The following is a 72,089-nucleotide window of genomic DNA, read 5'->3' as shown; positions in this document are numbered from 1 at the left end:
CCTTGTGGCACTGATATGCAAAAATGGACTTTTGGGGTATATATGAAACGCACTAGTTTGGTGTGCGTATTATACACTGTTTTCGCGTGCATACAATACAAAATTTGTTGATCCGCAACCCTAATCCTACCTATCATGCAGCATATACACACAAAAGTTAATTTTTGAGAATTACACCACAAGTTTTCATTTTGATTTGAAGTACAATTTTTACGCACATTCATGAGAACGGGTAGCACAAATCGTATGGATTTGTTTTTCAGGTGTGTTTTTAAGAGCCTCTGAAACCTTCCACCTCCCCCAGTTCCACCTGTCTAGATCTTCTCCTGTCTGACAGATTTATGTATGCATATCTTACATGCTCATTTCAGTCTGTCTATGTATCTATCGACTAGCAATTCTATATTTGATTTGCTGCAGCAGCAGTGTGTGTAGATGTAGCCAAGATCAAACACATTAATATTGTGATATTCATTTACATGCTAAAATTGAGAATTTAACATCTGTGTGAATAGAAAAACATCATATGAATCACACTTTTGATAATCCACTTTTTACTAACTATTATTAACTTTGCAACTATTTAAGTTATTATTAGATTACTAATACATTTACTTAAATGATTTTAGCAAATGGCTGCAATATAACAAACTCATTAATGTACACACAATTGTTGACATTTTTGCAGATTATTATATATACTGTATATATATATATATATATATATATATATATATATATATATATATATATATATATATATATATATATGCTGAAAGACTGTGCCTACAAACCTCAACAACAACAACACCCTACACACACACACACACACACACACACACACACAAAGCTATCCTAGTGTGTATTTGAGCAAAATATTTCCTTGTTTTTTAATAACATTTTTGGCAGGGTACTAGATGATAGCACCCTCAAGATAGCAAAAATCATATTTGTCACATTCATGCCATATTTCCTGTTGAGTTTATATCTATTCACGCTCATGCATTATTAACTTATATAGCCAACTTCTCTGGTGTGTATGTGTCTTAGCACTTCAAACCCTCAAACCCCTCCAGCTCTCACTAAGAAATCTCAGCTTTTAGAAAGGGCCACAGCTCCTGCACTCTAACAGTCAGAAGTGGACCCGTTACAACGGAGACATTCTAGAGCCGCTGTAGGGAGATGTGCTACACTGCTGAGTCTATGGTTTCAAAGGGCCATTTTGACCCTAATGCTGAAATGAGAACCTCTGGATGCTCCTGCAGGGGATAGAACGTGATGGCAATGTGATGAGGAGGGGTTCAAGGAAAAGTCAGGAGAAACTGCAGTCCAGAAACAATCCAAGATATATCCATGTGAGTTTGAAGTCTGGAATAAATCAGGAATATATAGTGATTACTAAATACTTTTTTAAAAATTTCTTGACAAATCTTTCCAGAGAGCCTGTCCTCCAACAAAAAAAAATTACCCTAGGTCATGTGTGCATGCACTTTATTACGACCTATATTTAAGTTTTACAGTTAAGCGCTGTCTGGCGGGTGTCAAAATAATGAGTTATGAGTTAGTGTCTAACATGTATTTGAGAAAATTTTTTTTCGTAATAATACTTACCCTATTTTAAATCCAGTGAAACGGTTTATTTACCAAGGGTGCCAATATTTTTGACCATGACTGTATATAATAATTAGCTCAGCTCTAAAATGCATAGATCCTTGTCTCTTGTAACCAAATGTAATTATTTTTATTTTATTACAGAAGAAAGTATTATAATTGAATAATTATATAAATACAAGTTGGTTTCTAACACAAAGCTTTTGCATGACTTTAGAAGACTTAATATATTGACTTAGTATATAGTATTTTGAATGAATTAAATTAGACCAGAATAGTGCTTAATTTTTTAATTTGTTCCTTTCTATCTTTTATTTTAGGACTGTTTATGTAAGTTATAATGTGTCGTCACCAAGCGGGAAATATTATTGGTGCTCCCAGCAATACTGAGTGCACAGACCAAGAGTAAGTGATTGTTAGATTTACTTCTTCTTGTCATTTCTAATGAGTAGAGCCGTCAGCACCTTAATGACACGGGGTCTCTCAGTCGGTCACTCCCATAAAAACGCACAGTTGATTTGTGAGGGAAGCGAACCAATCCCTATATTGCTTAGGTAGATCAAGGAAAACATTAACATGCCCCCTATAATTTATTTTGGTTTACACCTGACATGATAGGTTCATGGTTTAATTTAGCCAGAGCAGTATTTACACTTCCATCCTAAAAGTTCTCATCCACACCTTGACTTTTTATGTTACTTCGTGTTTATTGGTTCGGGTAGATTGAAAATATTTGTCAGAATAGAGGATCCGGAGGTTATGAAATTAAGTTAAGTTGCAATGATCTACAACAAATTAGTTTTGTTTCATCGCATTTTGTTTTTGGAACTGCTAAAATGATAAAATATGTTTTGTTATAACACTTTTTTGGCCCTGTTACATGGCACTTGCTATAATATTTTTACTGTACTTACCATAGCAATAACAGTAAATTATACGTAATTATAAGCAACTAAATAAAAGAAAATGAATCTATAGAAAGTTCATGTTATTAATTATTATTACTTGTTTCAAGGACACCTTAAAATAAAATCTAACATTATTTTTGTCTGTATGTTTTGCAAATAAAATATATCACAAGGTATCTCAAATAAAATGTATTTATGTATTTATATTATAGCATATGATTCATGTCTGTCCTTTCCTCTTCCGCATGCAAGCTTAGACTGTTTTCGGCCTTGATACTGTGGGATTGTTTGTGCCACCCATTGTCTCTGCAAGTTGGAAAATTAAAAGAGAATTTATGAGTGCCCTCCAGTCAAGGGGTAAAGCAGCCGGCCCGGGCTTTGTTAGAGAAGGAGCAAGAGAAGGATTTACAGCTTTGCAATCAGGCAGAGTTCGTGTTCTAAAGCAGGGGCCTGCTCTTTTAAGAAGAGCAATAAACTCAGCCAAATGCTGCCACTTACTCTAAGTAATTAAAACAAGCTGCTTCAGAAAGAGACCTTAAACTACCCAAGTGTGTGGGTTAGATTTATGCTAGCACATGCCTGGCTCTGCCTAGGGTTGCTTCAGGGGTGCTGTAACTATTGACAGACCCTAACTAACACACACATCACTGTCCAGCAGGTCACTGTTTTAAGCTGAGCCTTCTAATGGAAATATGAATTCGGTGCTTTCATGCACGGTGCTGTCTTGTGATTGAAATCGCGGTCGTGACGGGGACTTTCCAATGCATTTCAATTCAAAGAGAGCTCGCGATGATTGACATGATTTTGGAAAGTAAAGCAAAGTAGTAGCAAATTAGTAGTTGCACCGCTAAGGGAAAAGTTCTCACAAAATGAAAAATGTCGTCATCATCTAATCACTGCGGTGTCACACATGAAAAACACTTTTAAATACACACTTCATATTTTGTGTTCAAGATGAATGAAGAGATTTGAGCGATTATCGTGTATGTCTTTACTTATTTTAAAGCTCGATAAGGGTAAATGACATCTAAAAGCGCCCATGATAAAGAAAAAGGAGGAAAAAAAAATATTATTGGAAAAGTATGGTGATTCCACGTGGTTTTGAATAACTAAAATTGAAAAAAAGAAAATAATAATATTTTCTTTACATCTTGAGTACATGTGTACATAATTATTGCCTTTTAAACTGGTATTTTAAGGATAAACTGTTTATTTATTTGCTTGCTTACTTAACAAATCAAATTATTAATTCCTAAACAAGATATATGTTTTCACAACGTCATATCACACCAATTTACAACCTGAATTAACCTTGTATTGTCATATACTATATTAACCTTATTAACCTTGAAATAATTTCCTTTATTTATTCATTTATTTTTAGTGTTTGGTTTGTCGGCTGCAGCACATGAATTGGTGGACACTACGTTTTTTTTTCAAATATTCATAAACAGTGAAAGAGTTTTATTAAAATAATTGTTTGTTTGTTTGTTTTTAAAGGGAATTACATTAAAAGATTATGCTAAACTGTTTTCTTTTCAAGAATTTTAAAGGATTTTATCACCCTGGCATTCTATCCCCAGCAAAATGATCAAAACAAATTTGAATTGTGAAATCAAACATGATCATCAAAGAAGAGGTGCGTTCAAATCGCTGGATGTATGAGTTGCAATTTAAATGTAATTTTGCACAATTAATAGCTCTCAAAAAGAGCGTATGATTGACCGGTCATAGTAGAAACTACTGCATGACTTCAGAAGGCAAATGATACTCTGTACCAGTTGTAGTTTCAAGCAATGCGACTTTGATTCAAGTTTTAATTCTGGTGCAAACAGTCCCTTTAGGTAACTATTAATACATAAACGTTGCTGTCAGGTGTGACGTGGTCTTTGTGTTGATGGATGCGGACCCGTCAGCTCGGTTGGCAAGCTAAGCTAACGTTACCCCAGCCGCTCCTCAGAATCTCAGTGTAATAGAGATGTGTGGCAGACACAGTTCTGATCCAGACTGACAGCAACCTGGCAGCAGTCGGCCAGGCTGGTATATCCTCTTCATTATCCTTTCTCTGCTCTCTCCCCCCAACCGAGCTTCTGCATACAGTCAGACAGTATCACTGCTGGAGGAGATTTCAGAGAGAGGTGACCCTTAAATCGACCACAGAGAGAGAGGATTGCGCTAATTAGGCTCACACAATGCCTTATAACCCATCGAACCTGAAATCAACATCCTCATATCTTTATTGTGCTCCTCTATTGTTTAGAAGAACTTATTTTTCTCCGTCAAATTATTAAGGCAAACCAATGGTTTTGACACACTTTATTTTAAAGGTCCTATTCTTGTGATTAGCAAACCATTAACTATGAATTTTGCCTCAATAAACTCCCAATTTGCTGCTTATTAATAGTTAAGTAAGGTAGTGCAGAATACATACTTTGTAAGTACAGTAGGCAAGTAATAAAGCCAATATTTTAATAATAAGCATGCCAATAAGCAAAATTGGTCCCTGTACTAAAATAATACTACATATTTTAGTAATTTGCAACACACAGATCATTGTCCAAGTCCGCTGATCAATTTCAAGGTGCTTTTCTCCAAAATCAAAGACATTTTAACAGTAAAATCATTGGAGCATTTCAACAGATATTTAGAACAGAATTTCAACGATAACAAACATTATGATCTAAGCTATCGGATTTAGATTTGTGTGTTCCTGCTGTCATAGACCTTCTCACTGCAGTTGTTAAACGACAGCTAGAGCTTTCATCTGCGGCATTTTCCTCTTTCAGACCGCACACATGGCCGCACTATAATCAGTTTTTTGGAATGCAGTCGATCGCGGCGCTCGAGATTAGAATCAGACAACTGCATTTGGCTTGTTATGCAGAATGCAATGTTTGTAGGTCTGGTCATTTGGGAAATGTCGATTTCAAAGCTTAAGTGTCTTGTGGTGAAAGGAAATAAATTAGTATTAAATTGTTTGCATACAAGGAAAGTAGTTGGCGGGAACAGCCAGCTGTGATGGTAGAATTCTGTGTGTATATGTCTTGCATTTTAATGACTTACTGTTTAAAGCACGTCCTGAGAGCTGTCTGTCTTTTTTCCCCATAGTTTATGAAACATATGTATGAAAATTCAGTTTGGTAATTTCTATTCAATCAGTCAAATGAGTCAAAGTCGGAAACAAGAAGAATATTAGGAATTAAATTAGCACTGTCAAACAATTAATCTCGATTTATTACGTCCAAAATAAAAGTATTGGTTTGCATGATATGCGTGCGTTGCTTCCATGTGTATTTATTATGAATATATGAATACACACAGATACAGTATATATTGAGAAAATATTGATGTATTGTTTTTATTCATATATTAAAAATACATATATTTAATATATAAGCATAACATTTATTTAAAATATATAGTAGTCATGATTTGAAATGGATCAACATTTTTCATCAAAGTTGTCCTAAAACCTGTCTTTGGACAACTTAGATTACATTTTTTGATGCACTTTAAATGCCGACTACAAGTGTATTTATACATGCATAACAAATATAAACAGCATATATACATATATTATGCAAACAAAAACTTTTATTTTGGATGCGATTAAAAATTTGCCAGCACATAGTTTAATCAGTTTTAGTAAATGATCAGCAGCCATTACTCAAGTCTTCAGTGTCACATGATCCTTCAAAAACAAATCTAACTAGAATACATTTGCTTCTTGAGAAATATTCATTCTTATTATCATCACATTTGTAATAACCTGCACCTATGCTATCATTTTTGATCAGTTTAATGTGTTCTTGGTGAGTAAAAGATTGTAGATGTATAAATAACTAATCCTAGCCCAAATAATCAACCATCTAATACCGGGATTTAATGACAGGTAGTGTAAATATCCTTACAAGCTTAGACTCCACTGGGCTTGTGCTACAAACAGATGGACTTCTCTAATGAAAAAGACCTTTTTAATTAGCCTGTCTGTGGACGTTTATTCACCTCCCCAATAAAGTTTCATTGAGCGGACTGGCCTTGCAGCAGGGTCCCGGCATCTGCCATCTGGTGGGCTGGGGGCTCTATGATCTCAAAGTGGCACCCTTGTTTCTTCCCACTTCAGTGAGCCGGAAAGGTGGCGAGGGAATGGAGTGAGGAGCTGCATCTAGTGAGGTGGCGTGTGTGTGGGCGGGGGGTCTCTTGTGTCACCTTTCACCATTTTTGGGTGGGTGGGTTATTCGTCATGCATGTTAAACTGCCTTAATGTAATGGTGACAACAGCAAAATCAACAGGGAACGAGGGTCGTGGAGTCCCCCATGGACAAGCAGTACTGATTAATGATGTTGCTGCTGATCACATGGCCTTTCCCTGCTGGGATAACCAGCTTTGCGTCCTGGGGCCATTGTTAAAAGCGTGTTCTTTTACCTTCCTAATGTACCATCAGCACGAGATATAAGCTTTAATCCATCTGTCAGGTTTCCTTATTTTATCAGTCTCCTCACATTTTCAAGATGGAAGACAAAACTGATAAACAATTCAGCTTTAGTCATTATGAGTAAACATTCATTGCTTTGATGTCTGACTAGAAGTCAAGGGAAAATGCTTTAAATGTAGGCCCAGTCTCCATCTCAGCTACAGGTTAACTGTATTTTCCTCCTCACAGCCTGCTCTCCATTATAAAAACATGATAAGATGAATTGAATTCATGAGTTTTGCTTGTTCTTAGATGGAACGCACAAATTGAGTCTTTTTTCGTATGCTCTTTGTGCCCTTCTTCTCACTGGAAGACGTCTATTCCTGATTATGTTTCATTCGCAGGTGGACATTTGATTTGTCCTCGGCTTGATTGCTTCCTCTACCAGAGAATGCACAGAAGGTCATAGCGTAACCTTCTTTGGCAAACAAATTGGCTACCTGCGCATAAAAAGCGGAAGAGAAAAAGGGAAGGAATGTGCTTTGAACATCTTTTGATGCAGCAGAGTCAACTTTGGGCGAGAAATGTTTGCTTCTGAGAAGAGATTGAACATTAAAGTATTCAGCTACAAACGGAGTAAGGTGAAACTGGCCACACTTACTCATCTCGCTCTCAAAACACCAACGTGTCGAAAGCGTTTTTCATGTGCTTTTCAAAATTCCTCTAGACTTCCACCATGAAATAAACATCAAGAGCTGTTGTTTTTATTCCTCAGCATAAATAAATAAATAAGTTAATATCGGTAATACTAATCAAAAGGACCAATGGACTTCGCTGATGCTTTTTTTTTAGAGAGGATGGCTAGAATATGGTTTGAATGTCTAAACGTATGACGCAGCTGCGCAGAGCAAAAGTAATTCACACTGCATTAAAAATGAGCATTAGATTGTGTGTTCGTGTTTATCTTCATGTCACGAGCATTTTGTTATCAGGATAGAAACAAGGAAAGCTATCAGTCTGTCTTTGTATATAAGAAGAGCTTGGTTCCACTATTAATCCATTTTGCTTAATTTGAGTAAAAATGCATTTTTTTAAGAATGTGTCAAGATGAAAACCACTATTTTCTGTTTCAGACTTAAACATAGCATCTTTAGGTTATAATAATATAAAAAAAAATCATATATACATATATGTTTTCTGTTCTTTAGTCTTTTTGTCTAACGGTCTGTCTGTCCAGCAGGTGCTATATATAGGCCAATTATATGGTCCCATGTTTGATCTTTCCAGAACATCTTATTCTGCTACATGAAGCAATGAGTGAAACACTCTGTTTGACCTTTTGTAATACAGCAAGATTTTTACCGGGGTCTCCAGTCCTCCTCGTGCCTTCAGTATCAAAAGGTTTGAAGAAACTCGTAACTTATTGGATAGCTAATTATTTTTACTTTTACAGCACACTTGCTTGATGAGAAGAAACGTAGGAAATCCCTAAGGCCGCCGAAAATCATAACGCTGGATTTAATGGATGCTCTTTCATGATGCTGACTTCAGCACTGCTGCATGATGTGAAATTCTGTTTTACTGTACGCTTAAAAGCTGATCGTGATGAATAGTTGTGAATGTCCTTACCCAGTAGCACAGATCACACACTGAAGTGCTGAAATCTGTAGAAATCAATCTGACAGCTGGAGATGTCAGTGAATATAGGGGTAGCCAACACATGTCATGAAATGTAGACAGTGAATTATAATTTAGATTTGTTGCCAAGAATAGTAGTCAGCAAATCTGTATCTATGGCTGCTAAAGGCTTTTGACTAGGAATATATTTTTAGAAATATAAATGTGTGCTACAATTTCAAGATTTTTGGTCATTTATTTATTTATTTTTCTATGTTTTTGAAAGGAACCTCTTGTGCTCACTTCCTAGTGAAAAATATGAGGGAAAAAAGTTGTATGATTTCAAATAACTCTTCTCTGATGTAATATATCTAATATTTTATGGGGCTTAAACATATACATGCTGATCTGAAAACAGATTTGAATTTTTACCTTTTAATATTGTAACCTTGGTGAGATTAAGAAAATGAAGGATTTTTATACAGGAGTGTCATAAGCAGGCAGAAAAGTGGGACAGTTCTCAAAATAGTTGGGACGGGGCATGTTTATTATGTTGTAGCATCTCCTTTTCTTTTCATGTATGAAGACATTTGGGCATCAAGTTCATTTTGACTTTGGAGTTATGGTGTTGGAAATTGGTGCCATTCTTGCCTGCTATAGGTTTCCATCTGTTGAAGAGTTTGTGGTCCTCTTTGACATATTTTTGGTTTAATGGTGCACCAAATTATTTCTACAGGTGAAAGATCTGGACTGGATTCAGCACCGGGATTATTGTAATAACTACAGTAAGTGGTTTTGTGTTGTCTTGCTGAAATACACATTGTCTGGAGGGGAGCATATGTTGCTCTAAAACCTTTATATACCTTTCAGCATTCATAGCGCCTTCCAGACATGCAAGCTTCCCATACTGTGTGCACTTCATGCACCCCCATACAATCAGAAATGCTGGCTTTTGAGCTGAAAGGTAATAACATGCTCCCCCCTCTTTAGCTCTGAGGATAATGGCATCCTTGATTTCCAACAACAACGTCATATTTGGACTTTTTCACTTTAAAACAGTCCATTTTAAATGAATCTTGGCCCACAGAACACAACAGCACTTATGGACCCTTTTCACATATGGCTTCCTTTTTTCTTGATAGAGAAGTTGACATTTGATTTCTGATGTGATTTATTTTTTTTATTGGTTTCTAGAAGTATTCCTGGGCCCAGACAGAATACTGGTGATTGATGCTGTGTCATCTGAGGGTCAGAACACCACGGCTATCAAACAAAGGTCTTCGGCCTTGTCCCTTAAACTGAATTCTCCAGTTCCTCTGATACTTTTGATGCTGTTATGTAGATGATGAGATTTGAAAAGCCTTTGCAATTTGACATTGAGGAACGTTACATATTACACTATCTTTTTTACAAACTTTGGAGAGCCTCTGCCCATCTTTACATCTGAGAAACTTCGATGCCTTTCTGAGACATCTCTTTCATGTTACAGACCTGATGTCAGTTAACTTCATTAGGTGCTATTTTGATTCCGTGCCATTTTTTCTGTGACCTGTAGCAGGCATCAAGTTTGAAATGACCCCATTTAGTGGATAAAAGTGTAAAATAGCTGTTTAAAAATTTGCACAGGTTGTACACGAACTACTGTTCAAAAGTTTGTGATCAGTAACAGGTTGCAATTATTAAATAAATAATGTTAAAACAATATTTTTTCTGTGATGGCAATTCTGAATTGTCAGCAGCCATTACTCGAGCCTTTAGTGACAGATGATACTTATTCTAAAATGTTGAATAGATAAAATAATGCTAATAATAATAATAAGCCTAAATTGTTGTGTGTTAGTGTCACAAAAAAAAGTTGTAAATGTTGTAAATGCAACTTGTCATTGTATATTTTGCTTCAGTTTCATCTTTACAGTGCAAAGACGGTGTAACTGGCTTATTGTATTCATTTATGCAATATGATTTATGGTAATAAACTAGGCCCTGTTAATCTGTGATCTCTGCTCAATGCTATGAACCTTTCTAATTTCGACAAATTCAGGTGGATTTGTGAAGAATCCCCCCAGAACTTTGTTGAACAATAAACCTGCGAGATTGTTTTCCCGATAGCGTTATAAAAAGACGTAACTCAGCCTTCTCCCCAAAGATGTGCCTGTTATGTTTCATTATTTTTTTGTGTTCATTGTTCCTCAAGTGCCTGAGATGAAATTGTTCTATTGATTTGTCTGGTGGAGCAAATTAGACTCTGGCTCTGGAGACAAGCTAACCATTCATTTTGAACTGTCTAGTTTACCTCCCACCTCGCCAGGCTCTGGACAGACATATCTTCCAAGCTTTAATTACCCCTGGTTACCTGACCGCTGTTGCAGCCGGACACACACACATACTGCCCCTTTAATTAGGTGTCAGCTGTTTTAGGACTACAGCTCATTGATCAGGACATGATGGTTAATAAGAGGTGAAGTCCTGGTGCTGCTTTTATTGAAATAGATGATACTGAACCGGGTCAGGAAGTGACACTGCATTGTGTGGTGCAGAGAAGAGTTTGTGCTCGCCATGTTTTATCTACATGCATTTTACATTTGTATTTATTTCACTGTATAGTCTACTGTATAAAGAAAGTCTACTGTACTGTAATAATAACTCAATTACTGTTGTTACTTTAGTTTTGATTAAATAAACAGCATAAGAAATTACAGATTAGAGAAAATGATGGGAGTTTTTGGTTTAGACTGTAAAGACCGTTTATGTGTTTATAATAAAACATTGTGTCTCTCAAAAGCAAGATACATAGAGACTATAGTTGAGGCAATGTCATGTTGGCGACATTTCTAAAGTGTTGCCTTCATTTTATAGCTCTATTACACTCATTAGTAAGTCTTTTGTGTCTCCATGAATCTGATTTGAGCACTTGGATGATCCTACATGTGGACACCTGGTTGTGGGCTGGTAAACTGGCATTGTTTCTCTCCAGGATTTTGCCTGCAAGAGTTTTGGCAGAATCTCCATTCCCCTCCCCCTTCCTCTGTTCAGCCTCTCCTCACAGTTGTTCATGAATATGAATGAAGGGCGAGTCTTGCTAGCATCATTAATGTGCCGCAAGTCCACATAAATCACGCCAATATAAAACTCCAAATGCTTTGCTAGTAAAGGTTGATGATAACAGGACAGGGATAGAGTGGGGCTAACATTATAACTTATAGAAGACTCTCTTGGAAGGTCTAGCGTTCGGCAAGCCTTTAGATTCTCAAAAACATCTTATGAGATATTTTTGATTTTGGTTTCTTTCGGAACCCAGGCAAATTGGAAATTTCGTGTGAGCGTTAAAAATATCAGATTTTGCAACAGGTTCAAGTTGAGCATGTTGACTAAAAGAAAATGTCTTATTTTGAAAGTAGCTTCATACATTGGTACAATAACAGACAACATCATACTTTGCAAAATGTAGAAGTGATGGGGCTTATTGTGCTTATTGAAAAGTTTGATGGCACAACTCTGTAATTAAATAAGAAATAACCAGAAAAAAATAAAATAAAATTTTGTATATGTAACTACTGGATTCCCATCCAGCTTCAGAGCAATCTCATATTCACAATAAAACATTAGATTGAATGTTGTCTAAGGAAAGTCATATCTTTGTCCTAAAAACTACATTATGTAACCACATTATTTCTAAAATCAGAATGAATTTGGGTGTTCACCATAACATGTGCCGTGAGAAATATTTCAAGTGGAGTGATACAGTGCTGGCATCACTAGAATATCACACACCTGGAAAAGGACTCCAAGCCAATCATGTTCAAGAACCAGAAAGAACTGTTGTATAAATATGTAGGCCTCATTCACTAACAATGCAGGTATTTAAAATTCATCAACAAAAATATTTTGAATTTACGATTGTCACGTCTTTGGACTTTGTTATAGTTTCTGTCTCGTGCCATGTGTTCAGTGTAACCTACTTTTAGTTAATTGTATCATCGTCTTCAGCTGTGTCTTGTTAATTTAGTCATTCACCCGGTGTATTTAAGTCCTGTGTTTTCAGTTCCATTTGTCCGATCTCGTCCGTATTTACGTGTGATATTGTCCTGTCTGCCTGCCTGCCTGTCTGTAATTATATTGTTTATTTTCATCTCTAGATGTGGATTAAAACGCTTTCTTTTCATTTATATTAGTCGTGTGCTCTCCTGCTTATCACACCCGTGACAACGATTAAATTTAGACCCGACTGAACCCACACATATAAAATCCCAGATTCCTGACTCTGAATGGTTTAAAACAAATCATTTTGTTATATATTTAGGGATGCAAAATTCATCTACAATAGTTTGTGCATTGGTTAATGTTCTGCCCTGAGCACACTTCAGAATTCTTGGTCTTGGTGACTGCAATTGTGTACACAATAAAAACAAAAAAAAAAAAACAAATATTGGTAAATGTGTAAATATTCCTGAATAAAACAACATTAATTTATCATGAAGCAACATTCTGTCAAATACAGTAATCCAAACTCAAAATCTTGCCTTTGAATAAGAATGGTGCTCCAGAATCAAGATTATTGATCGGTAACACATGCTTGTCAATATCGTGACAGTAGTTTCACCCTAGTTTCATTAGCGTGAGAAGCTGTGTTTTTCTACCTCGCCTTGAGTAGTGGTTGACACATTAAAAATGGATGTTTCCTGGAGCACCTCAGCATTCTGGGTTAATTACGTCATGCATTGTTTCTTCAAAGCATCACGTCAAGACGGAAATCTTTAAAAGAGAATTTCTCAGATTTAGGGCAGTTGTTTTGGGTTGCTCACCAGACATTTTCTATAAATATGGATGCATGTCGAGCTGAAGTTTAGTACGGTTGCTTGGGCTTTGTGAATCGAGCAGTCGCTATGGGGGGGTCTTGACTAGGGTCCTCAAAGCTTTAGCCTTTCAAAGTCAGTGAGAGGCTTCTCTGCAAAATTTACAAAGCACACCGCAACCAAAAATACGCCAGAAGGGGTAAACAACAGGGAAGAGGGGCAATGGTGGTAACGGGGAGCATTCTGATAGTTGTTTGTCTGGGATGCCTCGCGTTGTTTGTGTTGTCTGGCAGAGAATTATGTTTGTAATGATTCTCTTGTGATGGATGGTTTAGCCTCGTCCGCTAATCTCTTAACATTCAAATCAATCATTTTCATCCACAGCGTAATTCAATACTGGTGAACAACTATGTGTTGTTTAGAGGCATCATTTGGTAATGGATGAGATGTTAATTCAAGTTTGCCTTTTGCAGCTTTAAATTGGAAATATATAATCAGTTTTCTGGATGGCCCGTTTCAACTGACAACACAGTAGATACACGAAAATGAGGTGAACTGCGTTGGTAATAAATTCATTTGGAGTAAGATATTTATAAAGTCCGATGTGTAATGACATTTTATTCGGTCTCGTGATGAATTATTTATCTTTTTAATTTAGCATTTCTTAGACCATTGGGAATAGATGTTGGTGTGCTGTTTCTGAGATGAATGAAATAATTTGTTGTGATAATTGACAAATTGAAATGTTTCTAATTTGTATTGTGATTGGTCTATATGAAAGTGACACACTTGCAGCTTATAGCAATGAAGCACAAATGCATTCACCATACGTAAGATTAGATATTTATAGTTTACTCAAGTATAAATATTTTTTTTGACTTTCTATGTCTTAAAGCGAGAATTGATACTTTTACTCAAGATCCTGTGTACTTGATGTCTATTGGGGATCTATTTGTGTAGTTTTAGATCTGTTTTTATCAATAGAAATAATTTTTTAGCTTAAGTTAACACTTAATATGTGTGATATGATTTGTGTTAGTAGTTTTAACATCGGTTACTTTCATGGTATAGAGTTTCTAATCTGCTTTTAATTTCGATAAATTGAGTCAAGCATGATAAAAAAAAAAAAAAAAAACTATGTGAGTACTACAATAGTTTTTTATGTATAAAGTTATTATCCAATTATACAACTTCATTGCCATAACTGACAAAAAATATTGATAGCTAATAAATGCAAGTGCAAATGTGTAAATGTATCTATTCATAGTTTGATTCTTATTTTATTGATATGTCAAGATTAAGCTTTAAAGAAACCTATATGTGAAAGACACGTATGTGATCCTGAGGTTCTTGAGCAGATGATAGATGTGCTGTTTTGATGGATGAATGATGCTTTTGATTCTCTCATCATGTTCGATTTGTTTTTGATTTCCTCGGGGATGCAGCAGGCTGGCACATCGCTCACAGAACTCTGTTGAAATCCCACTGAATTGCTGAAAATGATAGTGACTAACCCAATAAACCAGCTTTAACAGCTTGGCTCTCCCACTTAAAGCAGAATGAGATTATGAAAGGCTGAATGCTGGTATTAACCTGGTGATGTAATTACCTCTGCAGGTTCAGTGCTAATACAGTTATCAAGCATGCTGAATATCCTCTAATGTGATTAGAAACTGACCCCTCCCTCCGCACTGGATTCTGCTTTAAAGTGAAGGTCCAGCTCTGTCCGTTTGTCTTTCAGTTGACTTTGACAGGGAGACGATATGCATCTGACCCTGACCTGGAGCAGTCACATCCGTTTACAGTCAGTTGCAGTTGTAATGTGTGTAATTGGCTCTGTGGGCTTCAGTTGAGCAGACTGATGTTTACAAATTAGAGGCAAGGAGAGAATGTAAAAATATTTATAAATATATATATATATTATATATTATATATATATAATTTATATATATAATTTTTTAAATATATATAAAACACATTTTCCTGTCTTGAAATAATAATAAAATTATTAATTAAATGCAAACATTAGGAACAATTTGTTATATTATTATTATTATTATTATTATTATTATTATTATTATTATTATTATTATTATTATTTCTTACTGTATATTTATATACATATTTTAAGACTAATTCTAATATTTTGTTTTGGCAAATTTAAGTATATTTATTTTATTACCATATACTTTTTATTTGTATAATCTCCTTCATAAATAAAAGGTTTTGTGTATATTTTAATATGTGTATATGTGTCATGTTTATGTGTTCAATATATTTGTATATAATAGAAAATATTATATATATATATATATATATATATATATATATATATATATATATATATATATATATATATATATATATATATATATATATATGCACAGTACATATATTATAAATAAAAACTTATTATTAAATTTATAACTTAGTAAATGCATTTTTACATTATATTTGTAAATAATTTATGTGTTTCTTCATCTTGAACATCTTTAATTATGTTCTTTGCATTTTAAGTATAAAATGTTTCATTTTTGTTTTGCTTTTCGGGAAGGTTAGATCATAACCCAAAGGAATGTGCAACACGAACCTTATAATCCAAAGGAATTTAAAACAGGTTTTCCTCGAGTGAAACTCATGATAGCACATTAAAAAAAATGACTAAAATTATAATCAAATTTCCAATAAACCTCCACCCTGCCCAAAGGGATTTTCCACAAGCAGAAGAGTGAGATTGAGAGAGAAAGTGTGTGTGAGAGAGAGTGACTGAGTGAGGGAATATTTCATTATTTGCACGATTCCAGGCCAGAAATGTTCCATAGATAGCCTATAATTGTAACTCAAGGTCATGAATTTAAAAACAGGGCAGTGACAAAAGGCAACCAATGTCCTCACCAGGCCAGGTCGGTTTAACGCAGCGCAAAGAATGCTGAGCATGACCGTGCTGATAAAACCATAATTGGAGAGGATTATGGAGTCTGGATATGTATCATATTTAAGGTTTTAAACCCAATCTATTGCTAAATACACTATAAGAACATTTTTAAGAAGAGTTTATTGGAGTCCAAGGCTATACGAACATATTTTATCAGTCCTTCTACCTCAAAATGTCATGTTTAATTCAACGTGTGACTTGCCATTTAGTCACGAATCTGACAGTAATGATTCTTCGGCGATAGAAGCGCACCCCATTCGGTTAAGTAAATGAGTACCTTTTATACAACAACTTGACCAATTAAAGTATTTTATAGCAATGGATGCTAAAAAGAGAAGGCCCGTTTGTTTTCTAATGGATAATGCATCACGACCGCTTAAAGCAAATAGTCTGCATCCCAGGGGTGCAGCAGCAGCAGCGTTTGTTCCCATCTCCTCCTCCTGTCTGGATGTCCCGGGTTGCCTTGTCTGGTACAGAGCCTCACTTCCTGCAGAGCTGTGAGCTGAGCTTCTGGCTCAGTTTCAAAAGCGACCAACTCCGGAATCCAACCAACATGGCCATTTCTTATTTCGCCATACGTGTAACCCCAGGAAAAAAATAAATGAACAAGAATACATAGATAAATACGTACATGCATGCATTAATATATAAATGCATCGAAATGTACTTCCTTGCCAAACGCATCTTTAAGCAGCACGAATGTATATTTAAATATCTTACGTTAACCTCTTATATTGAGATCCACTTCGTCTTTGGGATCCCAGAGACCCCAATTATGAACGTGTTCAGAAAATGGTCAGGCTTCAAACACTCAGCTGTTCTGTGATGGTAGCGCATCAATAAAGCACAATCAGACCCTGCCAGATCAATAAAATCAAAGCTCATCCCGGTCAGGCATTAATTATCTAATAAATGGCATTTGGTGGCTCTCCACGTGTGAGTCAATCAGTTTGAAGTGACAGCGTGTCCTCTAGATTCAAGCTGAGATCGGGCTTGTACCACAGGGTTAACTTGCACAGGGCTTTTCATGCATAATTAGCCCTTGAAAGATTTTGTATTGTCAGATCAATAGGATGAAGTGAAAGATCACAGAAATATAAGCTCCTTGCTCTCTTTACACCTCCTCCCTGAACTTCTTGTTGCTCCGTATCATCACCGATGTGTTTTTCAGTTAGAATTAGTGTTGCCAAGTCCATGTTTTTTCCTCAGAATTGGGCTACTTTAATGCTCTGTTTTTTTGTTTTCGCTATCTGAAGGTTGAAGCCACACTAATAACGTGATATTTAATCCCTGGAATGCGACTTTTATTGGGGGAACCTCACACAAAAAGGTGTATTTTATCCCACAGGAGCCCAATTTTCACTGGCTATTTTGAGTAGCAATTGGACGGGTTCTGCTAAGAAAACATCCCCGAACTCAAATTGCTAAAATAGTGCAGTGGGCCATGTGCCGACATATAATGCCATTGCATTACATGCATCCCAAGTTTGAATCCCAGCTTGAGGACCTTTCCCGATCCTGCCCCCTCCCCCTCTCTCTTCCTCCTTTCGTTCCTGTCTGCTCTTCACTGTATCATAATAAACAAAATAAACCCTTAAAAAAGCAATAAATACATTTCTCTCACCTACATTATTTATTTTATTTCATTTTATTATTAGTATCGTTTTACACAGCAATGCATCCTCTGATTGCCTTTTCTGTGAAAGATACACAGTGCCTTAATATCTGACGAAAGATAAAAACAATGAAATATATTTTGGTATTTTATAAAAACTCTCTATTGGTAGGTTGCTTACAAGGTTACGGTATAGATACATTATTTTACAGTATACAGTATTTTACCGTTTCTTCAACTTGTTGGCAAAAAGGAAGAATAAGGAGATCCGGGCTCATTATAAGGCATCTGTTTGGAATAAATGATGATTTGGAAACAAAGCCCTGGGCTCAATGATGCAACCTCTGCGCTACACATTTGTGGAAACGAACCCAAACATTTTGTCTGCAGACTCAGGAATAAAGGGGATTGCCAAAGCCTAATTTACACCGTGTTGTGTCAGCACTTCCTCACGCCTGATCCAATATTGTCTCTCCGACTTAATTACTCATGCTGCCAGTCAATAGTCTTTGCATGATAGACATAGAAATAACGTCTGACTGTCAGAAATTAAATTAGCGCTGATTTCCTGTGCAAACGGCTGCGCTTATAGCTGAGTCTCGCGTTCTTTTGTGTTGGAGCTTTTTTACGCCAAAATTGCGAACATACCGGCACACTGTTTACGAGGAAGGATTCACTCAAGCCGCTTCCATTGCCTTTCAGTTTTCCGATTGATGGATGACATCATTTGTCACACTATGACCAAACTATTAATCACAACCATCTAAATCATGTTTAAAAGGCACTTATGTCATGTAAGTATTAAGCCTGACAGTTCAAATCAGTCAGTCAAATGCAGGGAAATTTGTCGTGACTTGTTTGGTCTGTGAGGGAATTCTAGAATGACGGGAAGAAAGAAAATGATTACATCTAATCTGGATGTTTTAAAGCGTTCTTTCTGAAATAGCCCACCACTCAAAAGTCTCAGAGTTTTGTGGGCATATAAACAAAGATCATTCACTGATCAGGTGGCGAAAAATCATTTGAGTTTTAAGAAATGTTGTTTTCTACATTTTAACATTGGATCAGCTATTGATGAACACTCACTGGGTAATTTAGACGTATACTAAGGCTTTTGTCTTTCTATAACTTTTAAAATGCATGAATGAATGTTATATTTTATTTGCATGCAATGTTGGGATTCCTAAATCTGAATCTCTTGCACCTCATATATTTACTTGAAGTAGCTCCTGAGGTTTTAATAAGTAATAAGGAATAAGTCATAATAAAGTAATAATGTAATAAGTAATAAATTCTACATTTGCATGTTCACAGCTCTCTGATACCACGTGAAATGCAGGTAGACATTTAATTTTTTATTAGCGTTATTTTTTAAACGTATTATTGATTAATTTATTAATTAAATCATTTAGTTATTTTACGATTTGTTCAATTATTAGCTTTTCACCCCTGCAGTTATTTCACTAATTTCAGTTTGTAAAATCTTGTTGAAAATGCACTTCATAATGCATTTTTCGCAACTGAATATATTTTCTTCCTCTTTGTATTTTGTATCAAAACGGCAGAAGATTATCGTATTTAAATCAATATGTTACCCTGTACCAAAAAGAGTAGCTTGGGTATATTTATAGCAATAGCCAAAAATACATTGCACGTGTCAAAATGATTGATTTTTCTTTTATCAAAAATCATAAGAAGATAATTTTCCAAGATTATTTGTTAATTTCCTGTGTAAGGTATTATGTTGCTTACTAAAACTTCATAACAAACTACAATTAGTAAATCTACCTAGCACCGAGAATATATTTTTTCATACTTATAAGGAAATGTATCTCTTCAGTTTGGAAATGTCTGTATTTTTCAGTCGCAGACCAAAACCTAAACACTTCTCCTGCAGAATCCTCCATGGACCAATTCGTACCGTGGCCGAGACAAAAAAATGCCACGCTTTGTTTGACCTTTCTAGAGGAGGCTGGTGGCTGAGGAAGTGTGCGGAAAACTAAACCGGCTTTATGATAATTACTATGACCAAGCTCAATGAATAATTTAGTGTTTAGAGGGGGAAAGCCTTAACCAAGAGCTTCCACCAAAACATTTGCACACGTGTAGTGACAGCCCAACACCTGCTCACCTCCACCACCATTTCATTACCTAAAACAGACAATTTTATGTCCTTATCTGTAAAAAACCACTGTGTACGTAGCCTCTAATTTCTCGTATGTTTTGCTTACTGCTTCATATCTTATGCATGCATAGCCCAGCTCATGCCCTATAGAGCAGCGCTGTTCTACACTCAACATCACACAGTGCTGCAATAGGGCAACATCTCCAAGGACCAGCTAATCACCAACACAAATATTCATTTTTTTTCTCGCTCTCTCTGGTTCTGTTTATGATTGCATACATATTTATGCTATGTGTGTGTGTTTTTACAACCCATGTCTTGGTGTAGTCCGTGTAATGTATGAATTAATTCTGAGTGCTTACAGAATGCAGTAATTGCTAGGGAGTGGCTGCTGATGTGTTGTGCATTATAAGCAGTTTTGATAAATAAATGACTGGACATTGGGGATCTAGTTTTTGATGTGAGAGTGGGGGTGCGTGCATGGATTTATAGTATTTTTAGTTTGACAAATAACCTACGTCAGTATTTGCTTCCTAGGAATTATGAAAAATAATAGGAAAGCAATAAATGTTACATTGCTTGTTAGCATGCCTATTAGCATGCTGTTATAAAGCAGATATTCTACATGACCATATTCTACATCCCTAATCACTTCCTAAACTTAACAAGTACATTACTAAGTATTACTAAGCAGCAAATTAGAAATGTATTGTGTTAAAAATCTTAGTTATTGGTTTGTTAATATTGAGAATTGGACCTTATATTTACTAAATATATGTTTATTTTATTTTTTTCCCCTCAGAGTTGATTCACTGATTTGTAAATTATTTTGTTATTATTATTATTATTATTATTATTATTATTATTACTATTATTATTGTTAAGTAAAGCCGAAATAACACTGTTGTCGTTTCTTTATTATAAGATTAAAATGTGCAAAATGTGCAGCCTTATGTTTCCTAGAGCTAGTAAACAAATAATAAAATTAATTAATAAAATTGATAAAATAAAATAAAAAAGAATTCATCATCAGGTTCTCTGACCCAGGAAGCAGACACTCACTCTCATATTGCATCTCATATATTTTTTATAGTCTTTTTTCTTCTCATGCAAAAAAGAAGAGGGGGGTTTCGACCCCCATTTCATCCAAAACATTCCCCCTCTCCTGAATATCAATGACATCCTCTTTAAAAACATACATATTCGGTGGAATTTACCCTGTTCGGAATGCATAAAGAAATGCTTGAAATATAGATTTATAGATTTTTTTTTCTCCTCCTCTCCAGGGTGGTGGAAGGTAGCAGTTAATTTGAAACTCACTCAGTCAACATAAAGAAGTAGGTGAAATTATCTCATTCAAAATATCTAATATCAAAGATACAAGGCTGGATATATTAATTTCGAACTAAATATTTAACTATGCATATATTAATATTTCTACTATTTAAATTTTAGCAGCATAAATATTAGGCCTGCCAAGGAACAACATGGTTTTTAGTTGAAATCTCAACAGATGGCAAATTGTATTTGAGGTGCTATTTTGGCTTTCTAATAAAAGCATGCGTCAAATGCTAACATTCACAGTACATATTTGGTTTATATATTTTGGCTTTGGGTTCATTGGCATTTTAGATGTCCCAAAATAATTACACTATATGTTAAATTAAAACAGTCTATCACATAGAAATATTACTTAAGTTTATTTGCAAAATGCAAACTGGACTAAATTATCCTGTAATATGTTTTTTAAGACTCCGTCACATAATCACTATCATTTTGTTGTTCGTGTCTAAAAAACGATGGCCATGTTCTACACAAAGCCCATTCCTCAGCACAATGGCATATCTGATGTGACACAAATGCCGAGCAAAACTTTTCCCCGACCTCTACATCTCTGCCTGTCTTATACATTATTCCAGTACAGCAAATCTGTAACATACTTCATCTGAGTCTTCAACCTCCATCCTGATCTGGCAGACACATATTTAAAGTTGAGATGGATGGAACATCGGAGCATGCTCATATGTCACCGCGCCGCTTGTAGTGAGAGGAAATAAATAACGCTAGCATTGAACAGAGCTGGAGACAGAGTGTCAGAGCAGAGCTTGATCCAGGGTAGTAATACTCTGAGGTGTTAAATCAACAGCGGAGAAATATGAGCCCAAGGTTATTGAGTGTCGGGTGAGTGATAGAGACTTCAAGATGTTTGGCCCCAGCAAATCAAGTTGCCATGGAAATTGTATTTTACTTTGCACTTTGCCATCTCCAGCCCCATGGCCACCAGTATATGAAGAGATCTCTGGGTTTCTACGTTTATACAAGCATACAAATATTGTTACTTTCTATCTGTCTCTCTGTCTGTCTGTCCATCCATCCATCCATCCATTCATTTGTCTGTCCATCCATTGATCCTTCCATCCGTCTATCTGTCCATCCATAAACCCATCCATCTGTTTGTCCTTCCATCCATCCATCCATCCATCTCTTGGTCTGTCCATCCATCCATCCATCCATCTCTTGGTCTGTCCATCCATCCATCCATCTCTTGGTCCGTCCATCCATCCATCCATCCATCCATCCGTCTATCTGTCTATCCACACACCCATCCGTTTGTCTGTCCATCAATCCATCTGTCCATCCATCATTTCATTCTTTCATCTGTCCATCTATTTATTCATCCATCCATATATTATTCCATCCATTCATCCATCCGTTTGTCTATCCGTCCATCCATCCAACACTGAAACTAACCTTCAAAAAACACTATAATAAATTGTGACCGTCTGTCTATTCAGGCAGTTAAATCAAAAGTTTTTGGTGTAAAATGCTACAAAAGGGTAGAGCATCACTCCATTAAGCACAAAAAAAGTTGAGGACTGAGGAACAGATAGTGTTATAGAGAGAGCAAAAGGTGATACGGGAGTTTAGGGGGAACAGCTGTCACCCCTCAAGCAGACACTTTACACAAACCGTTTCAGTAAAACCCCCATCTGTTACAATGAGGGCCAGGAATGTGTGAGCGTATTTCAACTCATTTTGGCCAAAGGCATGCATGGCTTAAGCAGAATGTGTGCACAAGTGTTTGTATGTAAATATGAGCATGTGTTCTTAAATTTGTGTTTCAGTGACACCACTTTTCTGAGAAAGCGTGACAATGTAACAGTACAGACTGTTATATTGCACCTCTTTGGAGACGACCTAACAAGGTTAATTTTAATTGTTTGGTATTTGAGCTTCAACAAAACAAAATCTATTTATCATACGAAATTCAGCACCATGAGCCATTCATTAGTGGTGTTTGCTAAGGCCAAGGGGTCAAGGTTGGATTGTGTTAGAATGGCTTAATTTATCCTATTCTCACTGCTGGTTTCGAAAAGTTTTAGGAATAGGAATTTGGATAGGAAATTAAAAAAACCCTAAAATAAGCATAAAAAGTCCTCAAATTTGAGGCCAAACTAACTTAACCTAATAAGATATGAAACAAAGATATTTTAATATGAGCTGTTCAGAGCTGAATCCGAGGTAAAAAAAACAAGTACGCTTCCATAATGTAATTAAAGTGCTAATTTTGTACTTAATATACAAAAAAATCTTTAAAGTAATAAAATATAATCAATTAGCTGGAGTTTTCACTGACATCTTTAGTCCCCCAGTGTTTCAAAACATCTACCATTGTGCCAACACAAAAGACACCCAAAGCTCCTTGCCTGAATGACTGGGGCCCTCAGTAAGTGCTTTGAGAAACTTATCAGAGATCACGTCTGCTCTGTATTACCAGCATCAACCGTTCCACTGACGATGCAATTGCCTTCACCCTGCACACCGCTCTTTCCCATCTTGACAAGAGGAACACATATGTGAGAATGTTATTGACTACAGCTCAAGATTCAATGCCATAGTGGCCTCTAAGCTCTAGGTCTGAACAATTCTCTGTGCAGCTGGATACTGGACATCCGAACAGACAGACGGCAGGTGATCAGAGTTGGCAGCAACATCTCCTCCCCACTGACCCTCAACACTGGAGCCCCACAGGGCTGTGTTCTCAGCCCTCTTCTGTACTCCCTATACACGCATGACTGTGTAGCCACACAAATCTTCAAAGACATCATTGAATTTGCGGATTACACAACGTTGGTAGGTATGATCACAGACGACAATGAATCATCCCACAGAGAAGAGGTCTACACCCTAACTAACTAACTAACTAACTAACTGGTGCTGCATCAACAACCTCTCTTTGAACATCAATAAGACCAAGGAGCTGGTGGTGGATTTCAGGACAGGACGGGTCAGCAGCTTCAAGTTGACATCACCTAGGACCTCACCTGGACTACTCATAAACAGTCAGTAGTGAGAAAAGCCCACCAGGGTCTCTTCTTCCTCAGACGACTGAAGAAATTTGTTCTGACCTCAAAAATTCTCAGATAGTTCTCCAGCTGCACTGTGAAGACTATCCTGACAGGTTGCATCACCGCCTGGTATATGAATTGCACCGCTCTCAATTGTAAACCCTGCAGAGAATAGTTCAGACAGCCCAGCACATCGTCGGAGGTGGGCTTCCCTACCTCCAGGGCATCTTCACCCAGCGCTGTGTAAGAAAAGCATGAAGGATCATCAGGGAGTCCTGCCATCCAAGCCATTACTAACTCTTCTCGCTGCTACCATCAGGCAGACGGTACAGCACCATCAGGACCCGAACCAACAGAACACGAGACCGCTTCTTCTCCCAGACCATCAGTCTGTTGAACTTGAGATAGTAAACAATACACACTCACCTACCCCTACCCCTCCATCTACACACCAGCCCCACTGACACTGACAGAACTAAAAGCATATTTTGCACTGCATAGCCTAGAACACATGCAACACCATCTTCTCCACTGCACTAACAAACTACTGCACTGAAAACAGACTAACACTAACAGTATGCATCACTGTAATCTATACACACATTTATAAGTCTCTCTTGCGTATACTGTCTACTATGTGTATATTATGGCAGTGTGTATATTGTGTATAGTGTTGACATTTCATCAATTGACATTTTTTTATTATTATCAATGTAGAAAACAGTTGCTACTTTTTTTTTTTTATTCTTTGATGAAAGTTCGAAAGAACAGCATTCATTTAAAATGAAACACTATGAGAGTTTAGACTTGCACAATTCAAAAGAGATTTTAAAAATCCAAGGAACGCAAGGCAGTTGTATTGAACCTCTCAAACAGAGAACTGAGTGAGAATATGATCAATTTCATCTTTTATTTTTATCTCTTAACAACTACAAATGGCAACATTAAACTAGTTGAGCCCAGAGGGCACTTTCAACGCCCTGAAAGAGACCTAACAAATCTCTCCATTTTCACTCCAGCCATGTCCATTTAACCCACCAACTGTCTCTTTCTATTATTAAAAAGTCTTCTGGGGCAGTCTACAAGTGTCCTCTCTCTCTGTCTTTCTCGCTCTCTCACTATGGATTTGAAATAGCCCTAGTTGCCTCATTTAAGTTGGAAAATGACATGGCTTCCCGTCGGCTCCAATCTTGAGAGGAGGTGCTGCAGCAGGGGTTTGTGTGTGCACTCATGCATGTGTGTGTGTGTGTTTCCAGCAGTGAGATTCTGGGTCATTAATGACACTGACTCCACATGGGAACCACCAACCATCATCATTTCTATCCTTCCCGTATGTCCTCTTTGCTTCAAGGTCATTCACAATGACTGACGCAAAAAAATAAAATACAGACAGACAGGGTAACTATTAGGAGCTATTTGTCCTCAAAATTGACTAGTCAGTGGTTTGTCTGAAAGACTAGTTGATTTTAAGTTTTAAGGAAGACCTGTATTTTTATGTGTTGCTTCCGAATGCTGAATGTTCATGTGCCCAAAAATAGCTAGACAAAAAGGAATGAAATAGAAGAGCCCAGAGATTAATTTTTTTTACTTTAAATAAAAAGCAGAGATAAAATAAATGAATAAATAAAAAGAATAAAAAATAAAAACGCGTGACCAAACATTTGAAAGTCTGTTGAAATGTTAATCCAACTCTTTTATGAGATTAATTGTATAACATAAAGAATAATAATTGCGGGATAAAAAATGAGAAATAATATCATACTTGTGATCTAATAATTCCCTCCTGTTTTTTAATTATATTTGACTGATTTTATCACAATGTAGACTTTTCACAGCATGATTACAAATTTGTATGTCCTAAAATGTTTATCAAATAATTCATAATTTTTAACAAAGAATTATAAAATTAATAATAATTATTGTCGTAAATAATATCGTACTTAGAATCACATAATTTCTTCCTATTTTTCATCCTCATATTTGACTGAGTATAGTGTTGACTTTTAAGACTAAATATTGCTATTTATAAAAATGCTGAAGCTTTTATTTTCAACTTTTTCAACAACTGTGGTGGAAATTAATTAAAAGAGGAATAAATAACAATAATAACAAATAATAATAATATTATCAGACAACCACTGTGAAAAAAAATCAGTTAATCAATAAATGAATAAGGTGCTGTAGATTAATTTAATAATTTGAAATTCAACTTTTCATTTTATTTAATAATTTAGCTGTATTACAATTGTGTTAAATTTGTAGCAAACAAAACAAATAAAAAAGACAAAAAAACAAAGCATTATATTACTGAATGGTATGAATTTCCCACTGAGGCAAATGTTTTTCTTTTTTTACTGGTTTATACTGGTTTGTTGCTGGTTCTCATGGATATCCTTAGAACGCTTTCATTAACAAAGCATAGATTATTAACAAAACCCCACGACTATTCTTGTCGAAATGCTTTCACTTCAGTGTCGATCTCGATTCTGTTTGCTCAGAGGTTTCATAAATCAATCCGGTAAAACATCACCTGAGCACAGTTTGAACTGTTGCCTTGTCCTGCTTGTCTTTCTCTCTCATTAGCTTTGCTCCGCTCACCTGGAGCCGTGTTCCTGCGTCTGTCTGCTGCTCAAAAATTCAGTCCCCAAGCCGTCATCAACGGGCAGAAAGTGTGCAGTCATTTAGTTAATTAAAATCTGGAGGGCATCAGGCACCGGTGGGCCTCGCACCCCGCATTTTGGGTACAGCGTAATTAAGGAGTACGGCGGGCTAAAATGGCTGCTCGCTACCGGGACTTCCTGCCAATGCTTTTGAATATTCATCAGCGGTGGTTAAAAGGGGATCGGTGGCTGTTGTTTGTAGGGATGTGCTACCGGCCCCTCAGGGGTCCCGTCTCCTGCTACCATTTCTCGCTGTGACAGAAGTGTAGATGTCTGGAAGACTCTCTTTAAACGATACATGAAACGAACGTATACTTGGTGAAAATTGAAGGGGGTGTGCCAGTGTACTGGTTTCTAACCTAAAGGCCCTCAAGTGGACAGTCTTTCCAACATGGCTCAAGGTTCCTCATCTCTCGCCTTTGAAATGGCTTCGGTATGATAAGAGTGCATAACCATCAAACATGGGCAATTATCTCCAAAATAGACTGCCATGTGTTGGCAGAGCAGTAGAGAGATATACTGGCAGCGTTGTGGTGTTTCTGGCAAGAGGGTGATATACTTGAATAAATTGGAAATAGAATAGGATTGGTAGCAACATCAAATCCCCATCAGATTATAGAGGAGGAGGAAGAAAACCGCAGCAGTCGTGGAGAGCACATGCTTTTGAGGATTCTCACACCACAGATTGTATATTAAAAATATGTCCAGAGTTCCAGGAAAGCAAGACAAAGTCGTAATTTAGTGCTGATGGAGAGAATAAATGCATCCAGATGGCTCATTGTCTAACTGGATATGAATACATTTATTTGGAAAGACAGACAGTCGCTATGAAAGAGCGCAAGAATGCCAAAAACAACAAAATAGCTGGTTTTTATGGCAGCAGCACTTTCATTTATATGTTATGCATACATGTACAATTTAAAGTGAAGCAGTGCATGTTCTTCAAAATTAATATGCAATGATTTAAATTTTTTTGCACTTTTACTGTTGCGGTGCATAGAATGAATGAATGAATGAATGAATTCATTGATTAATGAATGTATATATGAATTAATAATTTAAATAGATTTGTAGTAAATAAGCCGTCAATCCATAATATCCATCCATCTTAAAAAGATTAAAAGATTAATATAAATATTTTACAAATAATATTTGTCACAATTTCCTGCTTAGCTGAGAAGTTGTAGTTGAGGTAGTTGTCAAGTTTAGGTATAGGTAAAAAAAGGGCATGCAGAATACTTAATAATACTTAATAATAAACAGCTAATACGCTAGCACACTATAATATTGCTGTAAAAATATATCCTGACAGCAACATCGATTCATTAAAACAATAAAATCCCATAAAAAAATCAATGCATTCTGAGTAATAATAGTTGTTTTCAAGTATCCTTCCTGTTGTCGCGTCTTTGAAATCTGTGTTGTTGTTTTGATTGTCCCACATGCTCTGTGTGCCCTACTTTCTGATGCTCTGTTAATTGTATCATTGTCTTCAGGTGTGTCTCTAATTTAGCCAATTGCTTTGTGTATTTATTCCCTCTGTGTTTGAGTTCAGTTTGTCTGATCGTCGTCTTCAATATGTGTGGTTTTGTTTCCTGCCTGCCAGTCTGTAGTAGTGTTATTTGCTTTGTGTGTAGAAGATTAAAAACTGTTATGTTATGTATGAATGAGTAAATTCAGGCAACGATCAAAATGAAAGAGAAAGAAATGAAACTGCAACTGACAAAGCCTTGAAATACACTGAAATAAAACGGCAGAGGATGATTAGATAACTCCGCAAACAGCATTACAGTCTGATTTAATTTCCGTCATATATCCACAACATTTCTATGAGAAATATTAAAGGTTTCTCTTTTCAGTGATTCTGCTTGTTAACAGCAGCTGTTCATTTCTATTGCTTAATCACAGAATTATCTCATTAACTTCAACACAGAATTAGTGTTACTTTAACGCATGCACACATAAACACATCATTGGTGTTCGTGAGGCTTTTGTTGTTGGGTTTAAACTTTAAAGGGTTAAAGAAGAAAAAACAGCATGAAATATAATTTAAATGCAATAAACTGTGATTAATTTATGTCGACAACCTGTAGCAAAAAGTTATTTCCTGCCAACCATGATGACAGTAAATTCAAGGAAAAAACAGCAATTTACTGTAAAACATAGCAGTCAGATAAACCAAAAAAAAAAAGTTGTTTTTATTTCAGTGAATGTCCACAGAAAACAGTTGTGCAAAGTCATGAACTGATGAGCAAAGTAAATATGTAACTGAACTGTATTAATGTGTAATGTGAGAGATAGTTTATTGTAGTTTTGTGCTGCAGAGTACAGTCTGTGCTTCAGTCAATAATGAGACACAAACACTAATGTTCTGATGCTTTATTTAAAACATGAACTGTGCAGTTGCTTAAGCAGCAATTATCTTTTTTGTTAAGTTTTTCAGCACTTGTGCAACATGTCCAATAAGTCTGTATGTGTCATTTGCACAAATCCCTGAAATGCGACCGATTAAACCGTATACTACAATTGCGAAAAAATATAGGTTAAAAACTTAAATATAGTTTATAGGTACTTACACAAACCACCTATAGGGTTGTTTTTTGTTGGAGGACAGGCTGGCATGTGTGTTATGGCTGACGATGAACTGCAGCGATTTGAGTTAAAGACTTGTTTTTAGTTGTTTGCGTTTTTTTACTAATAAATATTTCTTCACTGGATTTAAATGAAAAGAGTTAACAGTAGTAACACTTTTATGAATATTAGCTTTCAAAATTTGAACAGCAATTGGAGCAGAGTTCATTTCCATGATAATATAACGGTAACATGCTGTAAAAAAGAAGAGCTGTAAATGAACAGTAGATGGGTGTGAAATAACAATACATAATTGGCAACTGTGTTGCCGGTAATTTACTGTTATTTAAAGGCACAATTGTTTTAGTGAATACTTGCAATATAAAAAGCTAATTGCTTTCTTTTGAGGCAACATATTGTCCTTAGGGTGTTTTTTTTTTTTTCACACACGCTGCAAATGTCTCTTTAAATGTGATTACTATATAGTTATATTACAATATTGGGAAAGATCATATTTGGGGGTCCTTAGCATCAAACACACTGACAAACCATTTTTAAACTTTGGGGCTGATAAACAATTTTGGAGTCATACCAGTAATACAAGTTATTTAAGTTGCTTGTCAGCTAAATGACAAATTAGCAAATAATTTATGCATGGTCTTTCGCATTCATTCAGTTTACTATGAGCAATCTGGATTGCACGGCATGCTTGTTTGTTCCATCAAACATCTACACGCATCCAGCATGCACTTGGACATGATAGTGCTGCTAAACACGCTAAAAACACTTCATTTATGTTAGCGGCGTGACAGGCTGCCTGAGCTCGCATTACTAAACACATTGCACAAGGCTCTGCCGTGCCTCCTGAATCTTAACCGAGAATATCACTATGCTTCACTCAACCTTTAAGTGTCTTTTGCTGCAAATACAAGTTCTACACAGGTTCACTTTGGCATAAATAGCCCGGTAACTGGAGTCTCCTGGGAGAGATTTACTCCTCCGTTTGAATCTGTGAACGTGGCTAGCGGCACCCACAGAGGAAATCAACTGGATTTGTGCTCTTGTATTAAACATTTGATGTCAAAAAAAAAAATGTTAAAAGAAATGAAACATTACTGTGTACTCTGTGTTGTGTGTTGCTTTTTAAAATGATTGTGTGTAGAAATGGTGGCTTTAGTAATCAGATTTTTGATGTTTTCTTCACTGTGCTTGGCAAGTGTTATGGAAGATACATCTAATAGATCTGAACCTTTTATCCTCCACGAGGGATATTTCGTTGAATCCTGAGGAATTTTCGTTTATAAGGTTGACTCACCACGGCTTTTTGAGAAATACAGAAAAAAGTATTATTGTTATTATTTTAATTGAATTGTTTTAAAATGAAATTTATTCCTGGAAAAATCTGAAGTTGCTAAAGATTTAATAGTTAATAAAGTAGTTGCTAAAATTGATTAATGTCTCCCAAATATGAACAACAGCCAAATTTAAAACAATTTTTATACCATTACAAATGTCTGTGCTGTCACTTTTGATCAGTAAATGTTTGGCAAATAAAGATATACATTAAAAAATAAAACCAAATACTTCTTACTGAACCTAAACTCTTGGTATAGCATTTTGAAATTGGCACAAACAGCAGCTTTGCAATTAATATTTATAAAAAGCCATTGTTCTTGTATCTATTTTGCATCTCTTTCTTTTCCCCATGTTTAAAGCTGCATAAAGCTGAAATATATTTGAGGAAAACTCTGTGTCTCAATGCAGCGTTCCTCAGAAAACAAATAAACAAAACGAAACAAGAAATATAATATAAATATAGTTCTAGTTCTAGACTTAATAAAGAACAAGACAGTTTTGAGATTCTTCTCGTTTTGTATTTTTAGTGTAGTCACATGCTTTTATTGTAAAAGAGTAGCAAAAACATCTTAAAAACATTGCAAAATATGCTAGCTAACTTCCTCAATCTACTTACTTTGTGTAAAAAAAGTGTCTGCCAAATAAAAAAAAAAAAAAACATACAGTTATGCATAAAATTTATTTCTTTTGTATGAACTATGCCTTTTAAAACAAGCTGTATGTATAGAGGGCGAAAGAATCAAATGTTGCATGGAGACAAACAAAGAATATCCTGCAGGTGCTGCTTCTTGTAGCTGTCTGTGCATGTGTGTGCATGTGTTTGTCCCTCAGGTTGTTGTGTCTGTGTGTGTGTTGTATGAGCTGCACACACAGCATCCCGTCTCTCTGACTGTGCTGAGAGGGATTTGGCTCTCACGCTGCTCCAAAGAGAATCCGCCGTTCCCTCAGCAGGATGCGTCTGTCAGTGGGGAGAAGTGTTATTGCAGATTTGCCCTGCAAGCTTACACCTCAGGTCCTGCTGCTCAGCTGTGTATTTTTATTTTTTTGATATCACATCTGCGTTGGCTGATTTTGCTTCACCTTGTTCGTCTTTGTCCTTCAAGAATTTCTTTCATTCCGTCTCAATAGGAAACACAGCTGCTGAAATGTAGCCTGAATGCGTTTCGAACGTGTCGGTGCGTTCCGTGCACAATGAACCTTGTCTTACATGGAACTGCTAAAGAGATCTCGGTGCATCTGTGGCGCACCCGGGTGTACTGAGCTAATATTGAACCCGACCCGCGACTCTCGCAGTGTCCTTTTTCCATACCTGCTGGGAAACATTTGCATCCTGTCTGATTTCATCAGGTCTGAGACCCAGCACGGCCTGGTTAGCCCTCAGTCGGCAGCCGGGATGAATGACTATACTTGCACAAGTGGACGCTGGGAAAACAAGGGTGTGTGATCACTGGTACATCACGCTGATTAAAAGAGCACCTGCGTATGAGGAAGGGTCCCCAGAATGAGGAGAAAGGGCTCAGGGTGAGAGGCATCTGCCTTTTAATACAGGCAAACAGATGGACACTTGTGTGGGGGTCCTATGGGGTCCTATGGTGTTGGTTTATAAAGCATTTAGATTTATATTGACTGCTTTGAATAGACAGATCTCATATTTAAAAGCCACTGTAAAGCTGTATTCTTTGGTAAACAATCTTAGAATGTAAATGAACGATTTGTGGCAAACGTTCGTAAACAAAAACTGAATTACAGTTCATTTAGGTACTGATGGCTTTGAACAATTCACCTTATTTTGTAACTGTTAAAAAAGCATAAGCATGTGTGTATAGCTATATAACATTGAGGAAAACAGCAGCTTGACGCTTGTAGCAAATTTTTTAGTAAATGCATTTGACAAAACACAAGCTGTGTCATCTGATTAATAGGCATTAATAATCTTCAACTGAGTTGTGATATGGTCAAGGTTTTAGGCTGTTTGGTAACCTTAGGTTTTAAGGTTTTAACTAGTAATAGGTTGTTATAGGTACATCGCAGTAAAAGTTTATTTTTAAATTCAAAATGCATGTGTCTGAAAACTGACTCATGATGGCAGATTTGAACAATTCATTAGCTCTCTAAGAAAGTAAACAACGCAAACAGCAAATGGACGGTAGAAGCAAGAAAAAATGGTGTTAAACTGAATTTTTCTGTGTATTAGTATGAAAATGTTAGTCTTAGAGTTATCTATAAGTCAGGTGTGCTACAAAACAGTGACAAAATTTGGATTGAGAAGATATAAGCATTTAAGACATGCAGTTCGTCGATTTGGCCAAAACGAATCAAGGGTTTTTTTGACGTCACCTCATACAGCTTCTCATTAAACCAGTCAAATGCGTGTAGCCTGTAGACAGCGTAAATATGCTTTCGTTTGGGGTGAATGAGGTCTGGTTTCACGTTTTTTAAAAATTAACTTTCTGATGAAATTCACCACATAGAACAAAGCTTTGTGTTTCAAGGCACTGGACCTTCCAAGGTTCAAAGAACCGTTAAATTCAAGTAAAATTCCAGAATGCGTGGATTTGTATTGAAACCACTGGATTTCGGCCACAACGATTCACAGAACGATGATAAAGTTGGTTTCCACCGACTGGTCAGGTTTAGTTTTGAGCGCTTGTTCGCTCAGCAGCACCAGCTAAAACTACCTCTGTAACTCGTAGCATTATTTGAGTAAGAAATTGCTAGCAGTGCCACGGTGCTAAATTGTAAGAGTTACGGCAATGGCGTTTCAGCGAGATGCAGCGAGATGTTTTCATAGCTGCTCGTCAACCACCTCCTCTTACGACCAGCTGTCAGGACGTTTGGCTCGTGATGAATGAACACTGTCTACATGATGAAGTCTTCCTGGGAGGTCGTTTGCTCACAAATATCCTCTCAGCCTGGCTTGTGATACTTTCCGTCATAACAAAAACACGGCGGATCGACCGGCGGCCTGCTAGCGGCGAGGTTTTATGGTTAATTAATCACGTGGGAGACAATTAATCAAGGACTAATTTCGCTTTAATGATTCCTATCGAATTACTCTTTACATTGGGTGGGGTGTAAGTACATGTTGAGAACATCTTCATTTCCGCAGCCTTCCAGACTCGCAGAGGTTATGAATTAATTGATTCATTTATTTATTACTGTCTGGTGCTTATGATATTCATTAGGGTCTGTTGAGCACGGGCAGAGGAAGACATCTCAAGAGGTAAGCGAAGTTAGTGAGAGGTTAAATTATGCTGTGCCTTTGTGGATGGTTGGCAATTTGTCAAGCCCTTTTTCTAAAGAGACAGTGTATATATATGTATGTGTGTGTGTGTGTGTGTGTGTGTGTGTGTGTGTGTGTGTGTATTATTTTATGTTTCACATGAAAAGGTAAATAACTACAGTGCTTAAAATTTTTACTGTAGATGAGGCCTTTGTTGAGAACTCTTTGATTTATTATTTAGCTGTTTTTGATTTTTTGATTTTGTTATTTTTTTAGATTTCTTTGGCATTTTTGTATATATTTTTATATTACACATTTACGTTTTTCCCTCTGCTTTACATAAAGGGTCACTACAGAGCTTAAAATCTTTTTTCATTGTAGATGATGTTATTTTTTTTATTTTCATGTATTATTTTCCCGGTTTTGATGTAAAACACACATGAGCAGAATATTTCATTGCTAATATATTATCCTTCAGATGAAAAATGAAAATCACCCTTTGAGAATAACTTCCATTCCAAGCTTAAGAATGGATCCACTCGGTTTAAATTGACAATGTAGTTGCACTTTGTGAAATGGATTGAATTCTAACGCGCTGAGAAATATTATATGGAAAAATGAACTCTCACGTATTGCTTTAGTTAAGAACATCTGGTTATGACTGATTCAGAAACCAGTACTCTGGAGAATTACATCTTTAACATTTTTTTTTTTTCTTGGACTGGAAATTTCTATTACGCTCGGTCTTGGATTAGTCTATGGATCCTTTGGAGGTAGCAGAAAATAAAAGACTTTTAAAACAATTGCAGGGAGCTAAGTTTACTCAGTGGAAATGCCAGATCCGCTGAATGTTTTTTAAGGCATGTTAAAGGATATGAATTCAATTTGGGCTAATGCACAGATAATCTGCACCTCATTGTAATACGCCTTATATAAAAATAACAACAATTAAGCATCTGCTTTATTACAATTACCTCCACTTGTATGAAGGAAGAATGCCCTGCAGCAAAAGATTTCAGACCCTGCTCGGCTCATCCCGAATGATATATCATGAATAATCAAGATCATTATCTCTGCCATCAACAGTGTTTTTCCAGTGTAATTGCCACAAAAACATCCTTTTAATTGGACCCCTAATTACAAAGGGAAGCAAATGCTCTCTAAAAAAGGAAAGAATGTGATAGAATTGAAATGCACTGTACAACGAAGAGGAGTTTTTATAAAGACGCTAATTAATAAATAAATAAATTTGACTAATAAACCTGTTTCACTTTTATCATATACCGCTAATTGTTTTCCACTTTTATTCATTAACACCAAATGATCTCTTAAGTTAAAGTATAAATTTTTATGTCTTTTTTTGAAACGCAGCGAATGGGTTTGGAAAGTGTATAGCGCTTGGAAAAATCGTTTCTGCTCTCCTTTATGGACCGGAGGGCTCGAGCAATCCCAAAGCCATAAAGCACTGTAAATCCCAGGTTAACGTTAGTGTATAATCTATAATAATATTAGTGAGCTCTGCTCTGATAGTAAATACCAAGGTGAGTTGCTGGGTTCATGATGAATTGCCATTCGGGTCGCTGCTGACAAATAAACTCCCCTTGATAGAGAGACGCGTGCGAGGTCAAGCGTTTTCAAACTGGAAAAAAAAACAACTAAAACTTGACCTTAAACTGCTGTTTATTTAAACTTGTGTAAATTTAAAGATGCACCTATATGTGTGCACACACTGTGGAAACATGTGCAACAGTTTTCGAGAAACTCCATGAAAGTCCATGAAATTTTATGAAGTTTAAGGCTTGTAATTGATAACCATCCTTTGAATCAGCCCTCGAGAACGAGCTGCGTCTTCACGTTTTTGACTCTGAAGCGTGAGAAAACCATTGTACCTTCACTAGGTTCCAGATCAAATCGACCATTAAAAAGTGTGTAACTTCTTTTTAGCGCAATAGCAGTTCGTAATTCAAATAATAATTCGAATAACTTGTCGCTGACAAGCAACAATATGGATTTTCTCAATTTGAGCGCAACGCAGCTGTCGTAACTTGATTTCAGCACACCTGTAAGCTTCATTTATTTCTAAATTCACTGTTTAGTATTTAGGGCTGTGTTTAAAACCCGTAGTCCTGCATAGAAGCCAAACGCCTTTTATTATGCTCAATGATTATAACAAGCGTTTTTTTTTTAACAATGTGAAACCTTCGTGCACCATTTTAAAGCCTCTCCCTGTGATTTTTATTTTTTTAATTCGCTTTGTGATAAATTGCTTTCCACAGTTCTGGCCCTTACCTGCACGCGGCCCATTAATAAAGGCAAAGGCCAGAAGTACATGTGTGTGTGGGACTGTGTATGAAGGGTGTGAAAAGCAAAGCAATGTTTTCTTGAATTAAAATGAACCGTGTGTGTGTGTGTGCGTGTGTGTGTGTGTGCACCTACACTAATTATAAGTAGGATCCTAATAAGAATCAGTTCTCTTCTCTTCTTGTAAACGCATGCGCTGTTTCTCTGATGTTTCCAGAGATGTTTGCTATTGTGCCAGGAACAAAGAAGCAGCCCCTCTGGGAATAGGTAGGCTAACTTTTCCTCTGTTCTTGGTGGGCCTTTGAAAAACTGTTTGTTGGGGAAGGGGCGTCCTTTGTTTCAACGCCTGCACCATCAGAGCTGAATTTAATTATCGCCGCGTTTTTCTTTCTTTTTTTTTTTCTTTTCTTAATTTAAAAGCCCTGATCTTAAATGGAATAGAAATTGACAATATTAATTGCATGTGCGGAGGAATGAAAGAGAAATAAAAATGAATTGTGACAGAGAAAGCTTCTGATGTTGCTGAGAAAGGCACGGGAAGAAACAGCTAATCCTTACACATGAATTCTATTTGTTATTCTATTCATATAATCTATCTACTCTTAAATACTTATATAGAAAAATCAAATGTCACTACGGAATCATATGTGTCTTATACTTTAGAAATGCTGTTTCTATTTTGTTTTCTTTTTTTTTTTACTTTCACCAAAGCAACGCAAACCAGAACAATACAAAACAAAAACACTTAGCTAAATATCTTTATTTATTTCGAAATATCCAAAATATGTGTTGCACAAAAATTAGATAATTATTCAGGTTTTAGATAACATGAGGATAAAGACATAGACAGAATTCATATTTTTGGGTTCATGGATTTTAAATGAAGTATGTTTAGGTTTTAATATCTTATTTATTTATGCAGATATGTAACATATATTTAAGAATTTAACTATCCATGTATTTAAGCTTAAAAAATAAACTGCATTGTGAAATATGCTGAAATACAGTTTTGTTTTTGATTACATAAATACAGTTTAAATACAAAAGTATTGGAAAAATTGGGTACACACATATTAGGTGGCCTTAACTAGTATGTGATACTCCAAAAACAAGCACTGTACTTTACACAATGTACTTATTGTGTTCATATTGCATGTACATACATACATACATTTATATATATATATATATATATATATATATATATATATATATACTATATATATATATATATATATATATATATATATATGTTATATATATATATGTATATATATATATATATATATATATATATATATATATATATATATATATATATATATATATATATATATACTTCATTCCACTTTACAGTCCTGAAAATGGCATAATCTGACCTTTGCTCACAAATCTGGAACATCTTGGAACTTTAATTGGACTATACAATCTTCAATCAAATTCCAACATAAATGGCAGCACGACCGCAACTAAAAATATCCAGCCTGAACACTTATTCCAGCCCAGGTCTCCCAGTCCTGCAGTAAGCTACCTCCCCAGGTTCAGCCCAAACAGGATCCTTCTCCCAGAATGCCTCTCCCCACCAGGACACAGCTGGAGAGACGAGATAAGAGAGGCATGCAGGGGTCCCTGGCCCTCCGTCATATCACTGAAGGGAGTAGAAAGGGCAATAAAGTAGAAGACAGAGAGACAGAAGAGAGAGGGAAAACTGAAGACCTATAGCGTTCATTAGCACCGACTGTAAAACGTGCCTATTTTTTCACCTCTCCAATTAATAGCTTCACTTCCTCTGTGTGAAAATCAGTTTTGCCCACCAACAAAGACAAGGTTTAGTTTGACTGTGCATAACTTTAGAGTCTCTATCGGAGTTTATAAAAGAACAAGAGGCCTGTTTTCTCTCGTCATTGCTTTACATTGCAGAAATTCATCCAACATTCTGCTTTTTGAGGTTGCAAACTGCTTATAATAGTTTGTAGTATTGTTTTGTAAAACAGACATGGTTGACTAGTTGTAGGGGATGTGTGTTAAAGCACAATCAGCCTACTGTGTTTCAGGCTGTAGTGAGTCTTAATTAAAGTGCAGTGCTCCAGTAACTTACAATCAATAGAGCATGGATGAATAAACTCTTATCGCTTGCAAAGCTGAAAGGTACACGTCAAAGAAAACACAAATAAATGGATGAATGAAAAAGAGCAGTCGGTTAATCGGCCACATAGACATTTAGGCCACCAGTAAACAAACTTCAACCCGTATGTTTGCATCGATGCCTGTATATCTGGCTAATTATTATAAATGCATACTTTCAGCTCTGGATGCTGATTGGTCAATAAAGCATTCCAGATTCCAGTGCTGAAATGCATGGTATAGCGACACGGTATAGTATTGTACTTGTGTTTTGTTATTCCTTATTGTTCAGTTTGTAATTTAAAAAAAAAAAAGCATTTGCCTGATATTTTAGTGAATAAACAAATTTATAAGCTTAACTGCCGTTTAAAAATTTGAGCAGCAATATTCATTCATTTATTCATTAAAATTAATACTTTCATTCAGCAAGGATGCATTGAAACACATTTATAATGATATTAACTATTCAAAAATTGCATTTGTATACATTTTTAATTTTAAAAACATTTGCTTTTAGCATTAAAGACAATAATAAATATCTCTTGAGCAGCAAATATTAGAATGATTTCTGAATTTAGCTAATGGTATCTGATTGGAATCTAAATTCAGCTTCCCATCACAGAAATAAATTACATTTTAAAATATAATGTGAATTGTAATAATATTTCACAACAACACTGATTTATTGCTTTTTTTTAAATTACATAAATACAGGCAAAACAAAAAAAAAAAATGTTTTCAATTAGTTTGAAAATACATTTTTGTGTTACACAGAAATGAGAAAATTATCCAGATTTTAAATAACATGAGGGTGATTAAATTGCACATTTTACGATTATTTTTGGATTTTGTGAAGTACGTTTAGGGCCTATAGAGTTCTTTTTTTGTAACGTATTTAAGTGTTTAATTATTTATGTATTTAAATAAATCACATTTTAAAATGTGCTACAATAGAAAGCAGTTGTTTTAAATTTTAATGATATGTCACAACAATACTGTTTTCATTGTACTTTGGATCTCGTAAATACTTTCAAAAGCATTAAAACATCCTATCATCTTTAAACTTTTAAAGGGTAGTGAATTTAAAATTTGAAGTCATTCTACCGAAGATGAACAATGACAACTGAATAAACAGGTCTCCAAAGAAGTTTTCTAACCTTGCGGCGCATACAAAACACGTTCTTTAGATATGTTTAGTGGTTTGTGCGTGATTCCTGGTGACGGCACACAGAGGGAAGGGTTTTTACAGCTGCTCTATTGACTGAGAGTGAAGAGAACAGCGGACAGGGACTCGTTTCTGACTCCTGATTACAGCTGTTTTGTGACACCTCGGAGAGTGATGTGGTGGACGCTTTAAACCTCCATAAATATTCTGGGCAAGTTTACAGTGTGTGCTGAAGTGCAGGCGTAAAATCAAGCTTTAATGACCCCTCACTAGTGCTTGAATGGATTTCTTTTTCAACCTCTGCTGAGTTGGCTTCATGTGGGGCAATTGGAGTATCTTAGCTTTTTTATTTCATTACTGGGACGGACTGGCTACGGGGTGTTCCTGGCGGGAAGGCTGACTTGTGGGCTTTTGGGTGAAATGAATTTATATACATTGTAAAAAGCAAATTGTCAAAGATTTATAGGAATAAAATCGGACATCCCCAAACCGGCTCATTTGTGCAGCAGCAGCAGATTCTGGCATAGGGGAAATTACAGCCACTCAACATTCACACGGTGCTTCCCTGTACACAGCTGTCAGATAAGTGCTTGACTTTTGTGCTAGGAAAGCCTTATGTTTTGACTGCATTTCTTACTAAAATGATTGGTGTTCTAATATGTGAACGTCTTTAAACTGGAGTCTTGGAGCTATAAGGGTCCATACATTTCTAGGGGTCTGAGATTTCTAAAAGGAATTTGACTACGAAAAATGTAAACCTTTTATTTTTAACTAAACTAAAACAAAATTTGGGAAGTATGTTCAAAGTTATAATATGTAACACATTCATATATATATATATATATATATATATATATATATATATATATATATATATATATATATGTATATGTATGTGTGTGTATATGTATATAGTTTGTTTTATTCTGTATAAAATGGATTAAACTAATCCCAAACATGATAGTTAATCTGAAACATTTTTTTTTGTTTAAAATAAATTAATAAAGCAATTAAATTCTGTTCTGTTGAACAATAAAGAGATTTTGGTTAGCATAAAATACTTCTCAGGATTGACCGTTGTGATATGCAGTCCACATCCTCTCAGTCTTCCCCTTGTCTTTTTGAAGATCCATGGTTTCTCCAATCACTCCCAGACTGAATCATTGCCAGTTTTAAAACGCTCCCATCTTCCTCCGCGTACTTAAACTCTCCATTGTGATCAGAGCCCCCCACTGTTTTATTGGCTATCGCACTAATTATGGCTTGCATAAACAAAGTCCTTAGAAATACTGTGAAGAAGTTTCAGTTGACTGGACTAAAGAGGGATGGGGAGGACTCTTCGTTTCCTTTGAGCGTGAAGGGAAGGCATCTGTAGGGTAGGGATGTGTCTTTCCCCTTCCATGTGCACCATCCCACTGATCACAGATCATTGATCACGGCCGTCAATATCTCCCATCCTTCTTGCATATCAATGCCTTCCTCCATCTCTAGATTAGAATGAATGGCCTCTTTTCTTCCTCAACTGGGCGTCCATTGATTTAGGATGGCATATCGGGATGTCCATGTAATTAGGCGTCCAACTTCTCTCTGTGTGATGGTCTGGCGGGGCCTAGTTTATCACCATTTAAATCACTGTCCTGCCACACAAAGCTGGCAAAATACCAAGAATTAAAATACAATAAAAACCTCCGTATTAGAAAGCCGGTGCCGTGGCGCACAGTTCAACACATGCTGCAGTTTTAATGCTATTATCAGCGAGTGCTTGAAATTCACTCGATTGTTCCGTACATATTACCAAGTAATTACTGACATGCTTGTAATAAAGACTTATCGGTAATGCATTTGGAATACGTTCATTCTTGCTCAGATCTAAAAATTCTTTCATGATATTTGATTCTGTGGACTGAAAACGCTGGATTGAAACGCTCTTGATGTTTGCTATTCGCAGGTGGTTTGGTGCTGCTAATGAATCTTGCCATACAGCATCATGCCTGAAAAAACAGATGTGAGCTTGTGCGATGCGGAAAACACACACTGAATAAAGTCTGAATACATAATGCTTTCAGCCACTGCTGCCTCAGTATATGTGCATAAACACATAATGTCAAGACCTGCTCTGAGAGTAACTTCATGACCATTTTACCATTTCTTCTGAAAAAAAAAAAACAATGCAAACAGCAATTTAAAAGGTCTTCACAATAACCCGCCACATTAGATCTCTGGTTTTACTCAAAGAAACTGTGACAGAAATATATTACGTCATGTAATGATACTACAAGAATTATTATAAAAAAAAATGTTGTTTGCTGATATATCTTGTCACTATCATCCATTGTTGTAAAGATAAAAGATAGTATGTTTGTATGTATGTGTGTTTGTATGAATTTATTTGTTTATTAGCATAAATTCTTCATATATATTAATTCATTTTTATTTTCCTTTTGTATTGTCAGATCATAATGTTCCAATTTGGAATGCACTGAAAAAAAAGCAACCTCTAAAATAAACTCACGTGATGAAGCATTTGATATCAGCAAACTTGTCTGCCTCCTCCAGAGGGACTCTGGGATTAAATGGGGTCAGCGGCCCCCCTCACCTGGTTGGCACGTGTAGGGGACGTCAGAGACTAAAAGCTCATGAGGGAAAAGACAGAAAGACTAAGAAGGGGCGTTGGGGGGTTGACCTTGTACATGGAGGGGCGTCAGGGCCGACCAGCCAACCATCTGTCTGAGCCGCCGAGGGTCTGACCTGCCATGATTGTCTGACTGAGAGGTCAAAAGGACGAGGTGACGTGATTGGAAAGAAGAGATGTAGACAAAGTTGATTACGCTGTCATAGAATTAAATAGTCTAAATCCATCTTTTCTCTCTCAGTGGTGAAGCCATTACCTCAGTCCAGAGGTATATCACTAATTTTTCTAACATGAGGCACAGAGGCAATTTGTGGAAGTTTGGCTAACCTTTAACCATTCTGAATGTCACTACTGAGCACAAAATGGCACACATAAAAACGGGTGATTTTTTTCTCCACGATTGTTCAGACAAAACAGGGGACTAATGCATGACCATTTAAAGCTGTAAATGGGTTATAAGTGCAACCCATTGCTGTCTGCAGGCACTTCGCTCTAAAAAATACATTGCTATTCTCATCAATTTAGTAAGCTTTTTTTAAGAAAAGGTTGCAAGGATGTGCAATGACTTTGGAAACGCATGCAAAGAACACATCTGAATCCTAAGCAAATGTACAGAGCGCATGCGCTATATTGATTTTCACGGTATTGATTTTGTTGTAGTGTTCTGTACAGTAATTGTAAGAAATTTGGAAAACGCGATATGGAAGAACAGACATAAATGTGTCACTTAATATCCTCTTAAGTGTTCTTTCGGGCACAATTTCCTGTTCTCTGAATGATGGGGATTCTCTCTAGAATCATGGGTAAAGTTTTTACTAGTAGCGTTTGGCGTTAAACGTGGTTATTTAAACACAGATAAAATAACGCAGGCTAATGATCCGCCTTTAAATTATTATTCAAGATGAATTCCACCATGAATAAAATTAACATGAATTTTACTTCCAGAAACCCAGGTGATACACTGCATACTATTAAAATTCTAAATGAAACAAAAATTCTAAAACATTAGAAAGCAAGGTGAAAAGTGATTGAAATTATGAATGTCTATCTATCTATCTATCTATCTATCTATCTATCTATCTATCTATCTATCTATCTATCTATCTATCTATCTATCTATCTATCTATCTATCTATCTATCTATCTATCTATCTATCGAGGGTATGGACTAAATGAGGAAACTTAACAAATTCAGTGTCTCTCCCATCATCCATTTGGAAGATTTTATGGCAGGCTGCAATACAGAGAGTGTTCCAGACGGTCGCTAATTTGTAAGGACGTGCTCTTTGTGTGTCTGTCCACACCTCTGGTTCATCCAAACCCATATTTCATTCTTCGTCTGTCTGCTCTTTGTCAGACGAGAGTAATTTAACTCTCGGTTGAGCGAGACTTGTCACTTACGTGGGACGGACACTGATGTAGAGCCGACCTTTGACCCTGTGTGCTTGTGTCTCATTATCACCTGCTCCTCATCTGGGATCAGAAACGGCACGGCCTGTGGTCACACGCCGTCCCACCGTGGACTTCTGGACACTTCAGGGGAAAAAGCACAGCTGTACTGTGACTCGATAAAGGATTTTGCGTGATTTCTGTGAAAAGAAATCATGCAAATGTATTCGTTTCCCTTCCCCGTGTTGAAGGGTCATTCTTGTTGTGCTGTATGCTAATAGAGTTTATGGCAGTTATGTGTAATTAGGTATATAAATGTTTTGTTATATATAACTAATATATATTTTAGTTAAAATTTTGATTACATATAGGAAGACATCTCTTTACTAATGGTGTAAATGCAAACATAAATTTCAGTATGTCGCGATGCTGTTGCTTCCTATTCAAATAAAAAAGGACTCACGTTAAAAATGAAACATGTAAATAAATAGAGTAAATTCAAAAATCAGTATTAACATTTTTTACCCAGCACTACTAGAAATGTTTTGTTCAAACAACTGTTTAAACCAGAGTAGTAAAATTGCTATTATGCAAAGCATGCTATTTTTGTGATATTGTAATAACAGAAACTAATACTATTTTCATCTATAAAAAATATTGAGTTTAATATTTTATGCAGTGTATTGAGATTGTACTGCATACAATGAATGACTCAGTAGCTCTTTTACAGCATGTGTTAAACTCTCTGCTCTGACTGATTAGTGCAGTTACATGAGACTCAGTCTTGTAAAATAAGTCTCTTTCGGGGAAAAATGGGGCACCCGGCTCTCTGATGTGGTTCCGAGATCCATAAACCACCATGTTGTTGAGCATTTGGTGGCAGTATGCAGAGCCCAGTCATGGCCTTGCCTAATGAGACCATTTTATATTCACAGAAAGACAGAGGAGGGTGGGAGTTTTAAGCCTGATTAACTTACCAAAATCTTCTTATGTGCTTTTTTCACACTAGACTTCAAAGGAATCGCTTTTTAAATTTCCTGGACACTGGTATTAAGTGGACCGCTTTACAACTTCTCTCTTGATCTTCAAAGAGCGAAGTGAACGCTGAAGTGAATCTGCCACTGTCATAAGTTCACGAGGCATCAGATAAACACAATTTGTCAGCAGAAAGGCTAATAAAGAATGACCAGGAGTAGCAAGAGGGTAATGAAACTCTTTATGTGTGGGAGTTTAGAGCTTTGTGTTGTAAAATGACCTCTTTTTGCTGCCGGCTGTGTTTCAGCGAAGTGTAATTTCCAGTCTAGTGGTGTATGACCATACATGTGTTCTATTCAAAAAGCGGAAAGGTAAAGTGGAGAGGCTTTTTCTTGCTTTATTTCAGTTTTATGTTGCCATTAGACAGATGACAAAGTTATTCTGAGGATTTATGGATATTAAGTCACTGACAAAACTGATTCGAGCATCATTTTTTCCCCCGCAGTTCCTTTTACACCTTGCACACATCCGAAGTATTTTCCTATTTAAAAACCAACACTCATAGCACACTCGAATTTCAAAAACCCTCTGGAGAATTCGATTACTTCCAGAGTTACGGAGATGAACTTCCCGTTTTTAGGTTGTGTGAAAGGAACAAGGAATTAATCCAACGGTATAATTAATCATGTGACACCCAACTAATGATGTCTGGATCAGAGTGACCTTTTCTCAGTGTGAATGAGGTGCACCACTTCCACCTGTGACCACCCTCAAGCTGTCAGACCGCGGTCTGAATTTGTCTTTTGCCCCCTTTGTTGGGTTCGTCAATGACCTCTCATTCTGCTTTCAAAAGATGAGCGCAGAGACCTGTTTATCATTGTAAGTAGATGCACATTTTGCTGATGTCTTTAGCATTTATCATCAATCATGACAATTAATCAGAAGGCGAATTTGACAAACGTCAACAAACACTGAAGTACAATCTGTCATTTGACAGTGATTGACATCCCTTTTTCACCTTTTTTGGCTTTAAAATCATAATCTATTATTGTTATAATATATGTGTTATGTTATGGCTCACACATACTTTGATAAGAGACACTGTTGGACTTTATTTTAACTTTTCTGAAACCCGTGATTCTCTAAGGCATCGCATGCATGGAGCAAGAGCTGTTTCAGCTCAATTAGTCTTTTAGGGTTTTCCATATCGCTGTCCACCTTTCCTATTTAAAGCCTTGACTTTGACATATGAACTCTTTATTTAGCTGAAGAAGTACATCATATGTCATCTATTCTGTGGGACACGTGCCATCTGTCCCCATAGAGCTGTTTAACCTTAACCATTCTGTCGTGTCATCACTGGCTTTTGTAGTTTTATTTGATTTTTTTTTACACTCCTGTTGGTATAACTGGACATTAACTCAAAGATTTACAAAGTAGAAGAAACAATTACACAGAGTGCCTCAAATACATGTGCCATGTTGCTATGTTAATCTGCCACTTGACTTCCAATAAAAAAGGGAGATATTTATTTCCATTCATATATGATTTATTTAAACACCCCCATAAATACAAAATATTCATAAGATTACAATGCATAATTTTATTTACTATTAAATATACATTTTATGATCTCAAATAAATGCTGTTCTTGTGAAAAAAGCACAACTGTTTTCAACTGAGAATAATAAAACGGAGCATCAGCATCAGCTCTGCTATGTTAAACTGATTTCTGAAAGATCATGTGACACTCAAGACTAAAGTCATAACTACATGGCTATATTAGAACTTTAAAACCTATCAAAATCATTTTAAATTCCAATAATATGTCACAATATAATTGTATTTATATTGTATTTTTAGGGCTGCCAATGTTAACACATTGCACAATAAACGGAGCCTTGTATATTAATATTATCTTGTGCAATGTGTTAACATTGGCAGTCCTAAAAATGTTTTGTTACAGGGTCCTAAGCTAACTCGTTACTTTGGTAATATCTTGGATATGGCAATTAATAGCAAGTAATATAAGACATTCTGCAAAGATAATAGCTCAGGATGATTATCAAGTTCATACAGTCCCCATAAAATCCCATGTGCTATATCAGATCACTAATGGAAAGTCCAAACATATGAACTTTGTTTCTGTGTAACTGGCAAGACATCCATTCTGAACCATTTTCTCATATGTTTGACTTCTATTACTTCTAGTGTCTACCATTAAAAGCAATAGTCTGATTCTTTACACCAGCCAAACCCTTTGTTATCATCCTCATACATTTCATCTCAGTCATTTCTCCATTTCATCACATCAGAGTTTTCTGAGAACTGTTGATTAATCCCAATTCACTTTTCCATGTCCCAGCCTCCCCAAGTTTTATCAGATAACCAGTCCGACATTCTCCTTATGCTACAAAGTCATTTCACGCATGGCACTGAGGTAATCCTCCATCAGTATATAGCAGATATGCTCATCTCTGTCACGTGTATCTAAAGCAGACCCCTGCAGACTGATATCAGGCCTATAAAATGAGGTGTGGTGAGGCTAACGGCTGTGTGGCCTTGTATTAATGAAACATTCCTAGACACCCTGTTGATAGATATGGGAACATTGGTCTGATGGTCTCTTTGTCATAGTTAATGGAGCCGATTCTGCATGCGGTGAAGCTGTTTCATTTGCTTGGCTTGGTTTCTTTTCACGTTTTTGAAGATTTGGACCCCCTACAAGAAAAGCCAGTGGGTTTTATATGTATAATAAAAGCAAAACATCAGTATTTTATCATGATGACACATGCGAGGATCATTTCTAAAGTTATCTGTGCTCATAATCTTCAATTTACTATAGGGGGATGAACAGAAGGACAACAAAGTCGTTCAATTGTAACCTGCAACTTCTCCAGTGGACCTTAAGAGTGTGAATAATCCTCAAAAATTGCCTTAAATGTCAAAATCCTAGGATATGATGGATTAGTTGAAGCTGGAATACAGAAAATGTTGGCTCACTGATATTTATGCCTTAAAATCCTTGTTTTCCTGAATTGATTGGTTTTCCATCCTGCTTACAAACTGTAGCTCTAATTCTTCATGACACTTTGTAATAAGACTAGGTTATAGAACAATTGAACTTTCTTTTTACATTTGTAGGAATTCCAACCAAAGAAGAAATTTAATGTTATTTTGCAGCAGCAGGTGTGTCAGATTGAAATGAAATGATGTATATCAGGAGAAGTATTAAAGTTTTTATTTTGCTCTAAAATTTAAAAAAATTAAAATTATTAAAAAGTTGCTAATTGCTAACATTGTATGGAAGTTTTATATAAAATAAAAGCATTTGCCGTAATGCAAAGTTATTATACCAAGTGTAACGCATCGGAATTTGTGAATATGAGTCATGTGACTACTATCTGAAAACTGTTCTTAAATTTGAGGCTAAAATAGGAAAAACAAGAGGCTAAAATTGAAAATGTGTGAATGTGTGTGTGAGCCAGAAGGCTTGCCATATGGACAATGATATAGCTCAGCATGTAAATCTGTTATTTCATCGAGCAAAGGGGACTGGTAAAGTCTCTCTCAAGGAGGGAGTGTCAGAAACAGGCCTGGAGGATTTGTGTGTGTGTTTGAAAAAAAAGGAAAAAGAATAATTTCAAAATATATATATATATATACGCTATACAGATGTCAGATTCCAGAAGAATTGGCAGAGGTAAGGCCGCTCTCAGCAGGTCCAGGGATCATTTCAGATATGTTTAAACAGGTCACCACTTTTCTATGTCACTGTGTTTCATAACACTGCCCGAATGTTTACGCAAAGAAAGAAGGTGGAATTATTCTATTATTCTTGCTGTAGAGTTGCTGAGGGCGCCATGTTCTGGAGATGTTGTGTTTCATTGTGAATGCAAAACTACTTTGTGCTTCCAAAAGAGGACACAACTAGAAATCAGCGGATAAGTTGTATTAACAACAATGTTCCAGAACAGTTCAACCCAAATGTTAGAGTGTCTTCAGTGAATTTATAGAGCCTGCAGAGCAGCCTATGCCTAAAAAGTGAGACAATTCCAACTCTGCAAAGACAGTCTGGTGCTTCTGACTCACAATCTTTAAGTAAGTTAAGCTTTATTATTTAAAAAAAAATCTTACTTACTACTCAAATGTGAGTTTTGACCAGTGTAGAGTAATCTCTGATCACAAATGCAGAAGTGGTGTTATGATCACGAGACGTGATGCAATGCAACACTTTAAAAGACAGTATAAAGTCATTATAATCAGTAATTATGTCCCCACTGGATGAAACAAATGCCTCATTCATAATGGCTTTTATTGTTTTTGTTTCATAGTGCCAGGCTGTGGCGTCATATAAGGTACGTAACATTTTCATCAGATGCTGGACATTTGCGTTATTCGGCGAATCGCACCGCAATCTGCTGGCCAATCAGAGCGCACTTCGCTTTTTTAGAATGAACTGTTTTCAGAAACATTACTGTAGAGCATGTGGAAAATAATGCGTTTTTTGCACTTTAAACCTCATAAACACATTGCATTACACGTTCTGCACAAAATAATGTCATATCATATCATCATATGAAACCTTTAACATAAGGCTGTGATACAAATTATTATTACAACATGCATACAAAGTGAATACGTTAGCCGATTAAACAAATATTAAACCTGTTGTGTCGACAGTTATGCCACAGTTTTCAAAAACAAGGAGTAATATGATGTGCCACGTCTCAAGTATTTCTCCAATCTTTAAGTGCTTTTTTGAAGACAAAAGGAAAAAAATGAGAAAATGACTGCATGTGTTTGCTGCAGTAAGAAATGAGGCGGTTTGAGATAAAGGGCAGGCTGGTGTTCCAGATGTGCATGTGTCTCACATGAGAGCAGTCCATAATTAAACTCTACACACTCAATAACCTTAAAGATTCTGTGCTGCCAGCATTTTCCTCTTTGTTTTCCACACTGCCTCTCGAATGGCCCGCTTGTTGTTGGCATGGCTCCCCGGCTACCTGCTGAGCTGTGTCGCAAAACTCAAGTACAAACCGGTGGCGTCATGTCTGTGTTTTGTCCTCACCCCCCCTGGGAGATCACACTCGAGGAGAACAAAAAGGGCCTTTCCAGTTCTCACCCCTAACATCTCCCAGGCACGGCCAAAGGACACATCCGTTGAACTTTCACCTTTTCCGAAAGTAAAAAAAAATAAGAAAGCTTCTGTTTGGAAAAATGTTCCAGGCAACGGTTTAACTTGTAACTATTTAATCTTTATACAGCTGCGGTGAACCAACAAAGATCAGGGAGTTTTTATTTCCCTCATTTTGTTTTTTTGGAGCCGTGGGCCACATGCATACCGACAGCGACAGATACGGTGCCAAGTCAGATAAGCTTGTAAAACCATAAGGAGCCTTGTGCACATTTTTAGCTAAATGGAGGCAAATGTTGTCAGAATGTGTCAGTGAGTTCCCCTCAGGAGCCAAAACTCTGGCAAAGCAACAAAAACCAGTAGAGTCATGGGGAAAAAAGCTTAAGGACAGAGGAAACGCTAGCATACTTAGCGCAAATCATTTTGCTTATGTGACTCAGCAATGCAATTCTAATGGTTCAAAAAGTTCAATCGAAAAAAAAAACGCATTCTAAAAATTGAAGCGGAGAAGGTGTTAAGCGTCATTTTTAAAGAGACAATTCACCCAGAAATAAAAATTATATTATAAGCTCCAATTATTGTTCCAAACCCGTTTAACTTAATTTGTAGTTTAATAACAAAAGGAAATGTTTAGCAAAATGTTGATCTCTTCGAAATAATATAAAAGTGTATATAGTAACGGAGGGCTGTCAAGCTTCACAAATAACAAAGAATATCACAAATGTGGTCCATATACCTTAATATCCCAAGCTTTCTGATATCATACAATAACTTTGCATCAGTAATTATTCATAAAAAAGCTGTAGCTATCAGATCTTGATTTGCAGGTCCACGGTTTTGATTAATAAAGCCTAATTGTTGCATAATTCCTCGGGTATTTGAATTGTGAACCTGGCAATAAGTACTGCCAGCGACGCGATACAAACACAGCAACACATGCAGTACGTGCGATATAACAAAAACATGTCAGGGTCACGTATTGAACTTGCGTTGAAGCGCCAATCACTGGATTTTTCACTGTTGAAACTGTTGCAGTGGGGCATGTAATTACAGTGTTGCAGAAATGTATTTTCAACGATCCTGGGTTGGAATTCATTCGGTTTTGGGTAATCTGTTCCTTTAAGAGACGCGTTTTTTGTAGACACAATATGGACAAGAATTCCCTTTAGCAATATTACTGTGAGCCAGATTCCTAGATAGTATATCCACGGTGTCAGCATTAGCGCAATTACTCAAGGTAAAGTAAATTCAGTGTAACAGATGGTGTTTGGACATATTCTGGGCTTGTCATTGACCACAGGGGATCACTGATGCCTGAGTGCAAAGACTCTCTCATTGCAGCACAACACCTTTCAGAGGTTTTGAAAGAGTATTAGAACAGAAAATTACATGATCCACTTTTTTTGTCAATGTTTTTTGTCTTTTTGTGCGTTTGTGTTACGTTGGTAAACGGAAGGTACGCAGTTAGGCTAATATGAGATTGTGTAAATATAACAGGTGATCATTTTCATTTTACCGTCAATCTTTGCCTATTATATTTTTTCTTACTGTTATTTATGGGTTATTTAAGTTGCTTGGCACACTTAATACACAAATAAGCATACTAGTAAGCATACTAACAAGTCACAGCAGTTAAGAAATGCATATTAAATATTTTTAAAAAGGCATCAAATAGCTATTTCTGCTGTTAACTTTTGACACTTTGCTTCAGTGGGAGCCCGTAAGTCACCTCTGCCTTTCCTTTTGTGCTCACCTTCCCTTGAGAACAAGCATTTGTCTTTGTCTTCTTATTACCATTATCTCTCTCTCTCTCTTTCTCTCTTCTTTCTGTGTCCTCTCTCACATCCCTCACTCTTATCCCCTCCTCCCTGATCTGTCTTTTTTTTTCATTTTCGCCCTGTCTGAAAGCGATGGCCGGAGGCTTCTTTGAACCCCAGGGGGTTTAAAAGGACAGCAGTAGACAATTATCAGCAGCGTGATGGCAGCCGCTCATGGTGATAGTTTTTTTTTTTTTTTTTTCCACATGCCACGTTGAATGTCAGTGCAGGGTGGGTGGAAAATAAGTGATACCTCTCTTGGCCATTATATGAAGCCCTTGATGGTGCTCATCATGCGTTGCGCTGAACTGTATTATTTGAACCCTAAGATGAATTAGATGTGATCAGTTTTCATAATATCACTGACGTTATGCTTGAAAACACATACTTAAGATATCGGCATATTTAATTTGCACCACTGTTTGCTTACCTCCATGACACCTGTATAACTTTCTTCTGAGTTAATGCATGCGTGCACAAATATGTGCGTAGGCCTATACGCTACTGTTTTAAAAAAAAATGGGTTAATTTTAAAAGCCTCACTCAAAATTGTCATGAATCAATAATAAATAATTAAATAAATACATGCTGTCATTGTGAACTTTCTATTTATGAAAGAACTAACAATGCATTATGATTTAAAAATAACAATAAAGATAAGCATCACAATTTCAATTTGCATTAATAAAAGAGGACCATATCAGCATCTTAAAATGATTTGTGAATAATCATGTGACTCTGAAGACTGGAGTGTTTCATAATATAATATAATATAATATAATATAATATAATATAATATAATATAATATTTTTTTTTCACAGAAATAACTTGTATAACTTAAATATAAGTATATTATGTTATATTATGTTGTTTTTTAGTCATCATCATCCCATGAAACTAGAAATGACATCTATAGAGTATTTTATAATCCCTGGACTTTATTTTATTATATTGTATTGTGTTTATTTACTTTTGAATAGATTTTTTTATTATTTATTATTAATATTATTATTATTATAATTAGCATTACTACTACTCCTACTGTTTTTTCTTGACAAATTTTACCTTCAAACTTTGTTTTGAGAAAAACAATGCGCAAATGCCTTTACGTGAACTGCTCCCTTCCCAGACACACCCAATGACAACGACTACGTATTCTGGCAGATGATCATATTTGTCTATTTTTTCTTCTTTTTTGTAAAGTTTTGTGTTGCCGCAGGTATAAACAGTGACAGTTACACTCCAGAGCGCCTCTCACTGACACAGAGCCTCAGGGCTCGACACGCTCGGCTCTGAATCATGTAGCCCGTAAGCTGCGCTCGCCAGTGTATGACGGTTTGTTTGGATGAGTCTGCTGCTCTTTTTTTAACTCTAGTGTGTGTGTGTGTGTGTGTGTGTGTGTGTGTGCGTGTGTGCTATATTTCCGACAAAGAACGGATGGATTTATTGATAAGAGTATAGGAGAGGTGTGGTGTTTTTTGTGTCCCCGTGTAAGTGTGAGCTTGTGCGTTAGAAAGCGTGCGATACTATTGATTTACACAGAGAGGCGATGAGTTTCTTTGTCTGGATCGTGATTATATGTGTGCGCTTGGAGGGGCATGGAGGGGGACAACAGCCAACTCAGCAAACCTGTCAATCTTGCCCAGCCCTCATTTTAAGAGATTAAATGCGGTGCGTGTAGCTGATATACCGCTGCACTGAAACAGATACACATGCCTGTTGCTTTGGTTTTCTGTTATATCTAATCTAACCCGCAAGATGTTGGTGCGTCAAGCCGTATGACATTTCGGCGCTGGTATATAATGGCACCTGGTGGGCGTGCGATGTCTGCGAGACAGATTTGAGACAGCTTTGGTTTTCGCTGGTTTCGTACACCAGGTTGTTCAAAATGCGACAACTTATGGTGCGTCCATACGTCGTCACAAAAGGTCAACGCGTTTAAAATGAACCTAATAGCTTGTTTGAATTGGACACAAAAATTTGTCGAGTAGACCAAAAGAAAGCTGTTTGGTTAGAAAAGTTGCTTGCTTTGCAAAAAAGAAAAATTTAATAAATGTGCATATATATATATATATATATATATATATATATATATATATATATATATATATATATATATATATATTCTGAGGTGCTACTGCATCTTTCTTCATCAAATGTTTAGTCCTCAGTTTCACCTTGAAGTTGTAGTTTCATCATATTACATTAGGTTAGCATTTCATAAGGTCACCAAATAACTTATGTGCATCATATTTTCTCTAATCAGTTATGAATCAGACATGATTTTTTTCAGATTTTCCAGTATTGATAATCATCTGTTTAGCACAATTGCTCATGTCAGCGCTGGGAGCGGGGGGGGGCTTACTAACATGAAAACATCTGTGTGATTGACAGGTAAGGCCTTGCGTTGACAGACACAGGAAGGACATGTATGTGATTATATTATTATTCATATGTTATGTACGTGTGGTATGGAACACGGGGTCTCCAGGGGCCACACTAACCATACTGACCTGCCTGTCTTCACCTTCATTACTCATGCATGGTGGCGGGGGTGGTGGGGGCCTTCAGTATTAACATTAGTAGAATACAGTAGGTTGTTATAGTTGTTACATTTACTGTTATTTACATTTGATATTATTATTTTTATTATTTAAAGGTATATATACAACACAAATATATATAATAATAATAATATAAGATTTTTTTCCTGCAAATAAATTAAATATTCATCTTCATAAAATGAAACACACTAGTTTTCTGCCAAAATAAATGTTCTATATATTAATGTTTGAAAGCAAATAAATATAATTATTTAATACTACTACTAATAATAATAACAATATAATTAATAGTTTAATAATATAATAATTAAAATAATATTAAAACATATACTATTATATGTTGTTTAACAACAACAACAATAATAATAATAATAAAATATACCACAACAATAAAACTATTTAAAAACATATCTTATGTATTTATTAAAATATAAAATATATTATATAAATATAATAAATAAATATCTACTTGATTCTGTTGTGTTTAATTGTATTGCTTTGGATAAAATCTGCTAATTGGCTAAAATGTTAATCTAATAATAATAATAATAATAATAATAATAATATAAAGATATTTTTATTATGAAAATAAACAGTAATAAATTAAACAGTAATAACTAAATAATTACATTGAAAAATAAATACTTTTTTTGTTGTTGTATAGTTAGATTGAACAGGGACAATGTTAGTTTTTCTGTCTTTTTTGTTTTTAGCTTATCATACGCTTGCATCTTCATGCAGTGTCTTCACATTTCTGTAAGAGAAGGCCTGACATAATGCACCATGCAGCACACTGGCTCTCAACGCTCTTAAAGGGATTAACTCTCTGTGGTCCTGCGCAGCATGACAGCATCTGTGACGGCTCTCTGTGCCACGGCGTCATCACTAGCAGAGGAGAAGAGCAAGCTGACACACCGCCACACTTTCAGAGCCAACAGAGGCCTGGCACAGAGCTGGGTGCTGTGGTCAGTGTATGATATAGCACGGAGGCAGCCGGTGTACTGGCCACCCACAGCCACACTCACGGAATGTGTGATCCATGTCTGGATGGGCACATTATTATCATACTCCTGTGTAATAGATTTGTTTTCAGTGCAAATAGTGGCTTTGTACCAAAATCCCAGTGAGCTGGCTTGCTGTCTATGGGGTCTCTGTATTTGCATGCACTTTACATTTGCATGCGCTTACGTGTGCTACACTGTAGATATTAATACACAGATTAACTTTTGCATTTGCCTTCCATATGTTAACAGCGCCACCATCTTGGAACAGTTTGAATTCAGTTGATGGAGATGATGTCATTTTGTATCTCTGTTATACAAATACTACATTGAATTTATTATATCTGTTTAAAACAACATCAAGTTATTAGATATTAGATGATCATAGATTTATATGTACATTAGCGTTCAAAAGTTTGGTGTCAATTTTGTCGTTTATGTTGTGTTTATTTGATCAAAATAGAGTTAGAACCCTTAAAATATATGACCATGAAAAAAAGGATATGTTCTATTTATATATAACTTTGTCTGTGTTTGTGTGTGTGTGTGTGTGTGACCCTGGATCACAAAACCAGTCTTAAGTCACTGGGGTATATTTGTAGCAGTAACCAAAAATAAACTGTATGGGTCAAAATGATAGATTTTTCTTTTATGCCTGAAATCATTAGGAGATTTAGTAAAGATCATGTTCCATGAAGATATTTAACAAAGTTCCTGCCGTAAATATATCAAAACCTAATTTTTGACTAGTAATAGGCATTGCTAAGAACTGCATTTGGACAATTTTATATGTGATTTTCTCAGTATTTTGCACCCTCATATTCAGGATTTTCAAAACTCTCGACCAAATGTTGTCCTATCCTAACAAACCATACATCAATGAAAAGCTTATTTTAAGAAGTTTAAAACTCAATTCTGAAAATCTGACACTTATGACTAGTTTGTGGCATAAAAGAAAATGATTCTTTACCCATACAACATATTGCCTATCGCTACAAATGTACCTTTTCTACTTATATACATTGTATATGTAACATATTTGTTCAAATAAGCATTATATTTATCAACAAACCTCATATTTTAAGTCTAAACAAGTATATTCTCACCTAATAAATCACCTCTTTATATATGACATCTAGTCCCAACACTAAATTAAATCAGGCTGTATATATATTATTTACAAGGCTGTTTCGCCAGTATATGCTACATTTTGAATTTATGCTTTCTATTATACATGATCAAACTCAGTGAAACAGTTATTGCTGCCAGTTATCTGCCAGTCACTGTCAAAATTTCCAAAATGTCAGATGCACATTGCTAATGCTTAGTTGCTACGGCCTAATTGTCAGTTGCCAAAATGTAAAGGACAGCCTTTTGGAGAACAAGTAGCTTCAAGCTTACAGGTTGTCCTCTGCATCTTCTGGGATTTCTAATGGCTTGGATCTCACAAGCCTGTATTCGCTGCATCCGCAATATCAAGAACACATCCAGGTACTTTAATGCGTTTTCTGTAGCTGTGTTCTTGAGTAATGGATTGAACATCGATAACTGAGCAGGTTATAAAGCAGTACAAGAACACAAGAAAACAAGAACGCATTTAGAAAAGGTTACTACAAAAAAAAGCGTTAAAGCCAGAAGAGAATCGTGTTAGCATGTTGCTAAGCTAACAGTATTATACTGTAGCACGCATATTAGTGATTTCTCCTTATTTCTGATTGCATAGAAGTACTATTGAAAAATGGATGAATTAGCATACTAAATTAGTGAACGCTTTATTCATATTTACACAAAGTGTTGCAAGATAGAAGCATAACAACAGACAACGTAATTTTGGCTCCGTTAAGTTTAAAACAGACTTTATGTCCGTATATGATGACTAAAAATGCTAAATATAGGCAGCTCTCAAGAGTTTTGATACAGAGCCAGCGACATACTGTAGAATTCAGCATTAGCCTATATGATTATCATATTAGAAACCTAGAAGATTAAAATGACAGCGTGATTAATGTCGATTAGTATTAAAATGAGGTTAAAGCGATCAAGAAACATCCCCAAATCTTCTTTAGGAGTCTATCCAAATAAGACTTATCCACTTGTTGTTTACCACAGATCATTTTCTACCGTTTTGGCTCTGTTTGACTCTCTCCTGCCCCGAGTGTATTTGTGTATTTCAGACTGCTCTTTTGGCCTGCTTGAACCCTAAGGTCTCTTTTGCGCACGCACAGGTGGTCGGCCCGTTATAGCGTAATTATCATAATTACCTCGTTCTGTTTCTGCATTAGCGACGCTTTTAAATAGAATGGATCGAGTGGCCAAATATTTGCTAATGTAAAGAACACCAGAACCCAGAGAGAGAATACAAACAGCAATTAGCCATCTTTCTTCAGCCTCTCAATTGTAGACCATAACGGTCAGATTCTTCGGGAGCCACGTAACTCGCATTGCACAAGTCGCACGGATCCAAAGTCATCTCCTCTTACCCCGTGAAGGAAGTCCTGCTTTATTTTTTTCTGCAGTCTTGATGCAGAACGCCACCTGGAAAATGTCACTGCCGTGTCAAGTGACAAAAATGTCACCCTTTGTTTATACTGAATAAGCAATAATTGGCAATAATTGAAGCTATTAGCGGGTATTAACCGAGCACTTGTGTGGCACTCCGCGGGGTTATTCTCCTCAATGCCAACCCATTAAATCTAAACACCATTTAAGCTCGGCAGCATATTTAGTTCATTATTCCTTTAATTGCTTGTTTATGTCTAGTAATTACAACCACGGGTGACACAAAGCCTTAGCAATGCACATTCAAATAGAATTCCAAAATCAGACAAGGCGATTATGGCAGAAATGGCACAGGCCAGACAGACGCGCCCTTCCCTCATTTCCTTCTGAAGCCAGTCAATAAACAATCTGCATATCTTTAGTCCATCAATATTTAATAGCAGCCAGCTAAAGGGCTCCTCTCTAAGGCTCAGTCAGGTTTGATGTTTGATGCTTTGAAATGTGCCACAGACAGCAATCGCGCGGTCCCCGGAGGGTTTGGGTGCATGGAGTGTTTGTATTTGTGTGTGTGTGTGCACATTGTTCTTTTGAAGGCTTGTGCTAATGTGTGTGTTCTGGGCTATCTGAAATGTTACGGAGCTACAACAGATTCTCTGTTTTTGACAACAGGTTTATAAATGCTTCTCATTAATCACGTAAAGCAGCATTTCGCAGGCTTTGTGATTTTGATAATCACCCCAAGCCATATTGCAGTTTCAATTTTATTCCAATTAACTGCTCAATCCTGCTAAGAACCCAGCCCAACAATTTCAATTTGTTCGTGATTTACTGCATGATGACTCTTTTATTGTTATTGAATTAATTTCCATTACTTTTTCCAGAGTCAAATATCCAGACATTTAAAAACAGTAGGGACCTTTCCAAAAAAAGGGGAGGAGTGTCGGGGGTAAATTGAAAAGGGGAAAAACCTTGATTTTTTTTTCTTCTTATACTTGATGTCCCCTTGAGAATCACTGCAGTGGTACATATGTGCCATCTTTGAGGAAATGTGGCGTTTTCAAAAGGTTGGACAGTCCTCCAAGTCAACAGACATTGTCTGTGTATGCGCTTGTTTGTGTGTGTGTGTGCGTGTGTGATTGGCTTGGTGTTAGCCATTCTGAACTGAATTTTAACGACCAAAACAAATGAGCCAGTTCAAACCCACAATTAGTGGACAGTCATGGCTATGTGTTGCCTGTAAATGAGCAACACGACAGCCTCTTTACCCCCTCTAGAGTAAACCTCTGCCCCTGGAGAAGCCTCATTAACTGGGCTGGGTTATGGGGGGAAAGGGGGTGATGGGGCTCTTTAAAGCTCAATAACCCTGGAGAGCTCGGGATGGAACCTGTTCCCTGTAATAGGCAGTATTAGTTCAAGGTGTTGCTGTCAATCATCCTTTCTTGTGACTCTAATTTAATGGCTAATAATTTGTGTCTTTTTCCATCTACGAGATTGATGGCCACGTTACATGGATTTTACATCCTTACTACGTACTATCCTTACTACGGCTATATAAATGAAAATGCAGTTTAGTAAGTAATTCAAATGCAGCCATGTTTCACTACAATGATAGATGCATCAGTGCGGATGATTTCATGGATAAGATTTGTGGTTGAACATGTACCTTTTACAGTGGACAATTTTTTGAAAATTTAACAAACGAACAAAACAAGCTGCAGTAAAAATGTTATTTGGTTTACTGTAAATGGTTACCATTCATTGGGGGATTAACCACCTTGCAACCACAAATCAATGTGGATATTGCTATTTTTTTAAATACCATGATAGTACTATGGTACATTAAAATATATGCTACTTTTGTGCCATATATTAGTATTCTGACAAGCTTTGGTGTGTTGTTTGTTTGTTAGAGAGTTTTCATTTAGTACAGTGGTTCCCAACCTTTTCTTGTTTGAGGCACCCTTGGAAAGCCTTTCAAAAGTTCCCGGCACCCTTATAAGGAAATAGATATTTAAAATCTCCGTAGCTTTTTTATTATTATTTATTTATTTGTTTCATTTCGAGAGTTTGCATGCAACAACACCTTATACCTAGTCCTAGATGATATGAGAATACTGTTTACACTGATTCTGCCTTAATAAAAAAATTTTTGTTGAAATTTTGGCGGCACCCTCAAAAGATCTCACGGCACCCCTTAGTGCCGCGGCACACCGGTTGGGAACCACTGATTTAGTAGGTAGTGAAGTCAAGATTTTGTTGGAACGTTTCAGAGCCCCAGTGTTGAAATACATAGGGAAAGATTCACATTTCTGTGGAATTAAGCCTTGTTGTGGATTTGACCCACGTACAGCGGCTCCAGCACTCCTAGAGAGTGACACTGATAGCTTCACAGCAGAGGGAAGCTGTCTATTAACATTTAAATGATCTTCCTCAGAAAGAGATAATATTATGAGAGAAAATGAAGAATTAGCGTAATGCTCAGGTCTTAGCTGGTTGGAACGAGCTCTTACTCGCCTTTGGAAGGTAATAAGTGCCTCCCAATTATGCCTAATGAATTCTAATGGGCCTTCACCGTTTACAGTTCATCCATGCTCAATATGGGGGCCTTTGGTCTCATTTCTTACACAGTAAAAGTGCAGTTAACTAGAGACTGATGGGGATATAATCATTTTGTCACTTCCTTATAAATGCAAATTTATGATGTTTCTAATGCCACGGCGACCTTTAATTTGTTGCATTGTGCAAATGAAGTGCAATGCATTATTATTGTGTGCGTTGCTCTGGTGCTTATATTATATCATCTAAAAGGTCTTTACTCGATTACTTAATCTTTACTCGGACTGGATGAGTAGCAATGGTTGCAACATCTTAAAATACTTTTAATCAGAGGTATTTAAAATGAATATTTTTAATCTCTCATGCTCCATTAAAGATTTTTTGTATTTTAGTATTTGTGTTGGCCTTGGGTGATGAAGGCCATATGCTGTATGTAGAGCAATATTTGGATAAATGTTACCGAATGACTGGCAGCTGAGATGAGATTCACTGTGTCCTTTGTTCTGTTGAGCAGATTGGAGTGTAGAGGGGCTGCGGGGAGAAGGTGGGCTCCGATTAGACAGCTTTGGAATACTGCCACCATATGGAGGAGGTGTAAACTTAGCCATGAGAGGGATTGTTGTAGAACAGACTGATGACAAAGATCAAGTCTGTACAAGTACAAGTACAAGTACAAGTCTGGCTTGCTTTTACAAAGAGCACTATTACAGAAATACATTGAATGTGCTTAAAGGAATAGTTTACTAGAAATTAAAGACCCATATTTTACTCACCACAAAGCCATCCTGGATGGGTATAGTTTGTAAGGTATAGTTGTTAGGTTTAGGCATTGGGGAGGAGTAGGGATGTAGAATAACCAATAGGCGTAATCGTAAAATAAAGTGTTATCGGCGTTCTTTCAGATAAACACAGACTTTTTTTTTCAATTACCCTGGATTTTCCAGGCTTGGTAATGAGGAAAACCTATGTCAGCCAAGAAGCTGAAACTCGGCGCTCAGTCAGTCTGTAGGTTTTTTATGTTGTAATACATTACCGTGTTTGAAAGAGCCAGGATACATTTTTAAAAAACTGTGTTTGTCTGAAAAAAAAGAAAGTCATAAACACCAAGGATGGCTTCGAGGTAAGTAAAATATGGGGTAATAAATATTTTTGAATATGATGAATATGGTACTGCTTACAGATACTGAACTGCATGCTAATAGTCATAAATGAAAATGTGCTACAGTAAAAAAAAAAAGTTGTTAAATGCACTTACATTAACTTTTACGACACACTTAAGTAGAACTTTTTTGAGAATGAGTGTCGAAGACCGACACAGAGGAAAATGAACTGAATGAATATATAAAATAAAATAAAGTCATTATTCTTTGTATTTTTGTTTTCTTTGCAGACACAAAATTAAGGTTTAACCATTGATGTCACGTGAACTATTTTAATTATATCCTTGCTACCTTTCTGGGCCTTGGACTTGGTAGTTATGTTTCTTTCTATGGAGGGTCCAAAAAATCTCTGATTTAATGAAAAATAAAAATTTAAAATCTGTGTTCCGATGGTAAGGTTTGGAACAACACAAGGTTTATTAACTAATGATAGAAGTTTCATGCCTTTGAGAAAAGTGTACTATCTTTACGTACACCGCAAGAGCACATTCACTACAATTAAATGCTTTTTTACAAGGGGATGGCACTTGGAGTAAAGTAATTTCTTTAGCGTAAAAACTAAAACGATCCAAATAGAGCAATTTTAAATAGCCTCATCTGAAAGTCCGGTGATAAAAAGCTTTTGAAAGTTGTTCTTTATCTTATACTTCAGGCTTTTGATTTGGCTGCTCTTCATTCTGCCTGTTGAATTAGCTTTGTCAATTTAGAATTAGCTTTCTGGCTATTAGCTTTGGAATGGATTGCGCTTTAAAATAGTCGAAGAGAGGTTTAATTAACATGCTAATCATGAATCAAGTAAGCATTTCTAATCTGATTAACCAAATGGAATTGTTTCTATCTTGCTAATTAATATTCTGTAATTAAATACAACCCAAAACACTGAAGTATTTGGTCACCTTTATAGTATTTTGCATTAGCAACAAAGATTCATCTTTGTAGCTTCTTTATTTCTAATAAGACCTGCAGATTGACGAGATGTTACATTTGAACGTCGATACATTCTGTGTTTATTTGGTTTTCTGCAGAAGGTTTAACATTTATTTACAGCAAACGGGACTAGCATTTGAATCAAATTTAGCTTAAATCATGGATGTGAGCCATAGAGTCCTTGTTTCGTTTAAGTGACTGTCTTTTGATTTTGCGTCTCCATTAGACAACAGAGCACCATTGTGGAAATGCTAATGAACTTGGATGTCTCCGCACATTGATGGAGTGCTCCTGGTGACAATTCCTTTATTCAACGGAGCTAGCCTTGATGTATAGCGCAATTTCCACTTTTTTTTATTATTTAATCTATAACTTAATTCCAACTAAGTAATAAAATAACCTGAAGGCACCTTACAACAGTCCTTTAGTGATGTCTGCTCAGTTGATGTGAACGGTCTCTAAATGCACATTGGCACGACTTTATGGCTCGGTAGCTTGGCAGATAGACGCTTATCACCGTGTCAGATCATAGCTCTCTGTAGCCTCCCTTGAGGTGATGGGATAATTTTTTGGGTCAGCAGAGGATATTGTAGATGATATAATGTGTTTAACCCAGTGAAATAAAGGTGGTGGTGGGTGTGGTTTCAAATACAAACATGACGCATGCGTCTGATGGGGTGTTGCACAAAGAAAAAGCTTATGTTAAGGCTTATGTTAAGATTATATTAATAATGTGAATGGTGCCGTTACAATTTGTTTTGCTTGCTGTGTAGTTGCTAAGGTGTTAAAATTGTTAACATGTTGCTATGTGGTTGCTAGGGAGCTCTGGTTGTTTGCAAAAGAGCCCACCTCCAAATCTCTATGAAATTTAGGTCTTTTGATATGACTTTTTTTGCAGTTTTATTGTGCGAATAAACTTACTTTTGCTTATTGTAATTATTATTTTGCACAGTAAAAGTAAAATACATTTTTTTGGAAAGATATGAGCCTAGCTTCACTACGAGTACAGAATTCTAACAAAAAATAGCATTTCCAAAAAATGTAATTGCCGGTGTCCCCCACGCTAGTAAAAGTGTTTTGCAATACAATACAAATGCAGTAAGCACATTGCACTTTAATTTTTGTTATTTGCTATATAGAGTCAATATACAGTGCAGAGTCCCACACATGATATGCGGAGGAAAAGTGGATATTGTAGCCACAAGTCTACATGTTTTTCCCTCATAAGTCATTCATTTGTGGCCATGCTTTATTAACTTTTATTCCATTGTTTATTTAAATCATGAAAAACCAATATGGGATGTTATACAATATGGACCAATTCCAAATGTTTTTTTTTCACCCTCGCTACCCTGACTAATCCATAAAATTTGTATTATTATTCCAACAAATTGAGGCATATACACAGGCAATGGCTTTGCTGCACAAAAAATTTTGCTCCTTACTGCCTCCCTAGAGGCAAGATCGCTTCAAGATCGGTAAGAACATAAAGGCTCTCACAGTGTGTTCTCCTGTGCCCACCCAGAGATGCAAGAAGTGTGATACCCTATTTGTTATCTGCCTTTGAGAGGCTGGGAACGGGAAAGGGATTTGTCTTACCTATATCCTGACCCACTGAACATTCCCAAGGTGCCCTACCCAGAGGTAAAAAAGCCCTTTAGCTCCCCTCAACAGTACACCTCTTATTCTGGGAGGGCCTCCCCGGGGAGGATTCAATTAACCAGTCAGTGCGTTTGGGACGATTTAATCCCCGAAGCCTCATTTATCTCCATAGCCACACATCGCAAAGGCCAGACTCCGGAAGAGCGCCGCCCTGGATTAACGCTTCGCACTTTGCACATTATGTACAGTGGCTCTTCACAGCGTACCGATTAGGCAGGAGCATATTCAACACGGAGGATTAACCCTTACATGCTTTCGTGTGTGAAGGGCTACCTGTGTATACAATACCAGGGGCGTGATCAATTCTGTTTTATTTTTGCAATGTGATTTGAAAAGCTGAGTTAGTTTGCCCTTTGGGCATACTTTTAATAATGTGTGCCGATTACAGATGAAAAAGAACCACGCAGGAAGGAAACACCCAGCAAATAACTGTAAAAGCATTGAGAATACATTCATAATTTTATTTTTTAAAAAAGGCATATTTACTATGTAAATATAAAAATTTAAAAATAAATGCTCTGAAAGTGATGGCCAATTTCATATTTTTATAGAAAAAGATCTTAAATATAATTTGCAAGTGACTCTTAGTTTGATTGGCAGGCATTCTGACCAATCATAACGTTGAGTCTGCCATCCAACAAACAAACCAACTGGGAGAATAGATCAACATCGGTGAACTTAAATTTTTGTTACTTTGCGCAATTGAAACAAGACACCTTCTGATGTTCATTCATCAGAATATTTTGTGATATTTACGGTAGTAGAGAATGAGATGACTGGTTCACGTGTGGCTTGAACAGAGGTGCTACGGTGATCTGTCATGACACATTTAAAGAGTCACAAAACCGGTATTTATTGCTTGAATTTCTTAAAAAATGTGAAAGATGAAAGTAGCAAAAAGTAACACGCTCTTGTTTGTCTGTGCATTGTCAGTTTTCTCTTTCCTCCGCAATGAATTTTTCACTGTGTGAGAACATTATTTATAGTATCGCTTGTTAGATGTATAGACTAGCTATAACGGGTATTTTTTACATGAGTCACAAAACAAACAAAATAAATACCATTTTCTAAGACAACTGGGTGTGTCAAACATCCTGATTGGCTTGCGCGACAATGCATCATCAGTATTTTTATAGACTTTGTATGTAATCTACTCGCACAAATAATTAAATTCGCTTTTGGAGGACAGGAGGGAGGATCTCGGCAATTGTTTACTTTTAAAACTGTCGTATGTCATAAGAACAATGGCATCAAAAATTGTTCAAAAGGCACTAGCACAAAAGCATTTCAAGTGAACTATTCCGTTAATTCTTTATTAAACATTCATAACGCAAACCACACAAAATATAAATAAGAATACATTTTTACTTTATATCTTCTATATACAGTAAACAAAAACGGACTGCCAAAAGGGACATCTGCCATCATACGGACAAAAGAATAATGGAAAAATGTAAGATGCATAATTTGGTGGACATGTGGTTTAAAGAGAAAACATGCGTCTCTATCCTCCTGGGATGAACTGCTACATAATCCCATGATTTGTCTGCTTGCAGCTTTAAATATGAGAGGATCTCATCCTCGTGTCCTCCTTATACCTGGATCTACATTTTAATGGGCTCATTACCGCATGGGCCGTTGAGTGGCAGGCTGAAGTCTAAATGGGGCCTATATTTCCTCAAAGGATCCCATCCAGACTGCTTCAGCGCAAGGTTTGGGGCCCGTGGCAAGCCAGACCTCAGATAATCCATTTTTCCACCTTACTCGTCTTTGTGTTAGAAGCAAAACCATATGACGCTATCAATAAAACCAGCCCAGCAGGGGTTAAAGCAGTCTTCATTGCCAATCCCTGCCCCAATCTAACATATGAAATATTCAGCAGGCCAATTGAGTATTATTGTTAATACCTGGCTGTACATACTGTTGAAATATTAATAAGCAATATGTTCAGTATAATTTGATTAATGCACGAGTAGATCAGAAGTGAGTCTGCAATTGAAATCCCTTGAAAAAAGCTGATGGTGGATTTTTTTAAATAATAAAATGAATTATGTTCTGATAATTCACTGCAGATACTGTACAAATATTTGTTTTTTCTCTGGCAAATGAGAAGGATTTGTGTCTGGTTTCGCTCCCACAATCTGTGATCATTATATTGATAGGGAAACAAACTCTGTTAATTAAATGTAAATACTTTTCTTTTTTTCTTTTTTTTTTTTATGGTTCCGCCCTCAAAATGTTCATGTTGTGTGCATTTTTTACTATATGTCTTCTCAGTCAGACGACCATTGTTTTGCTTATATGCTTAAAAACTTGCTAAAAAAAATTATAACCTATATTTGGCCATTTTTTATTTTTTTTTTTTTGTGTGTTTGCACTTTGCCCTTTTGAACAATCAGGAGCACATGTTTTTGACATTGGGAAATGGCTTCCAGCCAACTCTAGCATTTCTCCCCATCTATTCCTTTTGCTCTTTGATATAAGTGTTTTTTGAAGGTCATGCAACCACGACCTCTCCGTTTCTGTCTCTACAACACCGACTGAGATAGTACAGACTATACAGACTATACGCTTTTAATTGTTTCTCAGTTTGTTTTCTCTTTGAAACCCCCAAATAGCAATTTAATCTAACATTACATATTTAATAGCCTCCTGGAAAGAGCCGTGGCCTAGCTGTTAGCATTTGTACTCAATCTGGTGTTCTCATGTGGAAGATACAGGTTTGATTTGAACCAGTCTTGGGTCCTGATCCCATTTCCCACTGTGTCATTACTGTCTCTGTCAGTATAAAATAGGACCCCCAGAGCCATAACCATCTCTTACTCATTTTGAGTAGCAGTTAGCATCTGTTTTTGCCAATACAATACAATACATTATTTCAGTCAGATAGTTTCATCCCCTAATGGATTTCAGCACTGCTGTAACATGCACCTAGCTTCATTTAGGCAAAAGTGAACTTTTACTTTTCCCTTGTACACCTTATTTCTTAAAATAAGTACCATTCCAATCTTCATTAATTAATTTTGTCAACGTAAAAAAAGCCTTATTAACAGTTATGTTGAAGACTTTAACCATTAGTGTGCATGAAATTGCATGCTGTTTGCTGTTTTAAAATTGTAATTAGAAATTAATTTGTGATATTATCCTGATATTATTTAATTCTGATTATCCGCCTTGTTGTTAGTGTCATATAATCAAATTCCTGTGGCCTCATGGGAAAGTAAAGTGTCCATTGAATGTGAAAGAAGTATGTCATCTGTGCTTTTCACTGTAATGTTTTACGGTACTATGAATATTATGAATCTGGATTGTTTTGGCATACTTTCTTCACATACAATATGATAGGATAGTATTTGATTTCAGGTAAAGTGCATAATTCACTTTTGCAAGACTCAAATCTCATTCTAAAGAGCATTAGATTGGACAAAAAAATCTATAGTAAATACTGTAGTGTTTTTGAACCATGTAAATTACTTTGTTGTGTGAATTCTGTAGTTGCTGTGGTAATATAAAAACTATAGATATATAAACAAATTACGATACCCAATACTGGTTATTACTACTACAAGCTACAAGCTTTCTACAGATATTTTTTTTACTGATACTGATATTTCTAAGTTCTTTATAGTACTACAATAAGCTGTAACATATATTAATAAAGTGTTGTAAATACTATAATATATACAGTATAAATACACTTTGGTATAAAAAAATGTATAGTACTATAGTACTATAATACACTATATTTACTATATTATTTTTTGTTTATGTGGGTTGCCATAGTGCAAATCACCTATACTTTTTTTTGGAAAGAAAGAGTACCAGTGAAAAGCTCAGTGAAAAAGTAAATCAAGAGGGCAGAGAAATATTTATTATGTTTATTCTAAAGTCAAAATATTATCTTTATTCTAAAATGCACAGCTCAAGCTAAAATAAATTCTATATAGGCTACTGTGTGTCTAGATAGCTAGTATGGATCTCTAGACTTCTTCTTTTTTTTTTAATTGCTTTTTTAAACACAAAAACGTCCTCTTGCAAGTGAGGCAATGCACAAGGTTTTAGAACAGAGCCCCCTATATGTTGATGTATTTCCATATACGTACACATATATTCAGAAAGTCTCTTGCTGTGAGAGACATGATTTGACAAACACGTGGTAAATGCAGACATCCATCTCTGGAGAACAGACGAGTGACAGCCGCTGAAAGCAGAGCAATGCATTTCATTTACACAAGCGCCTGCTCTGGATGTCTGGAGTATGGATGATAGAATATGATTTCTTGGTTGTCGCTGTCTAATACATGATATTACCCTCTATACAGTCAAACATATATTAGGAATAATAATTTTCTATCCCCTTAATACATATCTAATACATCAAGGGGGAGACAAAAAAAGATGTACATATTTATAAAGAGAAATACACATTTGTTTCTGCATCAGTTCCCTAAAGGGTCCCTTAATGTGCATTTCAGTGATAAGTTTATGTTTTTATTAAATCAGCAAAGCTTTTAATGAAAGCGTGTGTCCCACTGCTTCACAGGGAATGGACTTGCTTTAAATCAATACTCTACAATGTTCAATTATTAATCATGATATTCAATGATATTCAGCGCAGAAATCCCTTAGGTCTCTTTCTCCTTCATATTTTCTCTCATTTTCAACAAAGCAAACCAACATTATTATAATTCTGCTCTGGTTTATGTCATGGGAAGCTTTCATTATAATTTTAGATTAATTTTGTTTGTACATAGAACTTTAATTGCAGTAATGGTACTTTCTTTCTTTTTCTTTTTTTAAACTTGATTCTATGTACATAGACAGTTATAGAAAAAGTAGTTTTAATTTCTTCGTTTTTTTCTTTGTGACTTTCCCTCCATTTCCCCTCGTGATACACTGATGCGATGTCAGTGGATTTCTAAAGCCAGTGTTTGTTTTACTGCGATTGGCAATCTTCATATGACAAACGTTCAGAGGTGCAGCTGTTGAGCTTTCTGCCCAAGCACGGTTGGTGTGCATAACCTCTGAACCTTGACCTATGACCCTGTAAGCAGGTCGTTTTTTTTGTGTGTGCTAATCACAAAAGAGGCCAGAGTGTCATTGGCTGGAGGGGTGGAAGCACTGTACCTGATGTGAAATACTGTTAACAGATTTCATTTCCTCTTTGCCCCGAGGCCTGATAAAAATGCAACAACCGCCAAAAACAAGCAACAGCCACAGATTAAAACCCACTCCAAACTGAGCATCCATCCATCCATCTATCCATCTGTTCATCTATCTATCTATCTATCTATCTATCTATCTATCTATCTATCTATCTCTCTATCTATCTATCTATCTATCTATCTATCATGACTTATTGTGTCTTTTTATATGATATTACCATGTCTGCATTTGTGATTGAAAAAAATGATACATAAAAGCACTATTGTACACTGCTCAAAACTCGTGTTTGAACAGACAGAGGCAAATCCTTTGAATATTGAAGTTGGAATTGCTTCACTTTATAGAAACCTCCGTGTACAGCCCAGGCTACTCCCAGGTTCAGGAAATAGCCCTCTCTAAAATGAACTGCATTTGCATCGAACTGTTCTGGAACAGTGTTGTAAACACAGCTTAACCTCTGTTTTCTAGTTGTGTCCTCCAAAAGCACCCGATTAACATATCAAACATATACTTTACCCTTTAACCTTATGATTATCCAAAGGAGTTAAAAGGTTTAGTTGCAACCTATCGCGTTCTCATATTTGCAGTTTCTCTGCATCCCTTGGAGCCTGTGTATAAATTCCTTCCACGTTATCCTTGAAAAATCACGACAAGACTTTGACATACCCTATTTCTGCCAAACAAAAGCGCTCCAGCATCCGCAAAGCGCTAAACACGCTCATGTTAGATGTTGTCATTTATTATGGACCGTCACACCGGGGGCCCCCAGCACGTCAGGCCCTGGGAGGCTGCTTCCACTGTTATTTTCTTTCTGTGTCTTAGACATCGACCTTTATTATCACGTTTAATGCAGGCCGTGGCTCCCAGTCAGCCGCACCCTGCTTTTATTCCCAGAGCCTATTATGCAGGATAAATAAGTGAGAAGCAATTTATTCTGTGCCGTGAAGGTTGAAAAGATGTGTATGATCAGCGATGGCCATTATCATACTCCTTGTCAGCATTATACCTGTAAACGCACCACTGAAGCAGCGCAGGAGCCGAAAGGCTGATAAAGCCATCAATAACTTCATTCAAGGGAACGTGCGCACCTCCCGCGGTGCCTGTAGAGGAAGGGGCGGCCCGGGAGAGGTGTGGCACGAATTGAGAGAGGAAGGTCATCTGGGGTCGCGAAGCTATGAGTGAATACTGATGTCATCCACCCCCTCGGGTTCACGAATCTCCGTCTGTCACCTCATCAGAGCAACATTGTCTGGCCACCCAAACTGTCACCCCCTCGGCTCGTCCGAAAGAGACCAGCCCACTCCATGCTCGCGCGCGCACAAATAAGTGACAGCTCGTATAAGAAATTTACTGCTCTATCACTGCTATTTAATTCGCTTTTCCCACTATGATTAAATTGAAAAAGGGGGAGGTTTTATTGCTCGAGATGCTATTTAATGTACAGTGGACAGGAATTGTCAGGTAATGTTTCTCTTTTTTTTTCAATTCAAACCTGTTTACAATAACTGACACAAAAGTCAGACCAAACTATCTTACTATGTGTATAAAAATTTTTTTTTCATTAAATCACATTAATGTAACAGTGAAAGTAAGCAGCAAATATTTATTAATTTAGGAATTCATAAATTCAAAGTGTCGTATAATTTAAGTTTAAATATTAGATGTATTGAACAGTTTATCAGCTTGAAAATGCTTTGAAAAGAAGTGGGAACTTTGTTCTTTCTACTGGTTGTTGAATGAATGGAGGCGATGCAAGCTTGCAGTCGACTGAAAAAAAATTATTATATATATATATATATATATATATATATATATATATATATATATATATATACTAAGGTAACATTATTTCCACAGGTCCTTCCTTTTTCTTTCTTTTATTTTTGATTTAAAATAATTGATTACGACGCTTGAAATTCAGTTACATTTCTGGGATTTCACACATTCTCTCTCTTCTTCTCACTCTTTCAATCTTTTCCCCCCAGTGTCTTTCCTTTTCATTGTCATCCACTGTGTGTATAAGAAGATAGTTACCCCCCCACCTCATTGAGATCCATTCTGGAGTAAATCCTGAGCGAGTTTAATGCACTCAGACATGCATGAGGCCACAATGAGCCTCTATTATTAATGCCCAGATGATCAGGGGTGTGGAAAGGGGGTTTTGCTATAGAGAAAAATATCTCATGCAGATGAAGGACTCCTTTCATAGTTCCTTTTCAAGGTAACATAAATCCCAAGGCAAAATCTTACCCTGATGAATCAAGTTGTATATGTATATATATATTTCTCTACAACATCAAGACCATATTTGACCCTAAAATAGGCATAATAGATGAGACATAATAATTGTCAGTGCTCGGTGTCTTCAAGTATTCTCTTTTTGGTCAATCATCTATCTCCTCACCTTAACCTGGTCCTCTAGATCATGACTGAAATTCACTCATCTCAAATAGGATTTCATATCTGCTATGCACATGGGTTTCAAAGAAGATTTGCATAGCTTAGGCCTTTTACAATGGCTGGATATTTGGTTTCGGCTTCTGGATAATCTCAAGCTTTGCAGTTTAGCGTGATGGAACAGAATGTAGAGGTTGGCACTGAGAGCTGTTTTACATGAAGCTGTAAGCACTAAACAAGCTCAGACTGTGTCATAAATCCTGTCGTATACATATATAAATGAAAATGCTCTGCCAGTAGTAAATAATGCAAGCACTCTCGAGATAAAAATCGGCAAGATTTGATTTCGAAAGAAGGGTGCATTTATTTTATCAAAAACACATTAGAGATTGCAATATTGTGAAACAAATACAGAACTTTTAAAAGAAACATATAAAT

The sequence above is a fragment of the Puntigrus tetrazona genome, chromosome 17 (assembly GCF_018831695.1).
Source record: "Puntigrus tetrazona isolate hp1 chromosome 17, ASM1883169v1, whole genome shotgun sequence".
Lineage (NCBI taxonomy): Eukaryota > Metazoa > Chordata > Actinopteri > Cypriniformes > Cyprinidae > Puntigrus > Puntigrus tetrazona.
Note: the sequence above shows the minus strand (reverse complement) of the source record.